Consider the following 71,645-nt stretch of genomic DNA (forward strand, 5'->3'; position numbering starts at 1 on the left):
CCACGTTCCTAAAGATAAAAGGAAACTAACAGACTCTTGCTAATTAAAAGATAAACTAACATGCCGCATTCTTCTTGAACTCGATCACTTCTGGATAAACTTCCTTTAATAGATTAATTTCCTTAATCGAATCTACTAAGAATCCGACTATTGACGACTTGATAATTCCCATCGGCCGATTCCAGGACTCTGAAACCAATATTGATTCTTGGCCGATGATGACTACGGGGTTTACCAAATTTTGACATTAACACCCTCATACAAAAAAAATCATTTCTAAGGCAGTGATCCCCACTCCACCGCCATCCGATCTGTCACCCAAGAAATCGCTGTTGTCCCCTTCTTCGTGCCACGCACGACGCGCCTTCGGCTCCGTGTCCATGAGAAAAATCTCTCCCAAGCCACCACCTCTCTTCTTTGTCTTCTTGCGCTGTCGTGCAGCTAGAAAGCCCCGACCCGCTGCATTTTCTTGCTTCTTCTCCACTGCTCCCTCGCCGCGCCGCGCCGCTTTTCCTCTCCCGCCGAGCTCTGCCTCGGCAGCCACCACACCGACTTCCGCTGTTATGCCGTCTCCAACTCTCAATTGGTCTAGCCATCACCACTATCGAGTTTGAAGTAGGGATGCAAGTTGACCAACCCGCAAACCCACTTATAGGTCAAATAAGTGGGTAACCCGTGGGTTCCTATGTCGTGGCCCGACATGCCGCACCTAGGACGGGAGTGGTCGACCTGTGAACCCGCAGGTTACCACTAATTATGCCTAGTTCTTAGTGACCCCGCGACACCATTTTACCTTCGTAGTGACTAAACATGGGTATTGCCACTCCGCCATTGCCGGCGCTGCTGCGTATCCTCCTCAGTGAGCCCTCTAATTCCACCCTTTCTACCTTAGGCCTAGTCACCCAATCATCCTCAGCCATCCCCCTCACCACACCACCGTTGCCCATCATGGCTGGTGACCAGACAAGTCAACAACAACATTCTAGGCTGCCTCAATGCCGACGATGAGGAAGAGGCGCTAGCTACTGCTGGTCGGCACTACCTGTGGCGAAGATAGCATGGAATCCGAGGCTGGAAAGTCGGCAGAGGCATGAAGGTGTTATCTTTCATCTAGAGGCTCATAGATACAATTACCACCATTAGGTATCGCCTCATAGGTACTGGTTCATTTAAATCGGCACTGATGGACCTTTTCCACCTTCTTTCGTTAACAAAAATATAGAACCAGCACCTTTGAGCACTATAGGTGCTGGCGGAGTTGGAGCAATATATTTTTAATGAGGAGATGAGTGTGCCTTATCCTCTCTTCCTCCTGACTCTTTCGCTCGCACATCTCTCTCTCTCCCCTCCAGTTATCTCTCTTGCACAACTCCGTCGCCCCTCCCCCTCCTCCTCCCTCTTCGTTCGCAGCCCATACCCCTCCTCCTCCCTCTCCGTCCACCGCCCTCCCCTCCTCCCCCCTCTCCATATCCTCCGACCCTCCTTACTACTAAAACAATGGTTTTCCCTAGCGGCTAAAATCAGTCTTTACTTGCGGCTATGCTAGCTGCCAGGACCAAAGGCTAGTGAAAATAAAAGGTCTTCACAGGCGAGACTTAAACCGCCAGTGATCATGAAGTACAGTTGAGATATCCATCGCAAAATGTTAGGTTAAATGTTGGCAACGTTGTAACATGCATTCAAACTTTGGTACAGAAACCATATATATCATGCTCTGATCTATCGAAGTATTGTCCAGAATAATTAACCGTAAGCTTAACCACGGACCTAAGCTAAAATCCAGTTTAGCTCCCGTCCACTCACATCAGCTAGAATTCGACTTCAGTTCAATGTACTCCCCTAATCTTGGAGTACAACACCACGACAACAATCACAATGTAAGGCCAGAATTGCATCAGCAAGGTGGCCATGATGGCGAACGGCAGCCGCCACCACGCCCGTGCAATCCCGAGCCTCTTGAGCAGCATCACCTCGCCGGCGGCCACCACAAAGACGAACCACGCGACGTCGGCCAGCGCGAGCCCCGTGATGACGCAGGCGGCGATGGCCGTCGTGCGTGCCACGGGGGCCAGCACGACGTACATCCCGAACGCGAACGCCACGCCGAGGCTCCTCGCCGAGCACGCCATGAACGACGCCGAGAAGACGAAGGAGATCATGCGGGTGCGCATGTCGACGGCGGCCACCCCGGCGTACGTGAGGCTGATGACGGACAGCCCCGCGCAGATGAACGCCAGCGTGTTGGCGATGATGAACACGTCGAAGGCGTAGCGGCCGGCCAGCCTCGGCGCGCCATCGTCGCCGTAGTCGCCCGGCGGCGCGAACGCCGCCGCGAACGCCACCGTGGCGATCAGCACCGAGCCGACGCCGATGGTTTGGGTGGATTCCGTCAGCTTCTTCCCTTCAACCTCCTCGTCTACCTTCTTGTTGTGTTTTTTGAGAAAGAGATCCCATCGGTGATTACCTTGCTTGGCGTTGGCATCTTTCAGCAACTTGTATATCTTGACCCGTTGATTCTGCCAGAAAAAATATTGGATTCAAACGAATCATAGCAAGTACTATTACTTCTGAAATCTGATCAAATTCAAACAAAATTGAAGAGCAAAAGCATATAGCTTACCAATCCGAAATAAACACCAACTGGTTTCTCGATCCAAGAAATATCAAGCGGGGTTTCTCCCTTATTGTTCGTCAAGTTGAGCTCGACCTGGCGTCTCTCCATGAGAGGGTTGAAGATCCACATGTTGCCGGCCTTGACGGCGAGGTGCAGCGCCGTGTTGCCGTCGTCGTCCTGCATGTTCATCACCGCCGGCGAGAGGTTCCCGAGCTTGCAGGCGTACGCGACCACGGACTGCCGCTGCTCCTCGACGGCGACGTGGAGGAAGCTCCGCCCGCGGCCGTCACGGAGCTCGGCGCAGCCTCTTAGGTCTCGACGCCTGCGCTCCCCCGAGCACAGCCCGGCGCACTTGCGGTGGTTGTCGAGCCCGAGCAGGATGGAGACGGCCCTGACCTGGCCGTCGTAGGCGGCGACATGGATCGGGAACGCGCCGTCGTGGTCAGGCTGGTACGCCGCCGATGGGTCGGCATCGAGCAGCAAGCTGATGACGTCGTGGTGCCCCCATGACGCCGCGACGTGGAGAGGCGTGCTCCCTCTGTGCCGGTCGGCTTGCTTGATGAGATCCTTGTTCCATCCTAGTATCATTTTCGTCGTCTCTGAAATCGATAAATCATTGAACTCATATCGTTCTGGAAATATAACAACATATTGTTAATCTTCAGGTCTGTTTGGCACTGCTCAAGCTACACCTCTTCTCTCTCCTGAAGCTGGAGTCAAGTCAGCTAAACAGTTTTGAGTCCTACTCCGGTGCTTTCTACTCGGAGTAGAAAGTAATCTAGGCCCTCTATCATATTTAATTGTAGAGTTAAGATTTAGTTCTACTCCTACCAGAATTAGTGGAAGTAGAAATGTGGAGGGGTGTTTTTGTCCAGGAAAAATAATTCGTGAAGGGGTATTATTGTTTTCCGATCCATAGATCGATCACCATGTCATCCTCGTCGGAGTTGGTCGTGCAAGATCTTAATCGATCCATGTAATCTATGAAACAACACAGTGATCGGAAACGGCAAGAAGACGAATGAGCCGAGACGCCGCCGCCAAGCAAATGACATTGCGTGCGTGCGTGACGCTACCGCCGAAGCCCAGGTCGGAGTTTTTACTACCGCCAGAACTCTTGCTCAAGATTGTCGCTCGCTCGGACGCCACCACACTCGTCCGCTCCCAGACGGACGATGCGACTGAGGAAGCGGACAAGGCGGCGACGGCGGGGAATACGGATGGCGACGGAGGGGGCGGACAAGGCGGCGAGGCCGGGGGAGGAATAGCGAGGTGACTGCGTGCAACGGAGTTCGGACCTGATACGATGCGAACAGAAGAAAACATCCCATGCCAAAATTACCCCTAAACAATATTAGGAGATTACTTACCTGCCCTTTAAAATAAACGGTCAAGATTAATTCTACTTGGAGTAGAATACTGCAAGTAGATTGCACCGGAGCATTACTCAATAGTTTTAGTTTCACCTAAAATGTGAGTGCAGTTGGGTGTAGCGCTCTCACAAAAGAGTAAAGTCCATCACCGGTCCCTAAACTTGTACCGCTGTGTCATCCCGGTCCCTAAACTCGCAAATTGACCGTTCAGGTCCTCAAAGTTGTTCGACTGTGTCATCTCAGTCCCTAAACTTGCATATCACTCGTTTAGGTCCTCCAACTTGTTCAGTTGTGTCACCCCGGTCCCTAAACAGGACGGTCTAAAAACTTTATATCAAAAAATAATTCATAACTTTTTCATGTGAACTCTAATGAAGACAAATTTTATATCAAAATTGTAGCCCTCGACGCGACCTACAACTTTGTAGTTGAAAATTTTTTGAATTAAAACTATTTAGGGTCCCAAAATATTATTGCATGTTTATAGATTTTGAAATTTTAATTTTAAAATTACATTTTGGGACAAAAAATGACTTACAATAAAAAAATTCAATTACAAAGTTGTAGATCGGGTCGAGGGCTACAAGTTTGATATAAAGTTTGTCTTTATTACAGTTCACATGAAAATGTTATGAATTATTTTTAAATATAAAGTCTTTAAACCGTTATATTTAACCCAGATGATATTTAAATCCAAGTTTAGGGACCGGGGTGACACAACTGAAAAAGTTGGAGGACCTAAATGAGTGATCTGCAAATTTAGGGACCATGATGACACAGTTGAACAAGTTTGAGGACCTAAACGGTCGATTTGCGAGTTTAGGGACTGGGATGACACAGGGGTACAAGTTTAGGGACCGGTGATGGACTTTACTCCTCACAAAATGAACTAGAGAGGTGAAGCTGTGTTTAGCTAGGCAGCTCCATAACTCTACTCCAGACACAGCTCCTAGAGCTAAATTTAGGAGTTGAAGGTCTACCAAACAGGCCCTTATAACTTTGTTACCAAAATGCTGGCAAAGGAACACTATATGTCGGTGTTGTTCCAAACATGTATGACACAGGCAGACTGGGAAACCCTAGCCACCGCCCGCCACCATTCTCACTCCCCGGCCCTTCTTCCGTCTCGCCGCTGCCACATGACCATGAAGAAAGTTGAAGGCAGATGGGACGAAGGTGGTGAAGAAGGAAGCGATGACCGGAGGCAGCGATCAAGGTGGATTCAATGGATAGAGGTGGAGAGGCAGCCAGATCAGCCTCTTCGAGGCCAAATGCACCCTCCCCTCAAATAGATTTGGCAAGGGGTGGTGGACAAGGTGTGTATTGACATCGATACCGCTGGTTAGCGAAGTTGTTGTGGCCGAGATGGTGTCAAAGGTGGAGCTGCAGGTACGAAGGCCGGTAAGGTGGTGTCAGTGCAGGTAGCTAGTATAAGTGCAGTTGTTGCCAGTGGGGTTGACGCATGGAGAGACCAGACATTGGGATGAATTTAGTGCCCAAATAAGCAGGATAGACTGCTGAAGAGGGGTAAGCGCCGATGCAGATTGTTCGCCGGAAAGCGGACAATGGTGTGGATGGTGTTCTCTGGTCGACGGTGAGGGATCCCCTCCGACCGGCTGGTTCTTCTCTCGTTGCCTAGAGCTCCTCCCCCTCTTTTGTCGGATCTATTTCCAGACTCCGGTCGCAGGGAGTTCCATTACAAGGGGTAAGATGTTGGTTCGATTGGATGGGTTTTACTTTGTGGAGAATGAGTGGCCATTAGGCTTTGAAGGTTCTTATGACAACTAGTTAGGCGTTTGGTTTTGGTGGAGAGGTGGTGCATAAGGCTCCCTCACCACGTCCATGAGTTTGTATGTTGAGGAGGAGTCGGATCTGCTTGTTTGGGTGGAAAGCTTAGCAACGATAACCCTCTTCTGCTTTTGTCTCGGTAGTGCTGTGGTGGCTTGGGACTTCATAGTTGGCAGGGAGTGGGAGCCTAACGAAAGTCTTGCATGGTCTTTGACTAATGCCGATGATGTCAATGCCCGTGGGCACAGTTATCCTTCATGAAGGCATCATTGTTTTCACTCTCCTCTATTCTTCAGGTGAAAACCTAGCTAGTTCCATTGTTCAGATAGTCATTATACGCATCTTGGACGCTATTCTCCATGGAAGCTCCGTCTATAAGACCCAAACCAATGTTTCTTTGGTCGATTTGGTTGTTCGTGTAGGATCATAAAGGATCTTTCCCACCCAAAAGCTAGCCATTGAGGTGAGGGGCTCCCCCACTTATATTAGATCTCTTGCCCTTCCACAACTAATGTGGGACTATTCAACAATCTCTCCCTTTACACATTGGTATCCCTCAGCCCTTCACCGCCCCTTCACCGTTTCCACACGGCTCCTCAGGTATACGGGCCCTACAGGCACCCACGGTCCATCAGGCCTTTACACACTATGTCCCTCGAGCCAGAGATACTGAACTAGCCAGGCTTTGATACCAATTATAGAATCGTAAAGGATCTTTCACACCTCAAAAGCTAGGCATTAAGGTGAGGGGCTCTCCCACTTATATATTAGGCCCCTTGCCCTTTTATAACCAATGTGAAACTATTAAACAGTTCGTGTTGATGTTTGTTCAAACAAAGTCATTGCTACTTTTTTTTAAGATCCGTAAGGATGCCTTGTGATAGTGCCGCCATAAGTGGTTAGTTTCTTTGTTCTCCGTGTGAGTTCTTCGCTGATTTCTCCCAATTAATTGTACGTTTTGATGTTTTTGGGCCAGGTTTTCTGTCAAAAGCTAGGTCAAATCTCTTATTCAATTTCGTATCCACTTTTGAGGTTAATTTACCTAACTAAATCTTGTGTTTTTGTTTCTTAAATTGCACAGCATATATATATATATATATATATATATATATATATATATATATATATATATATATATATATATATATATATATATATATATATATATATATATATATATATATATATACTCCATTCATTCCAAAATATATGGCACAACCACCCTTAACCCAAAGACCAAGAAATAATTATTATCGTCTTGTAGTTTGGATTATCCTAATAAGTATATTGCATGCATCCTTATTGGATTAGATAACATGAGAGTGGAGGATTTAAAAAAGTAATAATTTAATGGAGAAGATGCCATAGTTAGAGCAAGTATAATAGTAGGCTATAAGCCGACTAAATGATGACGTGTAGGAGAGAAGAGAGGAGAGAAAGGAGAAGCGAGCTGTAAACTTACAGCCGGCTTAAACAAAAAACTAAGAAACGCTGTGAGAGAGACAAGTGGGCCCTGTATTAATTTTAAAGAGCTAACTATTATACGAGTAGGCTGAGAGAAAGTTATAAAGAACCTTATAACTAACAGGTCGGCTGTATTATTAGCCTTGCTTTTAATTGCATGCTTGCATACATGCCTTATATTATAAAATATCTAATAAAAGTGGTTGTGCACTATCATGGAATGGAGGGAGTATACGTTAAACTTGCACGATATACAATCTGCAACTTCACTACAGATATTTACTGCAACAATTAGTTTTACTTCTATTTTATTTTCTAAAATAATCTATAAAGCACTTTTTGTTCATCTATATTATGTTTTCAGTTTTGTATTGGTATTGATGAAAATAAAAGTATTTTTAAATATGAAGATTATTCCTTCTGACCTTATTTTTTTCATAACTATTAATCAAGTTTAGGATATAGCTGCCTAGGAAGGTAGTCCGTCATTTTGTTTCACAACAAGAACATAAGTACCCCTCCATCCACAAATATAAGGGATTATATGCCAATTTTAGCAAAAACTAAGCTAGGAAACATAATACAACCGAGGTGATTCTTGTTGTACTTTTGCCATATTTAACAGGAATGAAGTAAAAAGAAAGTGACATGTTGATGGATTCAATGGACACAAGTGAGGTGTTTGTGGAAACTATATGAAAGGGTCAAAGTCACTTATGTTTGTGGATGCAAGAAGTACTAATAATTATTAAATATAGATCTAGAGTTGAAAAAATGACTGATAAATAAGAAAAAAAAAGAACAGTTAATTACCTTTGCCTTTCTGAACAGCGGCGTGCAAGGCGTTATTCCCGTCCGGTCCAGCGTACGAGAGCCCCCTGTCGTGCTCATGCAGCAGCCGTGCAATGTCGTCGCGGCGCCCCAGCGAGACGGCCAGGTACAACGGCGAGCCGCCGTCGGCCGCCACGACGCGGGCGAGCTCAGGGTCGGCGGACATCAGCGCCTCCACCATCGCCTTGCTGCCCAGACGGACGGCCTCGTGGAGCGCTGTCTCTCCCTTGCTGTTCCGCCTCCTCGCGAACGCCCTCGCCGCCGCGTCGCCCGCGACGCCGCCGCCGCCGCCCCTCCTCGCCAGGTCCAGGAGATGGGAGACCATCCTGACCATGCCGGCCCTGGCGGCGCAGTGCAGCGGCGTGTCGCCCTTCCCGTTGCCGGCGTCGAGGAGGTGGCTGGCCCTGGCGTGGACCGCCGTCGCGCTCTCCAGGAACGCGGGCTCGTCGCCGCTGGACGCCACCACGTGGAGGACGGAGTCCAGCGCGACGGTGACCGCCTCCGCCGATGTTACCACCGCAGCTGTAGGCTCGGCGTCGTCGTCGTCGTCGACACCCACACCGACGGTTTCAACGTCCTCGACATGGAGGACGACCTCCCCAACCGGCAATGCCACCGGCGGCGACACCGTGCCAAGAAGACGTTTCAGCCGGTCGCGATCGCCGTGGCGGGCGGCCATGAGCAGCTCGGGACGATGCGGCGCCTGCACCCCATCGTTCGGCTCGCTCTGCGTCGTCGTCTTCTTGGAATCCATTCGATCTCTCGCACTATGCTGCTCTTGCTCAGCGTGTGATCCTCGCGTATGTGGGATTAATCACATGCTGCTGCCTCAAAAGCGAGAATTAATTAAGAAATTAATTAAACTGCGATTCTTCCCTAAACATCACGTAATAGCGCATGCATACATACGTGCTGATCTGGCGCGAATCAGTGGAGAGACAGTCCGGTTGTTCAGGATAAGGAATTAGATAAGCAGCAAAAGCTTAAGTACATATGCACGATGTACCTTTGTTCCTGCGCGATGGCTAGCTTTTGGTTCTTTCCCTAAGCTACTAGGACACGCCAACTTTCACAGCATGTAGCATATGGAACACACCTCTGACAATTAAACTGGCATTGATGCTGAGGATTGCAGCACTGCAGCATATGGTCGATCATGATCACTGATGACCTTGCCTTGAAGAATTCAAGCTGAAGTAGTCACGCAGAGAATACAAAAAAAATAAGAAGAAACTGACCGTGCATTTATTTTGGCAGAAATTAATAAGAGAGATATAACTTTGCCTAAAGGAGAAGGCAGAATGTGTACCGAAACTGACCATTAGATCTATGGAGGAATAAGTCTACTTAACTCCCTCAAAATATAGTTTCAATTTGACTTGTATCCTTCGACCGCAATACGAGATTTCTTAACCTCCTAACTAATAATTAAAATCAGCTTAAAATGGCTCCTTCGATGGTTTTGAAAGTGATTTTCGTTAACATGGCTTGTTGACCTGGTCCAACCGGCTTAGTCAGCATGCGAGGTCACATGTCAGTGACTCCTTCCTTCTCTACTCCTCTCTCCCCATATTTCCTCTTGGCAATGATAGGGCGGTCGGAGCTAGAGGGGGGAGGGGGGGGGGGCGAGGCGGGGGCTTTGGGACAAAGGTAGTGGAAAGGACACAGGCCCCCAGGCCCCAGCACGCCAGCGATATCCATGGAGATGGAGAGGCCCGATCAACTGTATCTTGAGAAATCCAGTGGAATGCGAAGGCAGATATCGGTGTGTTCGAAACGAGGGGGGACGGACCGGATGTGGTGGTGGCCTACGATCCAGATCCGTATAGTCAGGCCACTCGACGAATCCCCTAGCCGGTGAATACCGTCTGCTTTGGGTTCTTTATTATATTATCTCCTTCGAGGGATTTTTAGGATCGTTCAGGCTATATTTAGTCTATTTTGGCTTTTACTGTCTCCTTTTCTCAGGGAAGTGGTTAAGGACCTCAGAAGATAGAGGAGAGCGCCAGGCGCAGATTTCCGGAATACTTCTACGGGGAATGCTCATTGAATGCGCATTCTCCGTATTATGCCTTGAAGAGGACTCGAACCTCCGCGCTCTTTAGCACGAGATTTTGAGTCTCGCGTGTCTACTATTTTACCATCAAGGCATCTTGAAAGTGAATCATATTCCATGAATATGATATCTATCTAATGTGAGGAGTTGAGATGATGATAGTTGTGGAAATAGTGGCAAGGAGGGGCACCAAGAGAGGGACAGTGGCGAGCGCAATGCTGCTGCTTCCTTCCTTTCCTTGTGGCTGGATGCATGGGCAAAACACGACAAGGCAATGTGGCGCTTGTTCGCTGCTCTTTTTCCTCTTCTCTGCCTTCTTCTCTAGCACGTCACCATGCAATCACTTGCTTGGGTGTCAACGTTGAATCGACCTCCTTGATCCTAGCGAGCGGGAGGGTACGAGGCATCGCTGCTGCTATGGCGGTTGTAGTTCCCGTTTTCCTCGGTGGTTGGCGCACTGTGGAGGTGGATGGAGCTACCGCCGCAGTGAATCTTCGAGCTATGCTGCTGGCTATGGCACCGAAGAGCGCAACGCAAAATGAGACATGGCTTGGATGCGGAGGAGCAAGCGAAACAGAGAAGTTGTCATGACAGGCTGCGTTGCTGGTGGCTGACGACGTGTTTGGTGGCCAGAGAGTGAGGAGAAGAGAGAGGAAAGGAGGAAGATGGGAAAGAGAGGATGACATGGCGGCTGACGACTTGTTTGGTGGCGAGAGTGAGGAGAAGAGAGAGGGAAGGAGGAAGATGGGAAAGAGAGGATGACATGGTGGGGGTTCCGCGCCTCCTCCCAACCGGCGTGCTGTTCGGCGCCTTCTGCCTGAAGCGCCGTCAGCAAAACCCACCCTCAAAACAGTAGAAAGGGTAAAATTGCACCGGTTTTAATTGTCCGGGATCTTGATATCTGGTATCGTGGTTGAGGGATATAAATCAGATTGGACCTATTGTTAAGGAAATTAAAGTGGACCTATATCTTACAATTCTATCCTCTTAAAATAAATCCCGTCCCCAAGATTTGGATATATTATGGTCATGATCTCGTCTTGCTGAGCTCACATTTAGCAAATAGCTTTAACGGCTAGCTGCATCACCAAGCTACCCATCGCTTCCAGTGCTCCAGCTGCCGCTTCCACCACCGCTTCCTCGCCGTGGCGGCGGGTGTACCAATTTCCCTCGTCAGTTGGCATGGAATCAGGATTCAGCGATTATAAACCGCTCTGATACCGATTGTCGTGTTTTGTGGCTAAAACCTAAATCACTCAGCTCTGCCATTCATTCTATGGCTCTGCTCCGAAATTTTCGAATGGCTACAGTAAGTAACCTGACGAAACTGAAGAACAACGCACAAAATAGAGTTTTGTGATGCGTAAGGCAGCTTTTCTTCGGTTCTATTCTTACTATTTATATCTGAACCAGGGTTTTGTTAGACACAACAGTACTACCGCCTAAACTGTCGCTTTGATTCACAAAGATCACGCCATCCCACGATCGGATCTCAGCTGCTACAGCAACTGATTAAACAGAAAAAAACAACTAAAACTACGCTAGGACACTCCTATAGTCCTATATATACTCCTGTGTGGATGAAGCACGCGTTCAGTCCGATACAAAATTGATTCAGTAATGCAAAAAATTGAACGATGAGTACTCTTGAAACTGAATTATCCGTCATGAATATGCAACCATGTGTTTGGGAACATATTCTTCAACCCACCAGGACTCATTAAGATTTAAGCACGCATGCACATATGTTAGACTGTTAGAGCTGAATCGATTGCAACATGAGCAAAATACTACTCCCTCCATTGTTTTTTTTCCCTGAAGTTTGTTTTTTTAGGGTGGACGGCCGAATACATAGCTACGAGGTTGGGTTCTTTTACGACGGAGGTAGTAGATCTATCAAAATTTAAAACCGGGTGTATACGAAAATTACTCATATATGTTTACATGTAATAAGATTTTATTAAGGCTAAGTTGCCGCTGTTATCCGTTATTTTAATTATGTGTTTAGAAGCATATGTATGTGTAGTGATATGTGTACGTTTGCTTCTTTCATGTAATCGAAAAACAGTTGTATGTAGCATTTGGGACGATTGTATCCTAATTTTCTACCTTTTTCAAGGAAAATAATATATACTCCCTTCGTTTCATATTATAAGTTGTTTGATTTTTTTTCTAGTCAAACTTTGTTAAGTTTGACCTAATTTATAGAAAAATTTAATGGCATCTAAAATACGAAATTAGTTTCATTAAATCTAACGTTTGAATATATTTTGATAATATTTTTTTTGTTGAACATATTACTTTATTTTTCTATAAATTTGATCAAACTTAAAAAATTCAAACGACTTATAATATAGAACAGAGAGAGTAGTATATACGCAAATACCTAACAATGCAAGCATGGACGTCAAATTTAGGATTTTTGACTTCCACGGAGAACAATATAACCCAAGTGATTCCTAAAACGAAGTTACCATCACTTAACAAATTAATCGCCGATACCACAAAATCCAAAGGCTGCTATATAAGAGGTTGCACACAAATATTCAAATGATAAACGGTACTTGTCAACAGCTGATCTTACAGGAGCATATGGTTTATGATAGTTTTGCTAGCCTCACTAAAGAAACAGCTTAAAGTCTTCTACATTTCCATAAACTTAATGTTTGCAGAGAGACCAAATTTAAGATGAACAGTACCACTCCAAGTCTCCAACACGGGGAATCATATCTGGATCATCGATATGGTGCAGAGAATGCTCATCACAATTGGTTCCTGTAAAAATCAATCCATTTTTGAATTAAACAAACTGTACTTTTCGAAAAGAGAATATTTCAGAAAGTCACATATGAAAGAATCACACACAGACACACAAAATCACATATCAAAAAAAAAACACACACACACACAGAGACACACAAACACACACACACACACACACAAACATACACACACACACACAAAAAAAAACTTCAGTTATAACCTAACTATATCCTTCTCTTTGAGTATTAATACAAATAAATTTTAACAGTGTAAACTAAAACAACATACCTCACTTCATAGAAATAAATAAAATGAATAAATAGATACCTCAAGAAGTAGATACTTGATAAATTGATGCTACTTGGAGATCTTTGCCTGCTTGCCCTCTGCCTCTTCAGTTTGGTCCATTTTGCGCTTAGTACCACTCAAAGTCATAGTCTCCTCAGCGGAACCAACCTCTACTACCATGTCATCATCGCCACCTGTATTCGAGTAAAGCCCATTTTGCAGCACAGGATTAGAGCTGGATATTGATTGAGGAAGCTGCCACATTTGCATCATTTCAGATGGTGTGTGTACAATTGGAACATTCCGTTGCATCTGTTCAGGTGGAAGATATGCCATCTGTGCAACAGGATTATGCCATTGCATCTGTTCATGGGGAGGAAATGTTGGCATTGGTGCAGCGGGATGGCGCCATTGCATCTGTTCACGGGGAAGAAACGGCATTGGTGCAGGGGATTGGCGGCATTGCATCTGTTCATGGGGATGAAATGGCATATGTACTGGGGTAGGATGGCGCCACTGTATCTGTTCATGAGGAAAAACCGGCACCATCTGTGGAGTACCAGGATGGCGCCACTGCATCTGTTCAAGAGGAGCAAATGGCGCATGCAGCATATAGTGATGGTGGGGAGCACAAGGGATGTTATTACTAGCAGGTGGGGTGAAAATTACTGCAGGATGGGCACTTGTCTGCTGGCTTGACTGCTCTCCTTGTATTGTTGTTCCTGTTGGTTTGTTTGACCTGATGCTCTCCAACATGTGGTTGCTTCTAGTAACTGCAATAATATCTACTGTTGAGTTTGTGATATATATGTTGAGGTAATTATAATATTATTAGAGCCATAGGTAGTGCTAAAGCTAAAATTTCCAAATTCTGAAGCATTTGAATTTGTCATATATTGGTCATAAAATGATTAAGGATATCACTTACCAAGGATTGACTTGATCGCCACACGGGCTGCATTTTCCTTTGCATCTCCATCAGTGGTAGCAACCTCACCTGTGTAGGTATATCCACCAGCTAAAACTGATGAAACAAAGGTTGAGCAGATACCATCTAATTTCACTGTGCGGTAAGATGGTTCAGTGATGTTTGCTCGCATGGAGAAGTCATTCAGAACAATGCTACACTTGAATGCCTCCTATGAAGAAACACATAAATAGCATATCAGAAGCAAATTCTTCAAAGATGGATAACATGAAACTTTTTCGGAACAAGGGTATATATGCAGAATGGACTGTCGTTGCCCCAAATTAAGTTAGACTACACATCAGGCCCATCCCTGGGCACGTCTGAGGTGTACAACCATATAGCTAGGGCCCCAAAAATTTATGTGTTTCAACTTAAATCAATATGTTTCGCTATATTTAGAATCTCTTGATTCAATTTTTTCAAAAATTTAACCTTTTTGTTTCACTAAATTGGCTAGAACGTGTTGTTTTCTTCTCAACCACGACAATTGTTTGATGGTAATCATAACTATATCAAATAACTTTACTTTGTGATGGCTATGTGAACGCTCATTCTAGAAAATAAGATTCCATTTTTCCATTTAGTAAGAAAAAACTGAATTGTTGCAATGATTCTTCTTCTAGTTAGTTGGAACGCCACTACATATGTACATGGTTGATCTTGTTGACATGGCTCTAGTTGTCATTGGGTGTGAACAATTCTTGTTTGTTTGATATCAAGACATAGCTAAAGAAAAGATTATCAGACTGTTGCTAGCTTTCCAAGCATAGTTGGAAGGCAAAGCAAAAATCAGTGGTAATATAGACCCATCCTAATGTATTATAAATAATATATAGCCTTGATCAATTATGCAATTACTATTTTCTAAAGATAAATACTCATTTTATATTTTACAGAAGGCCCTCAAATTGTTAGGGACAGCCCTGCTACGCATACCATCGCATTAGATGTTATATATGTGATTATATTATTCTTAATATATATTTTAGTTAGTTATTATCTAGCGTAGAAGTGCACATCAAATAATATTTTTTATGCAAAAGTGTTTTGCAAGCTTCCAATTCATCAGAATAAGCAATAATCATATACCTGAGGAAGAGCGAACAATTCTAGATAATAATTTTTGTATTGCATTTGCCAATAATGTATAAACATGTTTAATGCTGGGGCTTACTAATCATTAGCTTAGTTAAACTTGAGTATATGTAACTAATCAAATCACATAATGAATTTTTGGTTGAAATATGTTTCTTCTTATTATATGTAAAGTAGATCTGAAGGACGAAATGCCAATAATTAATGCAGTGTAGTATGAAAACACAAAGACGTATGAGATTTTTTTAATAGAGTATCTGATAGAATGTACTGATGATATATCTTAAAAATATAGTAAATTATCTTAGTTCAAGAAAAGTACATGAAAAAAAAACTTATGCTTGTTTCAAAAAGAAGTACCTGATCAATCAAGCGAAGTGCTTCAATAAAATCAGCACAAGTATATTCCCTTCTTGTAAAACTGTCATTTTGCTCTGCTTCTCTATGATGACTAGACCCGGTAGATTTCTCAGTTCTCGAGCCAGCGAAGCTTTGAACTGATTTGTTTGGTGTACCCTCCATTTCACTGCACAACAACTTCAGTGACTTATTATATGTTAGAGAAATAAATTAGTGCAAAGCTTTGTATTATTCACACTTCTGAATAGAAGTACTAAGAAGTTTTTGTGGATATCATGGTACGGGCAGCAATTCCAAATAATGCATCAGTAATTGATGTCTGAACCATGCTATAGCAAAAAAAAAAAGATTTCATTTATATATCATATACTCCCTCCATTCCAAATTGATCTACATATAGTTTTTTTTAGGTTATTCCTAAATGATCTACATATTTGTGTTCATTTATTAGAGTCTATTCGTTATTTGTGCAGTGGAGTAAATGGACATTGATACATGCATCTATGCACACAAGTATTTATAACCCACATGCAATATCTTGATTTGCTATTGGCTAGAAAATATTGGGGATGGTGCATGCATTGAGTTTGTTGCTAGAGTAAATATAGTATGAGAGAGTTATTAGCTTTTCTTGGTCTTTATGTACCTATAAGATCAATTTGGAATGGAGGGAGTAGTAATTACGTTGATACCAACTTTAAATAGGAAAGTACTGTGAAAGAAAGCAAGTACAAGCCATTTTCTTATTGAGTTCTATAATTGTTTCCCGCCGATTGCATACGTACATGAGATATGCACATAGTGTAAATAGTATAATATGCTAAGTAAGCCAAATATGCTCATTTGCTCAATATTGTAACCAATCTGCAGTACGAAGATTTGTGCTCACTTCTTACTTAACTACTCTATAAAAGACAATAGAAATGCTTCATATTTTTGGTCTTGAACAAAAGACACATGAATATTTTTTTTTCTAAAGTTTGGTATTACACACATTAGTGTTCTGCCCTGGAATAATACATGATTGTTTAGACCTGTAAAAGTAAGTACATATATACAAAATTCAGGAGATTCACCACATTGAAATCATATTGTTTTTATCTGATCTGTATTTGGATGGTAGATTATGAGATATTTATTCACATGTCAGACAATCAACTAGAGGCCTCAGCCATTTCTTCATCTAAAAAATGGAGGATAATTGAAGAACAACTGAACTAGTTATTATTTGGGTTATCTTTTGACGGTTTGCAAACAAAAATAGTATGAATGCTCATGAAAGAAAGCCAATTATTCTAAAATGTCACTTTCAAATGACCATCAACAGAAAAGAATAGATCTAGATAAAAATACATCACCATGATAAATTAAGAACAGGTAACTAATTATAAACACAGTGAAGAACAAAAAGAACTATGATTTGAAATATCTACTATACAATCACGCAAAATTATTTATATATCCTAAACATAAAGTTCTTGTCCTGAAATGACCCATTCCAAATTATCAGACCAATGGTCCATCAACAAAAATAATAATAGATCTAGATCCATGTCGAAGTACATAAAGAATAGATATAGGTAAGAGTATATGTAAGCATAAAAGGGGAAACTTAGAAATTATGGAAATCACGTAGAAAAAAGCTAGCCATTATCCGAAAGACTCCTAAACGGACAGAAGGATAATTATTTATCTTCAACAAAAAAAATTACTGTCATGGGAGAAATCAATTACTCCAAAGTATCACATGGATTGAAAAAAAATAGATCTAGATCTATGTACAACAAAATAGGATATGGGTTGAAATATATCAACATGGAAAGAGCAACTAAAAATTTATTGGCATAATGAAGAACGAAAAAACTATATATTATTTGGAAGATCTCTTGAACAGCAACAAAGATAATTTCTTCTCTTCAGAAAAAAAAATCAATTGGAACAGTCTATAACTTCAGAAAAAAAAAACCATCAACATGATGAACAAATACAAACCCAAGTGCATAAAAAATAGAAGTGTACTGGAATACATCAATAAGGAACATCTAAGAGATTATGAGCACATACAAAAGTTCTCCCAAGGGATTAAAAACATACAGTATCTCGCAAGGGATTAGCTCAAGATTTGGCTAGAAGAAAAACTCAAGATTCAAAAGGTGAAGAGTCACAAGAGCTTACATCCATGAGTAGAGGATACAATGAGGATGATCTGATTGCTCTAGCTCTCACAGGGCAAATCTGGTTCCCCTCTAAATATATATTGGCTACCTGGGTGAGATTTGGACGAAAGAGTTTTAGTTGTGTCCATCTTTATCTCCTTATGAGAAACAAGCAATAACAAAAAAAGTTACTTTTTCTTTGTCTTTACCCCTTTATGACAATAAAGGGGTATAATAAATGTCAAAAGGATGAAAAAGGTAATGAAGAGAAACTGACTAGATAAGAATGCGTGCCAATCTTTTATTTATATATAGTAATTAATAATTACCAGATTGGAATAGCAGGAAGCTTAGAAAATGAATTATTTCCTCCGTTTCATAATATAAGTCATTCTAGCATTGCCCACATTCATATAGATGTTAATGAATCTGGACATATATGTGGCTAGATTCATTAGTATCTATAAGAATGTGGGCAATCCTAGAATGACTTATATTGTGAAACGGAGGGAGTAGCAAAGTAGGATGGATGCCAAGGAAAAAGCATCCATTCATGGGTGGTCTTACATATCATTGATGGTACACACACTCTAGAATAGCGTGCCCTTCAGTTCATACCTACCATTTCTATAGTACATGTACCATAGAAAAAATCAGAAAATATTTTTTGAGAAAAAATAACAAAAATAAAAATGAACCGTTTGACATAGCCCCCCCTCAACATTAACCATGAAACCGACAGGTGTGGCCAACACTATGTGTGGCCAATGTACTGTACTGTTCAGCTTTTGGCCCGTCTGGTATAGCTTTTGGCCCGTCTTCACTTTGCGATTGTTATCACAGCATTGCTTCGCTCCAACAATACATGTACACCATTTTAGTGTTACTAGATGTTATGGAGGTAATACTCGTAATCGTGGTTAATTTACATCCACGTATTCATTTTGGTGTAATTCGTGGCCGCCAACCATCTTGAAAGGGATGTTTGTGCACAGGGAGCAAGTAAAGCATGGGCAGAACATCCATTGTTTATTTTCTATGATATATCTCAACTCACAAATATCCATAAGAGGAATTAGAGAACTTGAGTACTAAACATGTATAGAACTTAGCTAAAACAGGAGAGCTTTCTTATGTAGTTATCTCATGTCACTTGGCCTCGATATGAGGTAGATTGTTTCCACACAACACATCCGTATCAAGGTTTCTTAAATCTCAATATAGATCCTCAAGGAGGACAAGAGAGCCAAACCAAATCTACTAAAAAATGGTTTTCTCTAGAGGCCAAAATGTATTTTCGCTGGCGGACAGTGATGCCGCTAGCAGTCTAAGGCTAGTGAAATAAATGCATTTTAACTAGTGGCCGACCGGCCGCCAGTGCAAATCGAGTTTGACAAACAGCATGCTAAGACAGCCACTAGCAAAAATAGTATGTTTGTTGGCGGCATCTAGGAGAACCGCCAGCGAAAACATTTTTGGAGCAAAAAGAAAATTGAAAATCAGGATCCAGATCTGTGCTCGAAACCACGATGATGACGCCAGGCTCCAACACCGGTCTTGGCCTGCTTGTTGAGCTATGCCAAAGGTCCCGGAGCAAGGCATGCACGACCGTCGCCATGTCCATCCTTGTTAGCCTCGCCGTCACCGTATCCATCTTCCATGAGCGCGGATCGGTCCAAGCCAGAGGGAGGGAGGGTAGAGGTCAGCTCCCCATCCATGGGAATCGATGCCCTCGGAGTCTCCGCCACCAGATCCACCTTCAAACAGGGTGGCTGCCAATGGATCCGCTGCCAAACGGGGTTGCCGCCTCCGGATCCGCCTCTGAACGGGGTCGCCGCTACCGGATCTGCCTCCGAACAGAGTTGCGGCCGCCGGATCCATCGCCGCTGAACGGAGTCGCCCAATCTCCGTTGCTGCCTGTGGACGCCGCCACCGTGGGGAAGGGTGATGGAGGGCGTGCCTGTGGGGAATGGGGTCACCCAAGCTTTTCTCGTGGACGCTGCCGCCCATGTGAAAGGAGGAGACGGGCCCACCCGTGGGGAAGGAGGAGGAGCCCAAGCTCCGAGCGGCGCCAATGGGGAAGGAGGCAGAAGAAGGGAGAGGGAGGAAGAAATGGTGAGGGAGGAAAGGGGACTTAGATAGGGTTGTGGCACGGACTCCCCTTTAATATGGTGATTTTTTTCCTGATGGTCCTCTCTACCGGCCGCTAGCGAAAATCAATTTTTCACAGCAGTCACTTAAGAGGTCCGCCTACAAAAATAACTATATTTTTGCAAGTGGACCTTGGTGATCATCAGCGCTGGCAGCCCTTAACCCCTACCCCTCATTATATTTTCGCAAGCGGAGTTAGATTTTGGCCGCTAGTAAAAAAAATTAGGGTGCCACCATGAGAAAACCCTTTTTCTCGTAGTGAAAATTAGAAAATGAAGGGCGCCCATTTAAGTGATATGTTTGAATATAAAATCATTTTTTGGAAAAAAAAATGCCGTAGGGAAGTTTCCTACCATGCACATATATATAAATATATTGTTTTACAATGTACACAGATTGTTTGTATTACATGTATTTCATCCGTTGTGTAATGAGGTGGAAATAACTTTCTTTTGCCCTATGGATAACCACGGCAAACTCAAATCTGAAACGATCTCTACAAGTTGAGAAAGTGGGTTTATGTTTCTCATAATCCAAATACTCCAGGCCGTTCCAATTATTATCTCCTTGTATAATGGGACTTAATTTTTGCTTGACTTTGAAATCTTCAATAGCTTCCTAAATAAAACATTTATCATTCTTATTGGGAAAACAAAATCACAGAAGAGTTGCGCACAAGAAAAGATGTCTCAATGTTTCTTCTTGTTTGAGATTGCACATAACATAATTGTAATCAGGCCCACATGAAAATCACTCTTCTATAACCAGTCAACCGATCAGGGCTAGCTGTTTACTGTGCCCATGAAACACTTGATGGGTATAAAATCATTGCCGCACATGGAGAATTGTGGAGTATTTCGGGGCATGCATGATCAATTGATGAAAACATAGCTTGTGATATAGTCTTGATGAGTTCTTTAGGTTCCTTTGCCATGGAAATTAAACAAGACGGTTTCATATAACATATATCATTCAGAACATACTTGATTATGCGTAGTGGTTATATATATGAACCTCTAACAATGCTACAGCAACATATCGTTTCACATAATTTGCATTCTTAGTTGTATGAATAATTTCCCCTGAGAGAAGCTTCTCAGTTAAACGCTATAGCCAACTATACTTCTAGGAAGTATTGTATAGCTAGCATAAAACCAATGAAACTGTTGGAATGTAATATATTAGTGCTAACAAGTTACGGATGTATGTGGATTTATAATAATGGTGAGGATTGAGTTAGTATTCGAACTCTTGAACTGGAGGCACCACATACATCACAATAACGGTGGTGTAGCACACATATTTGAAGGGAGGTTGGTAGTTTGTCCATGGCATAGCAGCTGGTGTGCTATGTTGATTACCGAAGAGCAGTCGTATATAGCCCCAAAAATGTAGTCTTCTACTGAGGTATGTTAATAAATATTGTGTTTTCTATGTTGCCATCTTCCATGTCGAGGAGATTAATGGATGACAAGATTGGTGAGGTTAGTCATTCCTCAATTAATTTGGGAATGACTAACCTCACAAATAGGTTGAACATATGCGTCCAAATAAAAAGGGGGTGTTGCACTGTAGCCGAGGTCACAATGACATACTGTATGCATATGGGAATAATCCGATGGTTTGGCCAGCTCCCAAGATGGCCATTGTGCTAGCTAGGTTAATAAATAGATCTCCTTTAGTCAGGACCCAGATGTTAGTAGCTAATTAAGGGTTGAATTCCATTATCAAATATCAGTTGTTTAGTGTTGTCATGATGCATGTCTTGGTAAATCAATGTCCACATAACTTATCGATGCATTCGAGCCGATCTTTTTTTTTCAATCCTGAAACCTCAATGGTGTTGGTTCCTAAACCGGTGCCTTTCGATTCCCCAGTCATCAGTGCCGCCTCCAGAGTGCCGGTTGGGAAATTCGGCACCTAAGGCCGGTTCCCAACGGGCATCAATAGGCTATTCTATAGTAGTGATGACACGAATATTTTCATGTTGGCATGCCTAACTACCAGCTGCAGCAACGTCACTGCTAACTCAGATCTGAACGTGAAGTGGTATTTGGGGTTGGATGATGGAGACCCATGGTGGCGGCTGGCGATAGGGCTTGATGAATGATGACAACTCATGGAAGTGATGGGCCCAATTAGGAGGAGATCCCGCGACATGATGGGGCATGTCGTGGACACATGCCGTGGTTGCCCTAGTGAAGCAGGGACGGGTATCGACTTGACTGGGAAACAACATGCACTATGACATTTACCTAAGTAAATAAAAACATAGAAACATAGAGAAAAAACTACATGAACGTCAGACTATCTTATCCTCTCTGTCCACATGTATAAAGTCTTTAGGTTACTTTCAACTTTTCTTTCATAAACTATTGCTCTGATTTACGATCTACTTAATGCAAAAAAAATGAGCATAGCATGTAGGGCGTGAGGATCTTGGGGATAACCGCATGCGGTGTGAATCGGACGGCAGGTGGTGCCTGATATTTTGTGCCAAATCGACTGCCTGACACATAGTTAGCTCTGAACATTTATATGCCTCGAATATATGCGGGTAGTCTCCCTTTTGAAATGGAGATATTTAGTTATATGAACTGCTCCATATAGAGAGTAAAATTGTTGAGGACTTTTACTGTGCTTGGGAGGTATAAGAGGTATAACCCAGGTACCTCTAAACCAATTAATATCCACCGTTGATTTCTAAAGGATAAAGAGTAATGTAGTAATAAAAATTAATGTTAACAAAGGTAGCTTAGTAATTCCTCAATCAGTCAATTGCCCATCCGCTGGCTAGTGGCGGACATCCTATGCCAATGTGATCGTTAACCCACTCCATCTGTCTAACCCTAAGAGAAAGAAGGAGCGAGGAAAAGGGCAGCCGAGTGCGAGCGTGCACAGTACGATGGCTGATCTTATTGTTGCTGAATGCTGCGTGATGCAGATGCTGCTAATGGATGCTGGCTGCTGATGAAGGTTACATAGTACTTCCTCCATTTCATATTATAAGACTTTCTATCATTACCCACATTCTTATAGATATTAATAAATCTAGATATATATGTGTATAGATTCATTAACATCTATATGAATATGGGTAATGCTAGAAAGTCTTTTTTTTAGATGATGGATTAAACCGGCCTCTACACCCAAAGGATGTACACAGCCTAAAAGTCTCTTACACAAGCACTTAGGCTCACACCCTTACAAAAGGTTTAACACAAATTCGAGTGACCACAAACGGATACTTAGACAATGACAGAGATTAGCCAAAATAGTACTTAAGACAACAAAACCCCATGGTGCAAAGAAGAGAGAGCATTAAACTTCTAATCTTCTTCTTAAGTTCCACCCTCTCATTGCAAAGAAACTAGAAATTCTCTTCTCCAATATCTTGCAACCATCTTTTACTCTTTGGCCATCTTCCTCCTTAAGCAGCGAAGACCATTGTCTTGCCCAAAAAGTCCCTCTGAAAATCACCTGCAACAAGAAATTAGTGTTGGAGCCATTAAAGACTATATCATTTCTGCACAACCATACCGCCCAACACAACGCTGCGACCCCTACAAAGACTTGAGTTTTTAGCTTAGGTTGAACCCCCCTTAGCCAATTACCCAATAAGCTAGCAACATTCCTAGGCGGATGAATTCCAAAAGAAATGAAGACAGCATTCCACATAAATCGTGCAAGAGGACAATCAAAGAAAAGAAAAGATGTTGTATTGATTCATTAGAATCACAAAAACAGCATTTAACACTACCTTTCCATTTTCTCTTGACCAAATTGTCTTTTGTTAGGATTACTCCACTTCTTAAGTACCACAAAAAAATTTTAATTTTCAGCAGTACCTTGAGTTTCCAGATTCATTAGAAAGTCTTATAATATGAAACGGAGGGAGTAGCATTTATTCATTTTTGCGAATCATTGATTAGCTCCAAAGCTGTTAAATGGAAAGTTTGAAGTAATTGATTTCTTGCGAAATTGATGCGCTTAATTACTAGCATGACCAAAGAAAATATTCTGTTGTTAATCGCTGAGCATTTAATTAAGCAGATCAAGCAGAGAGAGAAACTAGTTAAGCAACATACTGAGACATGTTACTACTAATTTGCATCCACTGTACTAGCATTGACAACTTTTTTGACCACAATATCTCATATCCGAATCTACCGGTGATTCTTCTCAAATCCTGAATCTAGGTAAAATATGATTGCATGTATTTTCCATTAATTAACTACACGAAAAAATTGTAAAAGTCAATTATTTATATTAACCTTCCACCCTTTAAGTATACCTTTCACTATAGTGCAATGGATTATAGGCGATCAATTGTTGTAATTAATTCCAGGCACATAAGAAACTCTCAAAACTGTTAACCATGACAAAATTCTTGCTGGACAAAATTAATTAACCAACAAATTTCCTGCAACAACTAACAAAATTTATATGATGCTTTCACAAACTTTCCTCGCGGCCTCAGATGGAGCTAGGCGCCTTACATGGGCCGCTGTGGCCGCACACCCGCTCAAGCTTGGGCTGCTCCCATGTCGCTCTCGCTGCATGTGAATGATTTCCTCTCATCCGCTCGCGATTTCCACCGGATTTCCCATTAACCAAAAGCCATCGTCCTCGCGGCGAGCTCGGTGCAACCACTGCTTCCACCTACCACTTCTACTACTCATACACGCAGTGCCATTGGTGTCCACCTCGATCGATCTCTCCCCTCACAATCCTCTCTCACGTACGCAAGCTAGCTAGCTATCTAGCCATGTCGATCAGTCCACGCTTCTTGGCCGTCGCCGCCGTCCTCGCCGGCGCGATGTACTCCGCCGCGACGGTGGCCGCGGACACGCCGGGCGGCAGCTGCCCGTACCCGTGCCTCCCGCCGCCGATCGCCGGTGGCGCGGTGAACAGCTACCCTCCGCCGCCGCCCGCGGGGAGTAGTAGCAGCAGCAGCTCAGGTGGAGGCGATGGCGGCGCCGGCGGGTTGTTTGGCGGGACCTACCCGCCGCCGCCGCCCGGGGTGATGCCTGGGGCCTTCGCTCCGCCGTTCGGCGGCGGGTTCCCGTACGGGCCAGCGCCGCCGCCGCCCAACCCGATCCTGCCGTGGTTCCCGTGGTACTACCAGCACAACAACCCCATCACCGGGTCGACGACGTCGGCGGCGGCGGTGGGCCGGACGCCGGCGAGCATGGTCACGACGGTGGTGTTGCTCCCGCTGTTCTTGGTTGCTCTTCTTCGTGTGCTGTAGAGTGCTTAATAAATTCTAATTTGTCGCTAGGAGTGTTTTGCTAGGTAATTAGTAAGATGTTTTATGTACAACCTGGTTTTTGTTAACTGAGATGATCTATGGAGTTACTTTTACGAAATTATTATTATGATGATCATGATGATGTGAGTATCGAGAAATGCTTGTCCTTTTTTTTTTTTTGTTCATTATAGGTTTCACAAGTTCATGAAATATGGGGTGAATTATGGATAAACTTCACCTTGGTGATTTAAAGTTTTTTTTGTTAAAAAAAAGTACCTTTCAAAGATTAATTGTAAAAGAAAGTTCCAACTTTTTTGGAGTTCGAACAAACAAAAAAAAAGGATAATATTGACAGAACACAGTCACACAATTTGATCACCTAGCCAGTATGCCTCCTTTCTGAATCAACCGTGTTCTACTTTTTGTTCTTATCGTCAAAGTTTCGAGGTGAAAAGGCGTTTTTCCCACTCACCTTTCAGGCATTCAGCTGTCAATCATAGAGAGGCTACTGAAGCTTCTAGCTAGCATTGTATTGATGCCATCTCTGTTTGTTCAGATGTCAAAGTCTAGCAATTAAATCAGTAGGAAAGCATCAGCTTCTAAATTCATATCTAGGCCCACATTTGCCCGTTTTTCCGTGCCTGTACCACACCTTTCTTGACTGGATTTTCTGGAACATATATATAACTTGCCACAGAACCTTCTAATTTAAACAGTGCCAAACATGAATTAATACATTTGCGATTGTGCTCACAACCTTAATTTGAACTAAACATTTCCTCGATAATCCGTTTTATATTCTAGAACTGGTCATTGCCCAGAAGACTAGAACCGGAAGATGACAAGAACGAAGAACACGTTGCCCCCTTTACCTGGAAATCTGGACGTTTCTTTCTCGCGTCACAAATTGCCAGTTGGTAGTGAGAGTCCAGCTAATGGCGACGACGGTTTCTGGGAGATATGGTGACGTGAGGGCTATCCTGTTTCCCTTTTCGGTTTTGATATAGAGGTACTACAAGAATGAAACTGTTGGCTTATTGAAAGGAAAAAGGGAATGGAATTATGCAAGTGCCCAAGAAGTTATCATCGGCCAATTCGTCCCATACATGCATATATAATTGCATACACGGATACACCAACCGAAAAAAAAGGTTCTTTTTTCTCTTTGGGGCCTAGCTAGCCTGCTAAAGTCAGGTACTGCAGAGTACGTACTCTACCAAACTCTCGAGGAGCTGATTCATTTTATCATCAGAAAATGGATGGCCAACCAGAACAAACAAGTCCTTAGCCCAGAAATTGAAATTTCGGATTTTCTTTTTTTTAAGTCAGTTAAAATTATTAAATGTTAATAATTTTGTACTCCATGCATATTATGCTCCCATTTATTATAATAATTACTAATAACATAAAAAACCACATGAGAAGGACGTATTAATATTAATTCAGATCTATTCAATAGTTTATTCTCTATACAATTGAGTGGACAAGGATCATTAAATTATATATAGATCCAAGTATTTAAAGAAGAGTAAAATGCACCAACGGTCCTTAAATTTGTCAGGAGGTTTCACTTAGGTCCACGAACTTGCAAAGCGCACATCGAGGTCCCTAAACTTGGTTTATTGTATCATCCTGGTCCAAAACCGCGTTTGACCGTGGTCTTGCCTACGTGGCATGCCACGTGGATGATGACATGGAATTTTTTTATATTTTTTTCTTCCTTCTTTTTTTTTCTCCCTTCTTCCTTTTTTTCTCTCCTGTGCCTCCGCCGGTCGACACGGGAGCGGGGGCGAAGAGGGGGGGCGGCGGCAGGTACAAGGGCAGGCGTCGGCGAGCTCGGCGCGCGCGGGGGGAGGTGTTGCCGACCGGGGTTGGCGAGCTCGGCGTGAGCGGGGCAGACACGAGCTCGACGGCGGCAGGGTGAGCTCGACTTGAGCAGCGACGACTGGGAGAGGAGGACGGCGGCGCTGTGTGCGTGCGGGGGGTGGTGTTGCCGGCCGCGGCCCGAGGGGAGGTGTCGCCGACCGCAGCTGCGCGTGAGGGGGGAGGCATCGGCGAGCAAGGCGCGAGCTCAACGGCGACAGCGGGGCGGCAGGGCGAGCTTGAGCTCTCTCCCCCCCCCTCCATCGGCGAGCTTGAGGTCTCTCCCCTCCCCTCTCGGACCGCGACGGCGACGAGGACAGCGCGTCGATGCGAGCGAGCGAGGGGGGCGGAGATGGTGGATACGAGGAGGAGCGCGGCGGCGAAGCGCCCGGTGGCGGAGGAGGACCAGGGAGGAGGAGAAGGCGGCGGCGCCGGCTGCTGTTGTGGCGGGGGAGAGGGCGGGGGCGGCGACGGCCCCGTCGGTGGGGTGCAGGCCGGCGAAGCGCGGCAAGGTGCGGCCGAGCCGTCGGGGGCCCTCTTCCCCCAGTCACCGCCGCGCGCTCGCCTCCGACAGTGACGGCGCCATGGCGTGCAGTGGCGCCACCCCTTCTCCCCCCATCGCCACCGCTGTCCTCCCCCATCAACGCCGTCATCTTCCTTCCCCGTCGCAACATGCCCCAGCACGCTCGCCACCGTCGCGCGCTCGCCTCCAGCAGTGGCGGCACCCATGGCGTGCGGTGGCGGCGGCGCGTTCGCGTGCGCCACGCGTGCCCATAGAGGAGAGGAGAGGGCAGCGGCTCGGTTGTGAAGGAGGGAGAAAAAAAAGAAAGAAGGGAGAAAAAAATTCCATGTCATCATCCACATGGCGTGCTACGTAGGCAAGACCACGGTCAAACGCAGTTTTGGACCGGGATGATACCTCGATGTGCGCTTTGTAAGTTCGTGGACCTAAGTGAAACCTTCTGACAACTTTAAGGACCGCTGGTGTATTTTACTCTTTAAAGAATATAGCAATCTAAGCTCTCCATTGTTGCTATCAATGTGAATAACATGTTTAAACTTAACACAAATGGTATTATAGTGGAATTAACATGTTCATTCACTAGTTGTGGTATGAATATAAGTGAAATATCGCTAAACTCTTCATTATCACTTGAAACAACAAACAAATTATTTTGTGACAAAGGTATTTCATCAATTGTTTCCATTATGGGTTGCTTTAATATAGCATAAGAACAAGACATATTTAGCACATCATAACTATGCACGCCTTGAGTAAATGTAGTACCATTATCATTATCAATGTTCTCATCTTCAGAAATTGTAGGTGCTAGCTCAATTAAACTTTCTTGAAGCATGCATAGAACAACGGGTAGGTCGTCCTGTTGTATGTCTTTCTTCACTTCCTTATTACCTTGGTTGTTATCAGATACCTGCCAAATGTTAGAAACAGATCGGCCAATCCAAAACTCATGCTCCAAGTGGCGGTTGACGCGCTGTAGTAGTGGCGGAGGATGGTCGTGTGCTCGCTGGCGGTGGCGTAGTATGAAAAGTTGTGGATGGCTTAGCTTGTGCAATCATGGTCGATGTTCTTCGCATGAGGGAGTTGCTAATCTTGCTTTTGTTCTTTTGCTAGTGTACCTGCAACTCTTTCTCTGCAATCATAGGAAGCTAGAACAAAGATTGACAATAGTATATTCTTTATAATAAACAATATCTTGAATTTCATGCCTCCACCCACGATAAAAATGACAAATTTTATCCTTTATTTCCTCTACTACCCCGCAACATTTAATACCCTAATTGAGCTCTTCATAGTATTCATGAACAATCAAATTACCATGTTCTAGTCATTGAAATCTCTTACGCAAATCACACAGGTAGGAAGGAGGAACAAATGTACCAGGTTGTAAGTGGGAACTACCTGTTAATGGCATCACTAGCTCGGATATGACCTTGGCCCTTATGTATTCATCAAACAAAGGTGCATGCTTTCTATGTGAGATTTACGTATTATATATTTGAATAAACATTATTACATCATGAGTTTTGTGTGTTCTCGTTTGCAAAGGTACATGCTTGGGTAAAAGGAGAGAGACCAAGCGCAAGGCATAATAAATGGCTGATCGAATAAGTTGATTGGGGACCAAACCAAGATCTTTCCCAAGTCTTATCCTACAGTACAACGTCACTTTCTGTCAATGGAAGTCAAGATATAAAGTTCGGCATGTTTTGGATTCAGATTCGGACTTCGTGATAGCGCCAACTTCTAATGGACCTAGCCGCTAATCTAGAAGGAATCTCGGGGCCCATGAGTACTTGTTGGAAAGCATATGGAATCTACTTTCAGATGGTTTGGTCCCACATCAAAACTCCTATCAAGCTGTCAAGAATCTGCAAAACAAGCCACGAAGCTCATCAAGTCCGATTCTAATTTGGGCCTTGATTCTTGTAATGGTGCCCTGAGCTAAGCCCAAGGGGTGTACGCCCGAGGGCTAACCCTAGGATGTCCTTAATCATATTTATTTAGTAGCTGTCATATTATAGTCTGATTTTTCTTAGATTATTTTTGCCATTGTAGTTTCACCGCTAGTTTGGTTTGTGGAAGCCCAACTTTGAGATCTTAATCATTCATCTGCAAATTGAGTTGCAATCTACCTTGTTCTTACTTGTGTTCTTCGATTCTCATGCAATGATTAGTCTTCTCGGTGAGGCAAACTGAGCGGCGCACGGTTGATGACCAGAGGAGCGTGGTATTGCAATTGCACTGAACGGATCGTGCTGATCGAAAGCTGTACCATATGTGTCAAGTTTCCACCAAATCGAGAGTTATTAATACCTATCAGAAGGTTGGGACCCTAGTTCACTACCTAGATCATTCCACCAAATTATCGCAAAGTCCTTCAACACACCAGTAGCTTGACTAACCCTATGTACCTATGGAACTAGGTGTGAATTAAACTTCTGTTGTACTGTCATCCCCGAATCAAAATATGCCTCAACATCATAAGCAATAGAAAATAATGGAATACTAAACTTGACATTAGCAAAATTATTACCTCCCATACATTGATGATTGCAGCGAAGGCATTGACATAGTCATTCATCTTATGTTGCTTGCTGGTGAACCTCTCCATGTTCATGGGTACCATCTCGAAGGAGTAGACGGCCCTTCAACTCGTCAAGTATGTCGTTAAGACTAGCTAACCGTCATTCCAAAAGCTCAATGAAATTGGTTATGTCTAAATTGGCCATAGCATCATCCAACCTTTTCATCATTTGGTCTATTGTTCCCTACCTCTGAGTGCGAAAACCTTTGGACTATTTTCTCCTGTTGACATTGTTAGCGAAAACATATAATAGAAAACAAAAACTCAAAAGGATTATCCCTATCAGCTACTAGACAAGGATCGCAGTGGAGGCTAGCAAATGAAAGCATCTTACCAAGCTCTTACAAGTGTTTTACCAATTATGCTAAGTATGGTATAACCGATGGCTGGTTCGTGATACTGGAGGGCATGATCTGGCGATTGAAAAGGGTCGAAGCTGTACTGAGCGAGAAGCATGTATGTGGAGCTTAGGAGGCCAAATTTATTGAAGCAAAGGAAAGCAATTGTGCCAATCAGAAAAATGTATAATAATAGTTCAAAGTACTAGTAAATGTGTTGGTCTAGCCTAGACTCAAACTCTAGCTCAAGCAAGCACCAAACAACACTAAGGGTGTGTTTGAGGAGGAGATTGGGAAGATACGCAAAACGAGGTGAGCCATTAGCGAATGATTAATTGAGTATTAACTATTTTAAATTTCAAAAATGGATTAATATGATTTTTAAAGCAACTTTCCTATAGTTGCAAAAAACGCACCGTTTAGTAGTTTGGGAAGCGTGCGTGCGGAAAACGAGGTGCTTTGTCACCCTATCTCACACAAACGAACGCAGCCTAAGGACTAGATATAAATCAATGCACAACTCTACACTCTAAACACAAAATCAAAGGAGTCACTGAAATTTTCTTTTTCACTTTTTTCTTTTCGTTCTTTTCTTTCTTTCTTATTTGGTGCACCTTTTTTTTCTTTTTTTTTCAACTTTCTATCTTTTTCTATTTGCTTTTTTTCCCTAATTTTTTAACAGGAACTAACCAAATATCTAAATCAGGAACCAAAAGTTACTGTGAGGAAAACAATGGTCTCGGCCGCCTTTCTGGAGTAGACTGGCTTGCAAAAAAAAAAGAAAAATCGAATATTAATTCTATCTATGTACTGAAGCTGGTGTAGATCTATCTGTTTTCCTAGTCCTTCTCATCCTAACTCCCAACACATATAAGCACGGACTATGTTACATGGAAATCGTAACACTTGATGCCACTTCACAACCGACCGAAAGAAACTCTTGCAAACTGCAAAAAGGGGAACCCGATGATGATAGGGTTCAATTTTCTAGTTGCAGATGAATGATTACGAATTCGATGTTGGGGTTCTTCAAATTGACTAACAGCGAAATAGCATGACGACATATTAATCTAAGCAAAATTTGACTATGGCTGCTACTAAATATATATGATTAGAGACGTCCTAGAGTTAGGCGTTTACCCCTTGGGCTTAGTCCACAACACAATTATAAGACCCACAGACAAATCAGACTTGGACTGGATAAGATACGTGGCCTGTTTTGCAGATTCCTGACAACTCAGGAGGAATTTTAATGTGGGAACTTGACCATCTGAAAGTAGATTTAATAAGCTTTCCAACAAGTATTCATGGGTCCCGAAAGTCCTTCTGGATCAACGGCTAGGTGTGTTTGAAGTTGATATTTTCGAAGGCTTGAATCCTAATCTAGAATATGCAGAACTTAACCTCTTCCCATAAATGGACCAAAAGTGATGTGGTGGTGAAGGAGTAGACTTGAGGAAAGTTTTGGTTTTATCCCCAATCAACTTTTTTGATCATCCATGCATACCTTGCTCTCGGTCTGTTTTCCATCACCCAAGATAGTACATCTACAACGAGAACACAAAAAACTCATGGTGCAGTAAAGTTTGTTCAAATATATAACACATAAATCTTCCGTAGAAAGCATGCTCCTTGGATTGATGAATACATAGGGCCTCCTGGAAACATTTCAAAGCGTAAACCAAACGTCCATTGGTTATGCATTTTGTTGTAGAAGCGTGAAGAGGATAATAAATAGTAATAAATACTACAATACTCCCTCCGTACTCGTAAAGGAAGTCTTTTTGGACAATGTTTAAGTCAAACCTTGGGAATATAAATCTTGAATAACTCTCAAGTTGTTGAGTTTGGAAATGTAAAAATTATATGAATATATTTTTCTTGAAAAATAATTTCATAAAAGTATACATATATCACTTTTCTATAAATATTTTTATAGAAACAAGAAGTCAAAGTTGTGTTTTGGAGACCATGTCGCTGTCCAAAACAACTTCCATTACGAGTACGGAGAGAGCATAGCTTTTTGCCAGCCATGGATGAAGATTTGGCAGCATAGTTTGCTTTTGAAAATTTCTTGTCATTCAATCGAATCGTGTTGGTGTTACTATGTTTTATGGATGCTGATGGTTGTGATGTAAACTTTGTAATAATTTAGCTTTACTTTTTTAGATTAGTTGGATCTATGCCATTACAGATTTACTGGTTTTGAAAAATACTATCAAAATTCGTTAAACCAGCTATGTGTCACCGAGATTTTCTAAAATTCAAACAGGCCATTGACCGCCATTATTGTTAAGTTTCCTGTCACCTTCTCCCCTAATCTCATTCCATCTGGATGTGAGACCGAGTGTGTGTGCATGGGGGGGAGGGGTGGGGGGGGATCGCCGGTGACGATCAGTGTCCCATCGTTGTCAGCGAGCTTCGACCAACTGGTTCTCTAATTTTCCAATCATGGTTTGGGCACTCAAAATCTGAAGAACATTCTTTCTTTTTTACTTTTCCGCCGTTGGCTTGTGAAAAACATTATCTTCCTTTGTATGGCCTTCAATTATTTTATATCATAATAGAGGATGTCTCAGAAAAGTAAACTCAAATAATTGACCATTATAGTTCCATAATATTTCTTCAATGTAGTAGCTCTCTTTTCTGTACTCCTTGAGGTAATGGTGGTGGCAGTGAATCTATTTTGGCAAAACTAATTTTAAAACTATTTTGGCAACTGTGAATATAATTTAAGAACAACAAACAGCAGAAATTAAATATCCATTTAAGTTCCTAACCTTTTAATACAAGTAAAGGAACTATAGCATTAAACATATACATTAAAAGTAGAAATTAAACTTACTATCTTCACCTGACTTTGAATAAAATAAAATAAAAAGCTGAATCCTTGATAGATTAACCAAGTATCAAAAGCTCGACTAATGGGAAAAAAGGAATCGAATATCACTCCAAATGACCAATGGGAGATTAATTTTACCCTCTAAAATGCCATGAAACTACCTAAATGAAATTCCCAAAGTTTGTAAAGTATTTATCTCCCAATAAATCTGGAACTCTCAAATAAATGAAGCATTAGAAATGAATAAGTCTTTCTTTGGAGGAAATATGAAAATATGTATCCAAATTTGAAGGAGTTAATATCTTCAAATCCAAGTTACCTGTGTCTTCTAGCATCTCCATATTTTTTATTTAGACCTTTTTAATAAATAATTTAGAAATTAACCATTGCAAAACTTATTTCAATGATCTGAACATTTTGGCCAACCCAGCCCACCTCGCCATCCCACCAGCTGCTGTGGCTAAAAAATGTTGGCATGCAAGCTAGGTAATCGTGGCAACCATCGCCACACAGGAGGTCGTTCCCCGCTCGGAGTCAACCACATTCTGACATGGCATTGTGCTTGAAATGCCAGCGCAAGTGGTGTCGCACTTCTTGTTGTCAACGGTATTTACGTTGGTAATGTTGTGGTCATAATGTCATATATGTGAGGGAATGCATTTGTAGTTATATCTTTTTTTTCTAATTTGGACGTGTAGATCGTGCGTACAATGTCTATGTCTCCTTGTGTGTAGAAGTCGTTGGTTTGCTTGGATCGATTGACAAGTTATACTTATTTTGCATGTCAATATTATTTTGTTGTAGATGGATCGTGTACTGCACGTAGGGAAAATATGTGGTGGAAACCATATATGCAATAGAAACTTGTAAACTACCGTTGGATCGAAAAATGGACGTCCGAGATTCTTCCACGTCATCACGAGTAATAATTTTACTCGCAGTAAAATTTTTACTTATGAGTAAATCCGTGAGTAAAATTTTTACTCATGATGACATGGACGAATCTCGGACGTCCATTTTTCGATCCAACGGTAGTTTTCAAATTTTCACCACATATTTGCATGTGCATGTACATTAGGGTGGAACAATTTGTTGTGATGGACAATTTACAAATATGAAAGTTGATGTGGTAGTATTTGAGGCCACACTTACATAGTTAGGATTATTCTATCGGATTTGTTCTAAATTTCCTTCTTTAGAACCCATTGGTGCGTTAAGCATGGAAGGGATGTACGATGCAGGCATGTGATCAAGGGAGCACTTTTTTTTATCATACCCATATCACGTGAGTTGGAGTTGTCGACATATGTTGCATGTGTTCAAGATTTGCATGTACGCTAAGTACATGTTGTTGCATCAATGTTTGGGATACTTCGTGCAACGGTAGATCCGATTTCAGTCGATTATACAAATATTTTGGAAAGACCTCAAGAATATAGATACTTCAACACAGGTGGACCCATAGTCGAGGTAGATGAACATGCCAATGAGGGTATTGTTCAATTAAGTGAGCATAATAATACCCCAATTTATATGGATATTAAAACCGTTGGTCAGGGTAATAGGCATGTCAATGGAACCAATGTTGTACTAATCCCATGTGGCACTATGCACCATCGGCTAGGCTTGAATCAGACCTAGCCCACAGTGCACTCCTTCTCCCTCTTGGCCCAGCTATTGTCTCTGCCCCACTCACCATCTTTCCTAGCAGTACAACGTACGACCCCAGCAGGAGAAGAAAGGCAGGCCATCCCTGCGACCATTGCAACCTGGCCGTCACCTCCTCGCCCGCTACGCCACCAGCTGCCTGCCACTGCCGATGCACGCCAAGCCAGGCTGCGTGCAGGTCAAGGGATCGATCCCTCCTCCCAATTCATGGAATTTGATTTTTCTAGAAAATAGCATAGGGCAGCCGGACTGCTTTGAGGTTTTATGTAAAACAGGGTGGTTTAAACTCTTTTTACCAGCTCATATGCATCCCTGGTTTCTTAATTGGATCAGACTAAACTTAGGCCTGGTTCTGGTTTTTAGCTAGGTTAAACCAGTGGTCCACTCCGGCTTTAATAACTACTCCCTCCGTTCCTTAATACAGGGCGTGGCTGTTGTAGTTGCAAAGACCAATAAAACCATTTAAATAGCAGTTACGATGATTAATTCTCTCCGTTCGAATAGCAACGTTTCAGTAGTTGCGCGATAGATACGCTAGCATTAATTAACCACCATGCATGCAGCGTGCGCTCGACCTGCACTTTCCGCGCGAATAGCCAGCATGTATGCAGATGCATTTAAAAGACAAACCAAGTCATCAGTTAATTCTGCAGGCACCAGTAGTACAGGAGCCGAGGAATACTAATTAATTCATGCATGCACCGAGGAGCTACCACCTTGTATTATGAAATCCAGTTGAAAAGAAGTTACGCCCTGTATTTAGGAACGGAGGGAGTATGTTATTACCCACTTCCAGGCCAGTCGAGCATAACCACACCATGCTAGAAGCAACAGTTAGGCTAGCGTGTTAGACTTATGGGCTTCCGATTTGTTTCTCTGGGTGTCATATAATCCTTAATGTCATCCTTGCATGCATAAGTTGGACAGCGCATAGCTGATATATGAGTATATTCTACTCTTACTGAAAAGAACGCATATTTTTTTCTTTCATATTTTATAGTGTCTCGATTTTTTTAACCAATTTATATTTCTATGCAAAAGCAATCAGTATTGCAAACTCAAATAATCCGGTTACAAGACGAATCTCCGGCATGGCTATTGGTTGGTGCTTGTAGACAAGCTATCTGCTATTATTTAAATACTTTAAAATTATTGAAAATATCTTCTATTATAATATGTGTTTTATCCGGGCTAATCAAATTATGAAACTCTAGTACATATGAATTATCTCTTTTGGAAGTTGAATAGCTTAAGTGAGAATCCGAAAAGGATGGCAAAAAGAATTGCAAATGACACAACGGCCATAGCAGCCACCCATAACAAGTCAAGATTGTAACCAAAGTAGCTCTCAACAAAGTCAGATACACGCACACCGTTATCAAACTTGTCATCTACATCCCCAAACTGTGAAGTAACCAACCCATTGATTGTCCATGCAACAGGGCAAATCCAATAGTACCATCTCCACCATATTGGAATTCTCTGCAGATAAAAGGAGCCATATTTAGGAAAACTAGGAGTGAAGTTTGGTAGTACTTCTTAATTTTTTTTCTAGTCTTGGCTTTGAGATAATTTGGCTAGGAACCTTGTATACATTGATATTTGAGAAAAGCTAGTATACTTAACTGTTTTTGGTATTAGAAATCCAGAGAAAAGGTGCCATATGGCATAGAAAGTTGTGGAAACAATAGAGGACATGGTGTAGTTTGGAGTTAGACCTGCCGCCATCATGCCATAAAATGTGAAGTATGATAGAGTGAAGTACATGAAGAACATGTACCAAAAAAACTTGGTGCATGTCCACTCGTATCCCATCATAGAATACACTATCACACCATATATCAAGGTTTGGAGGAAGATGTAAGGAAGTTCAACTACAACCTGCAATAGAACTAGATGTTAACAAAGCTTATTCATTTATCATTTCTGTCCACTTACCAAGGGTTTTAGTTTTGTAGAAATTGAACACAATCTTGAAACATTATATCTAGCCTCATGTGTAAACACTATGATGCCAAAGAACCATACCTGCCCCAAGGCATATGGCAAAGGCGAGTACATGTGAGATGCTCTTTCCCTGTAAAAGACCGTGCGTTCAATATTGACAACTGGTTGAACTGAAGAAGAGTTCTGCACTCCTAGAGTGAAACATGTGGAATACATGGAACCCATGGCACTGAGCAAGGCTTGTTGACTTTGCCTATGAGAAAGGAATATTTAGGGTAAGCATGGTCCAATGGCAACCTTTAAAATCTGTAAAGAAAATCACAAATATAAAATATTTCCTTGTGTTTATTGTTATATATATTTACCTTTTTCTACCAACGCCCCAGAACATTGTTCCAAACAATAGTGCAATTACAACGGTGAAGAAGAAATTCACAGCAATATATGGAGGATTCCTCCAATATGACAAACGTTGCTTCCAGAGGCAAGCCAAACATTGTATAACAAAGGTCTGTGAATATTTAGTTGGAAACAATAAGTCGCTTGAACCGTCATGGGGTGTGCTTAACTCCTTTATCAAATTTTTGTTCCTCCTGTAGGGAAAACAAAGCACTAATATCATCAAACAATAACATTACCTATTAAATTTTTCATATATTTGAAACATTCATTATAAAAGTGTAAATTGCAGATCTTTTGAAGCATCTGTAGTTTAGCATTATGATATCATCACAATATATGATTCATGTAGGGATATTTTTTGCTTTTGCCACTACCTTGTATTGTTATTTCATTTCTTTACTAATATTGAAAAAAACTTATATTATTGTTTTTTCAGAATATCATATTTGTAATTTTAGTTGTTTCCCCAGCTTGTTGAAAATTGTTTAGACATGCATAAAAGGACACCATTGTCTTCTCTTTTTTCAACCTATACTTAAGTAACTAATGATAGAACAAAGTATTTTCTACATACCACAAACATGGACACATTTATCACATATACCATTATGGAACCAGACATCTTGCACATCACACAAAGTTTGATTTTCATCTAGGTTTTCTGTTGCTGGAGCAACGATTAAAGGTATATAGTCAGACTATTAACTAAAGGATGACCCCATCCCTACCTATATAGTTCAGAATTCTTGTATACTTGAGTAAAGTTAACCCCAGTTATCTGTTCCTGCAATGTACAAGTCACTTCCAGCATCCATGTTGAAGGATTGTAGCCATGTTTTATCTTCCTGACACCTTCAATAGACTTTAAAAATGAAAGCAGTTCAATAGCATGTTTCTGAGTGCAAAAATTCAAGCATGTATTACATTATGCGATTTTTTTCTAACCTCAAAATATTTGATCAATTCACATGAATGTTGTCCTAATGGACCTACATAAATTGCTTCACCTCCTCTTTTCATTAGGAAGAGCTGTAAATATGAACAATACCAGAAGGAATTGAGTGGGATGCAAATAATGTTAATCCACCAGTGATTTACTTTTTTCTTGTATACCCATTAAATCTGTGTGAGAAAATGCACTATATTGCTATAATTTTGTTCACCTCATCAAATGATTCAAATATATCAATACTAGGTTGGTGGATTGTGCAAACAACAGTTCTTCCCATGTCCACAATATTCCTTACTGTCCTCATGACAATGGCTGCTGCTCGTGCATCAAGTCCAGATGTTGGTTCATCCATGAATATGATAGATGGGTTTGCAACTAGTTCCACTGCTATTGTTAGCCGTTTCCTTTGTTCAGTTGATAATCCACTCAAGCCAAGCAATCCAACCAATGCATCTTTTAAGGGAAAGAGCTCCACAAGCTCCATGAACTCATCAATAAATCTCTACAAACCAAGCACACGAAAAAAGACTAGCATGTCATGTCATGATACGTACTTATATACTACTTGACGTTCAAAAAAGTGTTTCTTTCATGTCTAACCTTTCTTGCCATAGAATCAATTTCGGCTGGTAATCTAAGCCATGCTGAGAACATAAGGGATTCATAGACAGTTAGATTTGGTGAATGGATATCATTTTGTTCACAATATCCTGAAACTCGAGAAAATGTTTCTTGCTTCTTCGGATAGCCAGATACAGTAATATTACCATGTATGTGTCCACTGGTCTTCCTCCCAGCTAACACATCCAACAATGTTGTCTTGCCTGCACCACTGATACCCATAAGTGCTGTAAGCACTCCTGGCCTAAATGAACCACTAAGATCCTTCAGTAGTTCCAACCGACTCCCTGCCATACCCTGTACTTTCAGTGCCTACATGTTTTGTTGGATAAAGACAATTATATATGGAGTTTGCTCATAAATGTTATGTTTATAGGCGATTTATAGATAGAACATGCATGTCAAGACCAGACAAAGGAATATTTGTGTACCTTTGGCATGTCTATACTGTATCTTATATCTTCAAATGTCATGTAAACGGGTACAAAAGGCAGGATACTTCCTTTCCTGGCTGGACTAGAATTATGATTTGCATTGCTTGAAGTTGCTTCATCATTGTTGCCACCCTCAGTGTCTAGTAGACATAACACAGAAGAAAGTTATATAATTTATTAAATTAAATCTCATTGTGATATATAGTATTTTATATTGGTGAATATAAAATTACATCTTTTATCATTGGTAACTCGGCCTCCAGATGATGGCTCTTGATCATAACCGGTTAAATTTTCTAGTTTTATCTGCAATGTTTCCTGAGACATTTCTCGCACATTTCTTTTAAGTACTGCAGAGAACATGGTGCATAAATTTAGAATGTATAGCCCCTTTTTAAAACAACAATAGCTTTTACTAATATAAGAAATTCATTTTTTTCTCTAACTCACATGTGAGAATTGAGAGGCAGATGGTGTAGAGGATATTGAACAGAAGCACATATCCAAGCAAGGCACCAAGACCAATCCAATACCATTTGGCCTCCGGGAAAACCCCACGAGATTCCAGAACTAACCTTCCAAGTGGTTCTCTAAAACCAGGTAGTGCCTGATAACAAAATGTTTTTAATGGACATATTATGATATATGGATTTCGATTGATTCCATAAGTTTTTTTTTACCTCATTCCAGCTGGGACTTAGGAATTCATTTACTGCTAAGGCATTTAGTGCATACATCAGGGGTGATGTCCAGTACTCCCATATCAGCCATTTTTTAACTTCATCTGTTAAATCAAACAAACATATCATACAATATGTATACAAGTACCAACACATGTGGAAATAATATCAGAAGTAATGCCAATATCATGTCGTGTTTTGTCAGATAGTTTGTGTACCTCTTGATAGGATGAATCCGCTTGAAACCATAACTATTAGTATACAGAATTCACTCACGGTGCTTGCAACAACTGGATGCCTTGTAAGAGCAGCAATGAAACGGAAAAGTCCACATATTGCCTCGGACATTACAAAAAGCACAAGGAATTGTCTAAAACATCTACAAGATTGCATTGTTTTCATTAATCTTTGCAATATATTCATTACAAGAATTTGTCCGATGTATTGAATTTTGTTTTTCTTACCTCTCTATATTTGGATCAAATCCAATAACATAGTATGTTATGGAGACCCAAATTATTGTATTAAGGAAGGAGATTGGAGTCTTAATGATCCATGATGGCAAGGAATATGTCCATGCTGGATAGAAGAGTAGATCCCTTTGCTTGAAAAAAACTGGGAGATTTGCAAGAGCTGCTCCCATTTCTGCCAACCCTTTAAACATTATTGCCAACGTACCAAAGAACTGCACTCCCATGTACATCCTCCCGTTTTCTATCGAGTCATGATGCATATTTGTATGGATAAAGACACTCATTGCAATTATCGCCACTAGTGTTAACTGAACAAGTCAAAGAAATAATGTAAGAGAGGCCAATTAGCTTCAATTGTTCCAAAGAAATTGTGGGTTGTTTTGCTATAATATAATATAAAATGTCTCAGATTGTCAGAATCACCTGAAGTGCATTGAATATATATAGAAATGATTTTCTTTTCAACAGCAATATCTCTCTGTCAATGTTAGCTTTAAGTATTTTTTTCAAGTTGACACCATGCTTTGATGTTTTCAGCGCTGCAATATGGCTCTTGCTGTTATCAAATGGGATTGCCAACTCACTTCTTATTGCCTGGCCGACATGGAAACACTGAAATGCCTCGGCAATCACTGTAACAGGAATATATCGATATGTGTCATCGCCATGTATCCAGTATTGTTTCTGATCTTTCCTTGATGTAACCTATCACATTTCACTCATATTTAGTAACAATTATACACTGCAACCAAATTTAATCATCTGATACTACCATGATTGAACATAGTGAGAAAACTCACTTCTTGCAAGAAGTCAGCTACACCTATTCTTTCTAGGCATTTGAATCCCAACGATTTAAAGAACTCAAGCACATGATCACGAGGGCCACTATAGACAACTTGACCATCTGAGAGGAGAATTATATCATCAAATAATTCATATGTCTCGGGTGCAGGCTGTAGCAAAGCAATGACAGCTGTTCCACCAAGAACATGAATGGTTTGTTGGATGGTGTTCACTATCTGGAATGTTGTTGAGCTATCAAGTCCATTTGATATCTCGTCCATGAAAAGAGCTCGTCCTAGTGTGACAAGCATCTCAGCTGCAGAATCAACATTAGGGGCTGTATGAGCATCCAAACATCTTAAGTAAATCCAATTCTAAATTACCTGTAGTTAGTCACCTTTTTTGCCCTCCAGATATGCCTCTCAACATATTATCACCTACAATTGTGTCGGCGCATATATCCAACCGCAAAATCTTCAAATGATAAAAAAATAAAGTAAAAGAATTATTATCGCGTATACATGTGAACTTACACATGAATGAGAAGAAATTTTCAACAGATAATTTTTTTTACCAGGCCTATAAGTAGGGTTCTAGCAGTATCCAGGGACAAAGGGTGGTAATTTATTTACCTCAGGGAGGTAGTAAGTTTTTAGTGGACCAAATGGTAGGATGAGGAAGCGGAATAGAAAAATAAGAAAAGGGAGGGTGCTGCTCTCTGAGACACGCTACATATTATGTTGTTCTCTGAGGGGCGTTCTATAGCATTGTATATAAGTAGATAGTGCTCATATACCTTTAGTATGTGATTTGTAACTATCTCAGCTTTCTCCTCTCCTGTTGTAGCTGCCTGCATATGCAAAATGAGACATTGATGTTCATCAAACCTTATACTGGAACATTAATAGATGGTAAAAACATGAAGAGATTGCTCAACATACTGGATAAGGTGAGTTGTGATTTAAGAACTCCATTGTACCTTCAAATATATATCAGTTTCAGGATCTGGTGTAATGTTTTCTTCCTCTTCTCTTCTCAATAGTTCTAGAAACAGATCTGAAAATTTTCCATAAAATGTTAGTTTTTCATATGATATGACACTATGATAAGTTTAAACTCCCCATTTCCTGTCTTACCATAGTGATGGCCAACTCCTTGACACTTTGCAGAGAAATTGATTGTCTCACGAACTGTCAGTTCAGCCATATGCAGATCATGTTGGCTAACATAAGCTGCGGATCTTTGGGGTATAAATTTGTCCATTGTATGCCCATTGTAAGTTATCATCCCCGATACCTTTTGTAATTGCATTGTAGTATTTCCTTATATTAGTACGGCAAGCATACTAGATTATATATACTGAAGACAACCAGTAGGCCAACCAAGTAGCATGGTAAAAAAATTGAAAAACATAAATGAAAGTACTTTTACGGTTGATGGGAGTGTTCCAGCCAAGGCCAACAACAGTGATGTTTTTCCAGAGCCAGGAGAACCTAATAGCAAGGTCATTCTGAAAACAGCAGGATAAAAGTTATATATAGCATCGAGATAATTTAGACATTGTCAATTGCTGAGATGTTATGACCTGTGAGGCTTGATGATCCCACTAGCATTGTGAAGGACAGATATTTTTTGCTTACTTCTTGTTGTCATGTGAAGAGTATTCGCCAGGCCCTGTTTAGAGGTGATTGTCAATTTTTCACCATGTCACTACACATGGAATATAGTAAAATAAGGGAGCCATATGCAGTAAATATTTAGGCTGCTGCAAAAGTAATGTCATCTTCTAACTAAAAACAATCGACTATGCACAGATTCCTTGAGTTAGAGCTACTTGAATTCGGAAGTAATGGCTATGAACCAGTATTTGGTGTGGGGCGCAATTTTATTCAAATTGGTATACGCTGGTTCTCCAACATACAGATAGGTATTATTTTTATTAGACCTTATTTACCATCTTTATACCTCTTGCTTCATTTTTTTTTCTTTTACATTCATTGCAACTGTATTATCTCTTCCACCATTAAAAAAAATTGCACTTCTCTCCTTTATCATTCTTCCTCCAGTGCATAGTTTTGCTTCTCCATCACAAAAATTCTAACATATCCAAAAATAAATATACGTGTCACATGAATTATGGCTTAGCTTTGCCATAATCCCTAGGGGTGGCCGATATTTATACTCGTAGGTCCTTTGAGTTCCTCAGCGACCTTGCTAAATAATTGAGGCTAATCAGCTTGTGCGAAGGCTCTTGTCTGACTAGGAGTAAGTACTCTTCCTTAATCAGACTCTGTTACCTTGTCTGTTGCACATGGCCGTGTCGCTAATGTTTAGGAACTGTTACAAGATATGATACGGTATATGTATTTTTGGTATGGTATATGTACGCCAATACAGTATACCATATGGAGTAGACGATCACCACCACCACCACCATCATCATCATAATTAAATTCACCATGAAAATGATTTGGTTCTTAAATGTTTCATGAGATAATATTTACCGTGGAATTATGTGCATGGATATTATTAAATATTTGTGGAAAATGGTAACCATGGTATATTTATTTTTGGATATGGTAGAATATTTTCCTTTTATAAACATCTAATTTTGAAGGTACAGAGGAAACCTTTCAATCTAACTGAGAATTTTCCTACTGTTGTATGTGATGTAAATTTATAGTGAAGCTATGACTATAACTTCTGTTCTATTGTGATACGGTATTTTCGAGGTTGTATTCATGTAGTTCAACTTTTGATATTTTCTAGTACTTCAGTGGTAGCGATGTTTTTTTTTAATTGTAGCTCTAGCATTTCAACTCCATGTCCTGAAAAAAAAACATGGTTGCGGAAATGGTTTGAGTATCTTTTCCAATCATGTTTTATCCCTACCTCCTGGTACCTGCACCTACTCAAGGATGGTAAAAAGACTCCTTTTATTAATAAGATAGTAAGTTTAACAAAGTATGTAAATACCTTCAATATGTTGGCATAGGTATTGAGAATGGTGGGAAGGCCCCTGCTGCCAACATATGACTCTGCTTCTACATTCAGGTTCTTGTACCTCACCTCAATTGTCGGCAGTTTAATACCAACCCTGTACAAACGGAACATCTTTAAAATTGAGAAATGGAAATAAGTTTCTAAATGAAACTAGCATAATTGAAAACATTGCTTTTCCCTTATATTTAAGCATGCTTGATAAAATAATTATACGTGGGCACGATATCAAATGAACACAACTCAAACCATGCACACATGCACAAACTCCAGTCTAACCATCCGATCCATGATGGGCGCTCCCACCTCGCACTAACATGAAATATTGCAAAAAGAAAAAAACCGCAGAGGGAATACATTTTGCAAACAACCTCTATCCTTAGGTTCATATATCGACATTGTCATCCACACGAAATATGAGCACGTGTGGTATATATGATTTAAACCTTAGACCTCTCACTGATCCATATATATCCTTCATGCCATCTCACCTGTGAAGCACTTTGTGACTAGGATCGATGCTATTTTTGTTGACTTCACCTCTCTTCTAAACTAGTAACACACATTTGGCACTTTAAATGACATTAAATGAAAATGTCGCCAACTACAACATTGTAAACCTTGTTGAGCTCTACAACTATGACATAAAGCATGTCTCCATAAAAGTTCATTTGAAAAACTGAAAAACATTTTTTAAATAGACCTAAGATATTATAATAAATATTTGTGCCGTAAATGATCTCAAATTAAAAAAAATCAACTACAAATTTTCATATAAAATTTATCATCATGTGACTTCATATGAAAAGTTACAATTTTTTCATGAAATAATTATTCTCCCACTTTTAAGGGCGATTTTATTAACACATCCATCTTTGAAAATCAACTTTCACAGGCTTTTCCTTATGAGAACCACCTATATTGTTCTTAGAAGTGGTTCCTTAATAAGTCCACATGTGAAAAGATATTTCCTTATTTGTTTGAAATTGACCGATTGAGGTGTACAAATTTCATTATGATCTTTAAGATATTCTCTTTATTAAAGCCAGGTCCATATTTCTTCAAAACATTTCTTTTAATATTAATGAATGACCCTACTAAAGAAAATATGAACCAGCTAGTTATATTAAAAGTGTCGACGGGTTTGGTTTGTTTGGAGGATGTAGGCATCGGTTGGTATGAGGATGCCAACCAAGTTGTAAAGTGAGTAAGGAGATAGTGATTTTTATACAGGTTTGGGTCCCCCTACTGACGGGTAATAGCACTACTCCTATTGACCGGAGCCGATGTTGCCTTTATATATCAATCTCTCGTGAATACAACACGAAGAAAAACCTAATATAATCTACCAATATATGTGTGTGAAGCTCGTTCATGTGGTCGATGGCTAGCTATTATCGGTTTTCTTGGGAAGTAACTTTTTGAGATTGGAGGTGGCTTGTATTGATTTGTACCTCTCACGGGTTGTCTTGGCTTTGAAGGCTTGTGCTGGCCTCGTTTCATGTCCCCCTCATGAGACCTTGTATTTATACCCTCAGGTGTCCTCTTGTCTAAGTAAAACTAAAGAGGCAAGTTTAGATACGATCCATGTTACTTCGAGGGCCCAAATAGGACTCAATTCTTTTTTTTCTTTTTTGAGATTCCTTTCTTATTAACTCAGGACTTTTGCCATACGTACGAGCCTTGATTCCATAGGAAGACTTGGTATCATGACTTGGTATATAGGTGTCGCCAATCTTGGTACACAAGTATATGGTATCTCATATTTCGAATACTAACAGAAATGTAAAATTATAATGTTCTCACAAAACTTTGGTTCACCTCAATCAAATTTCAAATAAATCATCAATGTTTGGACATCGTAAAAAACTCACTAGTAAAAGTAGATATTAGAGCTTGTAACGAATATTTAGACACTTAAACAATCTCATATGTACAAAGTTGTAAATACCGTTGTCCTCTACAATGTTGTTATAGATTGCATATCTCCATTCAAGGTTGTTTGGAAAACTCAAAAAATGAAGCTTTTAATAAATATCTGGGGCCTAAATGATCTCAAAAGAAAAACCAGTTGAAAGTTGTAGATAGCATTGATAGCCAATATAAAATATTATGTAATCCAACTTGATATGAAAAAGTTACAAGATCTTTTTTAAAAATAGTATTGCTCTCATTTTTCACCAAGTTTAATTTTGACTTCTACAAGATTCTGCATTGCCGGTAAAAATCACCCCACTTCCAATTAAAAAAAAAGACCTGTATATACAGTTTTCTTAAAGACTTGAAAATTGCTTCTTATCGAGCGCCCAATCCGGCGCTGAGAGATTGGGCGGCCATATACTCAGCGCCCATATGCAACACTACAAGAAGCCCTCCACTGCGTGGAGTTGTGCTCCTCCTCTTATCTACTCTATTTTTAACATTTGAAACGATCTTTCTTCTAAACTGCTCATGCGATCTAGTTCCAATTGCACCATCGTATTTCTTACAATTAAATCTTTAAAACAAAATATCACATGATTATATTCTAATAAAAAATTATATATGTTTCATCCATTGAAATTTAATGTTTCACGCGTGATAGTTGGATGTTTTAGCTGGAACCCGACTCTGTTGCACATTTCTTAGTTCTCAATGTTGCAACGTGTATTTTTCTAATGTTACACTTGGTGTTGTTACAATGTTTGAGTAAATATTGTTTGATATTTCATTAGTTCTTTGCAAACGTAACGTCCTATTTATTAGATGTTTCAGCAAAACTGAATTTTGTTTCACCGCTTATAGAAAATTGTTTTAGTTCAGCGTATAAAATGTTTCAAAGAAATGCAACATTAATAAAATATTGGCTGCAACACAAGCAACCACTTATATGAAGTATTGAGTCCCAAGGAGTGAAACATTAAAAAAATATAAAAGATCCATATTTGCAAAAGCTTGACATTGTTGAAACATTTTTATGTCATGTGTGAAATGTATTTGTTCAAACATTATAAAATACTGATGGAAACATTAAAAAAACATCATGTGCAATATTTGAGGTCATTGAGACATTTAAATAAAAACAAGTGCAACATTTTAAAAATCCATTAAAAAAGCTAAATAGTTTTTAACGAAATATAATCAGGTGCGGTCTTATTCTAAAGATTTAATTGCAACTAATTTAATGGTGCAATCAAATCATAAATTGGATGATTATTTTATGAGAAAAAATATTTTGAAGTTTGAAATATTTTGCTAATATATCTCTTGGGCAGTGTGCAGATCTACCACCCTAGTACACTATAAGAGATATGACCTTCTGTGACTAACTCCTTGTGACATTGGAGCTATTCGCCATAATTTCATTTTGATTTATGACGTTCAGCTATGGGTAGCGTGACTTTGTGACAAAAATGAGGTTTTCGTCATCGAGACCAAGGACAAATCGTTATAAACTAGCCAAACAGTGTATCGTGACGAATGTTGTTTTGTCATAAGAGGCTAACCAGCAAACGTCATAAGTTAATGACAATGTTTGTTTGTCATAAACATATTTTTATTAATTTTTTAAAAGCAAGGATATTTGAGGCGCCACTTATTTGGCCCAACCATTATATTATGAAGTGAATGCCAATAATATGAAGTTTTTTTTCCCGGATACTATTGTCTGAAAGTGGACATTCAACTCATGTCACACACTAAAATTTATTTAATTTAATATTTCATTAATAATTATTACATTTGATTTTAGAATCAGGAATAATAATTATTGACAAGGGCAATAATTTAACAAGTGAAGTTGATATGGGAAATAAAATTTTACCTAGTAAACTATGACTTGGAAGTTTTAATAATTTATCCATAATTAATTATGCTCTCTTAAATTTTCTTGAAATGTTCGGAGCTAAAGAATTATTTTTAATAATACTAACATCATTTCCGTCATTATTTAAATTGAAAAAAAACATTTAAAGCCATCTTCCTATATTTGGGCCAAAAGCAGCCCAGTTCCTACCCATCACTGCGCAGGCTTATAGCCCAGCCAGGGAAAGTCTATCTCGTATCCCTCCTTTCTCCCCTAAACGTAAGCCGATGAGTCTATTTTACATCATTCAACCAAAGTTCAGTTTTAGTCACTTCGCCAGAGTAGGAAGCAGCAGCCCACACTGCCAGCCGCAGCCCTGCTAAGTCTAATCAGCCTCTCTCCCCTCTACTTCTAAATTTGTAATGCTTATTTGGTTCTCTAAATGATCTTAAATGAAAAAAAATGATCAAGTAAAAAGTTGTAGATCTAGCCGATCTCTATTACTTTTATATAGATCACATCTTCATCTAAGGTCGGTTGAAACATAGATCTGATATTTTGTAATAAGTCTAAGATGTTATAATAAATATTTGGGCCTCTAAACATTCTCAAATGAAAACAATGTCAACTATAAACTTTTAGATCTCGTCAAAAACCTACAATTTTGATATAAAGTTCATATTCATCCGACTTTATATGAAAAAGTTACTCCCTCCATTTCAGGCTATAAGACATTTTGACTTTGGTCAAAATCAAACTACTTCAAATTTGACTAAGTTTATAGACAAATATAGTGATATTTATAATACTAAATTAGTTTCATTAAATCAATAATCAAATATATTTTCATAATAAATTTGTCTTGGGTTGAAAATATTTTTTTTCTACAAACATAGTTAAACTTGAAGCAGTTTGACTTTGATCAAAGTCAAAACATCTTATAACCTGAAACGGAGTGAGTAGGTGCATATATATTTTTTTTTCAAAATTTTATTGTGATGAGACAAATTGGGATGAAAATGCAAATGAATATAATATAATTGGGCTGAAAATAATTTGTAAATTGCTATGCCTTAAATGGGCTTGGTCTAAATCTAACTAGGTTTATAATTGGGCTTGGCTCATAAATAGGTTGCTTACTATAAGGCCTTCGATAGTCTATGATGTATTTTATGACGTTTTCTAGGTTTGATAATGACGAAAATGAACGTCATAAACTTAATGACGAAAGAAGGATCAACACTAGATCAATGACGAAAAAAGTAAGTTTTCATCATAGAACATGATTAGAGACGCATGATAGGTGACGAACGAATTTTCGACGTGATTGTCACAAATTTTTAAACGTGAAAAATTTTGCAGTTTGTATGACGTAAATGAAACGTCACCTATCATAAGATCTCTTATAGTGGTAGCCACCCTAGTAGCTACTCCCTCCGTCCCATAAAAACCAACCTAGTACTATAAATCTGGAGATACCTCTATCCGAATTTACTGTACTATAATGTGTCACATCCAGTACTAGATTCAATTTTTTTTTGGAGAGAGGGAGTACACCCTAGCAGCCTAGCTGCATGTAGAAAAGTCGCTAGAAAACATGCAAAGTGCCTTCGATTGTGCATACAGAGTCGATCGGACGGCATAGACGGCGCCTAATTTATCTCTCCAATTGGGCCCCTGACGGGAAGTTGCTTCATAAAGGCTTGCCTTAAAAAAGATAATTACCCTTGGTGGTTCCCTTGGAAAACCGTTTGTGCAAATATATAGATTTCCAGAGGTGGTTTTCTAAGTACAAATAAGTTTTCACATATGGTCTATGAACTTAAAAGCGACCTCCGCCATCTTTCTAGCTGGTTTTTCTTTTAGGCCACATGTGAAAAGAAAAAGTCTCGTGCGTTGCGAAAATCATTTTTTAAGTAGTGCAGGTCCTCCACTACGAGTCTACTCCTTGCTGCATATAGTTTGTGAAGGCGATGGGGATCAGAGCTTTGCTGCTTTAAGATTTCCACATGACAGATGCGGTGCAAATTAACCAAGTAAACAAACAGTCCACTATAAGATCGGCTAATTTTATTGTGGTATTCATAATTAATTGAAGGCGAATTAATTTCATTTCAACAAGTTGGGATTGCATGTGCCCTACGTACCGATCGAAACGTTCCTTGAACTTGTAGAGGAAGCGGAGGTAGTCGTCGTCGCCGACGACGTCACCGCCTACTGGTCGCCGCAGCTCGGTGCCCTCCGGCATGGCCGGCGCCGGCAGCGCCGCCATCCGGCGGGCTGATCGGCCGTAGGTGAGCAGGTCATCATCGTCGTCGTCGACCCTCCCAGTGGACGGCGACCGCGAGAACGCAGCCGCCGACGCCGATCCCTCCTCTCGCTGCCGGTCGACCGCGTAGATCTCGCCGGCGTCGACGTCGTCGTCCATCCCGCCGATCGACGTAGGCCCTGCCTCGCTCTCCAATAAGGCTCGATCTAGCTAGTTCATGACCACGGGAGGAAAGGAATGGGCTCTTTATATAGCGCGCATATCTCGAAGCAAAAAGCGCTACGTGTAGGGAAAAAAAAAATTCTACTCCCTTCGTTTTAGGTTATAAGACGTCTATTTTAAGTTTTAACTAAGTTTATAGACAAATATAGTAATATTTATAATACTAAATTAGTTTCATTAAATAAATAATTAAATATATTTTCATAATAAATTTATCTTGGATTAAAAATGTTACTATTTTTTTATTAACTTGGTCAAATTTAAAGCAGTTTGACTTTAACCAAAGTCAAATACGTTTTGTAATCTGAAATTTATTTAGCATGTGCAGATATATTCCTATCAATCACTACTTAGCACGCACGTCGGAGTGAAAGCTGTTGTAGTGAAAAAAAAATTGAAGAGCACGTTGGTAGCAAATTAAATACATATATATTATATATAAAAAAAAGATAGTCGCGATTGTACTTAAGGAAATCATAATTAAGCATTAATTATTTTATTGAAAACTATAACCGTGTTTGTTTATGATTTTCTTTGATATAAAAAAAGAACACATGGTTATCGATTTGTTTTATTTATCAAAGAGTGCAGATACTACAATTATATGCTTATTACAAATAGAAGATCAGAACAGGATAGCAAGTAGCAGTTAACGCTATACGTTGGAGTTGTCGTACGTAATAATAATAAATAGCGGGAATTGAACTAGTTAGGAAATCACCATAATTCTTTAATAGGAAATCTCATCGTGGATATTATTTTTTTTCGACTGTCACGCTGGTAAAAAAACCTATTTTTTATTATAAGAAATGTATGGGCGCCGGTTAAGTTAATCATCACTCATTTCTTGCGCTTATACCCCAATAATTAAATAATTAAATACAGTTGTATATGCCTTTGTTTGATGTGTGTACAACACCAAAGTATACTATATGTAGATACACTAGAAGTGCCAAAACAATGAAATTTCTACAACTACTCCTTTAAACAGAAAAACATCGTGGAAGCATCAATATATAAATTAAGGTTATAATACAACAATTGACTGACACGTATGAAATATGCCTAAGAAAGGTAGATAATCAATTGTCAGCACATATAGTATTTAATTAACACACTATGACATGATAAACTAAGGTTATCACCATATAACAACATTTATTAACCCAGTGAGATGCTGACGTGCAAGCTACTCCCATCCATTCACGCAAACATGGCTTAACAAGTAACTGAAAAGACTATAAGGGGCCGGTAAGAATGAATCTCATCAATGAAAGTAGATTCGTGTTCTCTTAGGTTATAAAGAGATGGACATCCTCGTTAGTGCAAACTTTGATCGTATAACTTCCATAGCAATATGCAATATGTGCATATGCAATGGCAATCAGGGGCGGATCTACCCATTAAGCAGGGTGGGTCGATCGTCCCAGCTACGACCCGTGTCACCCCACACCCCCAAGACCCTCCCTACCTCCTTATAATAGTTATAGGCCATCAAAATTAGGTATATCAAGGTGTGAACATCCAATAGATTAGTCTGTCTCTTCACAACGCATGCACACCACAAACAATGATCGAGACAATTATACGATTGAATTATAAATATGATATGTGTTGTGTTCGATTGCTTATCGAGTAAACATCTTCATTCTCCGCCCCATCTATATTTTAAAACTGCGTCCACCACAGATGGCAATGCAATGATATGTATTCACAAAATACATCATATTAGGCCAAAATACGAAGTTGTACCATTATGGTCACAAGGTTCACGATTTAACTCCAAATATAATTCAAAAGTGATGCAATATAGGATGAATTCCAGCGTAATAATATTATAACCACATACCTATATAAGCCAAGTATAAAGTTACTCTTGCCAAGGGCATAAACCATAGTGTAATAACAATAAAACAATGATTAAGGTAAGTAACATCTCAATTTATCACACAATATTATCGTGATTACTGATATAGAATTTCAAAGTGATGGTGGGAAAAAATAACAAGTTAAAATTGTAGCAAACAACGCCATGTTTACTTGCCTTCACTATCGATGAGACAAACTCTAGTTGCGTCCTGAAGTTGAACCACCCGAATAAACATCGGTTCAGCCTCACATGATACACAAATAATATTTAGGTGTCATGCATTCACTTGCAAAGAACACAAAAGAAATAATCAACAATCTGCCTATAGAAGCAATGTAGCTTAACAATTTTATTTCTCCAATTATAAACCACGTAACATATCAAAATATAGCATTTATGACATTTACATAACAAAAAGTTTCAGGTACACATGGATTGATCAAGCATAACTGACAATAATCAGTTCCAAAATTAAATTTATTGCCGTCCTAATATTGAAAATCTAGCCATGTAGGGTTTTCCTACTTATTTTTCTTGGCTACTTTGGACCTCTTTGGATCTGCATTCTGCTTTCGAATTATAGCTCTGCCCACTCTTGTTGCTGTGTTCAGTGGAGGATGCACTTCTTCACTCCTATTGGTGGCAATGAAAGATGACTCAAGCAATGTTCCAGGAAATGTCGTAGCTTGCTGTTGACTGATGCCCTATTGCAGATAAATTGATAAAGAGTTTGTGCAATTTAGGTTCGGTAAGAATTGTTTACAACACAAGTGATAATGATTTACCTCTCTAATAAATGCATCAATTACAGGAGAGCTCCTTTGAGTGCTTGTGCCAAGGAAGCATATAGGATCAGTCAAAAGCTGTCGTATCATTTGCACAAGTTAATTGTTCAGTTGCATAGTTAGTGTAAAATGATAATCTCTTGTACCTGAGTGATGACAGGTTCATCAACCTCTTCAACTTCTGTTGTGGATTAGTAATAATCTATCCCCAAAAATTGATTTTTGGGTTTTCTAAATTGAAAATAAGAAGTGAAAAACTCCTCCCTCCAAGAGATAGCCTAATTTCAATCCCAAAAACTAAATGTGGGCCCTTCCATTAAACTACCAACAAAAATTTCCGTTCTTTTTCCTTCCACGCGTGCATCGACCTACCAACAGAAATTTCCCCGCTCATGCGGGAAGGAGAGGGGAAGCGGGAGAGCAGAAACGCACGAATTAGAGAATGGGAGTCGCTCTCTCGCCGTTAAATCCACAGAACGAAATATATGGGGATGAGAACTCCAAAACTAGTAGAGGGATTTTGAGGATATGTTGGATCTGATTTTTTCACTAAAAAACCCTCAAAATCAGTTTTGGGAAGGAAATAGGATGACTATTGGTGATGCTCTTATAAACCTAACATTTACCTACGGTACATCTAAGAAAAATCCTACAGTCAGAAAAGTTTAGGTGATCCACTGTATTATACTCCATCCATTTTACACTATAACACATTTTAACTCATCAGATCAAACTTTCTTCGGTGTTAACTATTTTATTAAAAAAATAGCAATATCTATAATATCAAATTAGTTTCATTACATCTAAAATTGCATATAGTTTGATACTATATATATTGTGTTACAGTTTGATATAAACTTGGTGAAAGTTTAAAAAATATATATTAATAAAAGTCAAAGCATTTTATTTTATACAATATAAAATGAAGAGAGTATATTTCACCAATGGTATAAGCGTCCGATTGGCTAATGTAAGCTGTAACTGATGCGGTGCAGGAAACTAATGGTTTTAGAGGGAAGCTAGTGCATGGAATCCCATGGTATTATGGAAGTCACGGGATAATTAAAACACCCAAAAGGTTTAATCTGTCCCCCACGCTGTCCACGCGATTTCCCCTCCTCCCCTGCCGCTTCCGAACACGAAACCTGAGCAGTACGCCATCAACAGCAAAACAAACGGCACACCGCCGTACGCAATACCTCGCCGGCGGCGCTCACAGCCGCATCAACTACTCAGAGCAGGAGTGCGCCATCGACAGCAAGGAACTGGCGCGCCTCCACATGCGATACCTTGCCAGTGGTGCGGAACGCCACCGCATCAACTACTATGAGCAAGATTCGCCGTCGACAGCAAGGAACCAGCTCGGTATCGCGCACCGCCGCAACAACTACACCAAGCAGGAGTGTGCTGTCAGCAGCAGCAGGGGGTCGAGCCAAGGAAAGGAAGAAGAGGAGACAAAATGTTGGTACTTGATACTTGATACTTCGTAAGTATCGACCCTGGTACCTAAGGTATCAGGTCTCATACCTAAGCTTGATACCTATCGTACCAGCCATGATATCCGCAGGTACCAGGTCTAATACCTAGGTATCAGCCATGATACCAAAGGTACTAAACATGGTACCTACAGGTATTGATTGCGGCTGATGCATTGCATGACATACCTGCACACACTCCAACGAGGAGCATGATAGCTCACCAAGACATCGTAGCTCTGTGTGACCTGCCTGGGAGAAGGGTGCGGTCGCCGCGTCCACCTCCTGCTTGGGCTTCAAGGCAGTGGTGATGGCGGCGCCATAGTACGAGGCGCTCTACGCCAGTGCACCGCTGGCGAACAACTCGGCGGCGTCGGCCCGGCCACCAAAGGAGAGGATGGTCGGCGGGGGAGACCTGCTCTGTGATGCACGAGTCCCAGCTGGTGTTGACCTCCGCCACCTTCCACGGCCGGTGCTCCCCTGCTGCCGTGTGCTGGCGTGCTGCTGCAGCAGCACCATAGTTGCCGCTACGTCCACCTCGCTGGCCTGCCCAAACACGAAGGCGATGACGAAGGCTTGGATAGAGAAAAGAAAGGGAAGGGATAAGATCGAACGTTATCCACTCATTTTAATTTATCTTGTACTGACGGAATACCGTTCCACAGTTTTTCTGATGGTTTTAATATAGAAAGAATCTATTCTATGTCATAGTTTGCTTTAGTTCAGTAATTTATCGTCGACTTAGTCATATACCACTGATTTTATCAATTGATTGATCGACATATTAAAGGTTTTGAAAAAATATAAAATTCTTTGTGTAGCCGCCCAGCTGAACAAGGAAGTTTGTGTATATATTTCAAGATTTTTCAATTTGCATTTATTTTTATTATTAAAATATTATTTATCTTTTATATGCTAATAGATTACTTTTCTGTTGATATTCTTTTATGTAAATCATTTTTCATATGCTACAAAAAAGTATATTTTTAGCATTTTAGATATTTTTAAAAAGTATACAAGCCCAATGACATGTTGTTCAAACAATTGATAATGTCAATAGATATGAGGGGGGGGGGGGGAATTAATGTCAAAATTTTAAACTTGAGTAAATCCAGAGACATAGAATAGATTATATCTTTAATATATCACTTGGTAATAAGTTGCATAAATGGCTAATTGCTATATCTTTTTCTTTCTAAGAAGATGTAGAGCAAGTTGAAAATCACAATTGGAAGTTATTTTACAATCAACATAAAGTGGCTACTTTGTTGAAACTCACGATAGGGTTATTTATCACCTTTTTAAAAAAAAGAATATGCGGGTGTACATTTGTTCTATTTAATTAGAAGAGAGTGCTGACATACTCCAATTACATATATGCTTCTAACAAAATGAAGATCACAAGTAGAGATAGCAAACATCACTGGTAGGATGGAGTTGCCGTAACAAAAAAAAAAAAACAATAGCAGGAATTGTACCATAAGGCAATCATCATAAAGTTTTTTTTTATTTTTTTAATGACTCGTACCAGACAGTGTAAAATTCATATTGATAGAGCAGGAAAAAAATTACAAGATTACAACTTTGGGAGGTCATAACCACGAAAAAGAAAAAATGGCCACCACCCACACACTGATAGCACCATCACACAGACCGAGAAGGCTAGCACCAAACCGATCACCGCTAGACCAACAAATACGCTACAACTGGGATCGCCCAAAGACCACCCTAGCAACCAATACAAAACTACACTCTATCCACATCTTTTTTTTAATTGAAATCTCAATGGTGATTATTTCTGATTTTTTAAAAAATATAGCTGTAGACTATGTGTTACTATTCATTTCCGATTATGTTTACCCGAATCATTATTAAATACAGTTGTTTTCTTAAACTCTGTACGTGCCCTTGTTACATACTCCCTCCGTACTCGTAAAGGAAGTCGTTTAGGACAATGTTTAAGTGAAACCTTGGAAAAATAAATCATTAATAACTCTTAAGTTGTTAAGTTTGAAAATATAAAAATTATATTAATAGATTTGTCTTGAAAAATACTTTCATAAAAGTATACATATATCACTTTTCAATAAATATTTTTATAGAAACAAAAGGTCAAAGTTGTGTTTTGAAGACTGTGTCGTTGTCAAAAACGACTTCGTTTACGAGTACGAGGGAGTATGCCTAAAAAGTGAGGAAAATCCTTCTGATCTCAGTTACCAAGAAGAAATATCTTTCTGTTACAAATTATTTAGAGTCTATCATGATGTGAAATCCTCTTGATCCCCAAATAATTAATAATTATCTAAGGCACCTTTTGCAGCCCAAGAATTTTACTGGATATCTTTAGGATTTAGTTTAATTGAACAACATGCTCAAAGTCCAACGGCCTAGTTGGTCAGTCTAGTTGGTACATGCTTTTTTTTTATTTGGAAATTAACTCATGGTCCACGTGCATGTTGCTACGTCTTCCCTTCATTAAATGCACATTATAGTTTTGTTGCAAATTCAAACTGCAAACGATGTAGTAGAACTTTGTATTTATTAACTGTAAAGTTCAAAATATTATTATATTAAATTTAGATGGCTTAAACCTAATTGGGCATTGCCAAGAAAAGATCTGCCCGTTGATTGGTTGGAATATGTTACAAGAATGTATATTGAAAATAAAACATATCATCGTAAATATGCTGTGCTTTTTAGTTTTTATTTGGTATCCCACTGAGCTAAAAATGCCATTGGAATTACATGGAATATTTAGTTTTATTTTTTTCTTATAATTTCATAATTCTAGCAATACCCATTTTATATATAGATGGCTGAGATGCAGCTAGGTTTACTGTAGTTGCACTTAACCTGCCATTTTCATGTACCGAATTTTGGTCAGTTTTTTGGATGACATAACGGTGGTTGACGTGGCTACGCGCGTGTTCTCATTGTGCAACAAGGTACACACTATGACAATTGTGTGAAGCATAGCGTATGTCGTCTCTCCCGGCACGGCAGGGTGACGAAAACCCTGCAGGGTATAGTTACCAAAGTCTCGTCACGTCGCTGTATCAAGAGAAACTCTGATCAGAATTAGAGCATCAGCCTACAAACTGATCTCCTCACTGGTCTGAATTTTTCCTTTCTACTACTTTCAAGACGTCCTGTGCGCAGAGATCGGTGTGCGGAGGTCAAGTAACCACAGTAGGATACAGTATTTTTTTTTTCTCAATCCACCCACCTATCTAATTCCTACTCCCTCCGGTTCCATATTAATTAACGTTTTAGAGAAAGTTGAGGTCAAACTTTTATAACTTTGACTATCAATAACTTTAAAAATATTTAGTTTAAAGGAACTAGAACAACATATATAGATTTGTCTTTTAAAGCGCTATAATAAAAGTAAACATGCATTTATTTATTATATATATTATAGTAGAAAAATAAGGTCAAAGATATATCTTGTAGACCGTGTTATTATCTAAAACGTCAATTAAAATGAAATCGGAGGAAGTAATTATATGGGGTTTAGCTCAGTCAATCCCTAATTAAATGGGCACAACCTGTTTTTCATACTCAATCCACCTACCAGCCAATCACCAGTTACATGGGCCTGACCTATTGTAAAGCACAGGCATATTACTATATCTTTCATAAGGGTCATCCTTCTCCTGCCACACTTATAGTTCCCATTCCCTTATAAAAAAAAACCGTATGAAAATTCACCCAACTCATGTTTTCGTTTGAAAATCAATCCGAAAGACCTCATACAAAAACTAAGCCCTATAATTTAGTTCCTTTGTAACGCATGGATATGGTACTAGTATTCAGAAATAACCAGTGTCCTAGTTCTCAATCCATGCATCCACCTAACTAATTCCCAATTATATGGGTTTGTGCTACTAAACGGAAAAAACGCCCATATGCCCTAGTTCTCCTAGCTTATATAACTTATCTTATAAAAATTTTCTTTTTATATAAGCTACCTGGCTATTTTTTTTGAAAATGGGTAAAATGCACCTAGATTCTCGACCCGCGATATCTAATTACCTAAAGTTGACGGTTATGCCACCAGCTGATTGGTCAATCTAATGCTCCTCAGCTTTGTGTGTTCCATATATAACTACCTAGCATTCTCCGATTTATTTCGAATTTTCTAGTTTTTTGTAATTTTTTTGCGGTCTCTGCAGTTGAAGTGTGGCTTGATGTTTGTTCTTTATACTATCGACACTGGTTTCGTCTTTGTTTGATGATAGGTAATGGATGTTCCGATCAGCACTCTCGGTCCCAGCGAGTTTGCTGATTGAAGGTTCGATTAGTTGGGACCAGAAGTTTCGATTGAAGTTTAATTTCTTTACTAATGTTTTTCATGAACACCTATTCTCTCTCTTTGGCTAGACAGCATCAAGATCCTTTCAAACTATATTACAGAAGTACGTCACATATAATTAATTGCAAAGTACACAATATCATTAACTATTCAGTAATATTTCTGTTACGCGCGTTAATATTGCTTCATAATGGTCATATCCCTACGACTTTTAAAGGAAATCGCATTGGTGCAAGGAAAATAAGTTCCGCAAACCGATATATGTTCACAGCTCTCCTCCTCCTCTCTCCTCATCCTTCTCTTTCTTTTCTGTTCATGGATTTTTGAGGAATTTAAATGAATTTTGGTGGGGAGAAAGGGGTTTAAGGGTGGGGTGGATAAACCGCCCTCCCCGCTGGTGGCAACTGCTCCTTCTACGGGTGCACTTTTTTTTTAATGTCTTCAATATGGCTCCATGGGAGAATGCACTAAATATAAGACAACGTGACTTTATGGTTTTAGCTCCTGTACATATCAAAAGTCAATATTTAAGAAAAAAATACTCTTAAAATACGAATATTTTCCGCTAGACACACACCCATTAGAATATTCATTTCTTACTTAAATATGAGAAAGAAACAGTATGAAAAGTCATAAATAATCGTGGTCCCATATGTCGATTCTCCCATCTATTTTTTTCGCTTTCTCCATGCAAGTTGCGGCAGCATAGGGACAGAGCAAGGGAGGAGTTATACTGCTATCCGAAACTCTGCCTCCTTGAGCTCTGCCACACCAAACTCCAGACTGCTAACTCCAACTTCTAACTCCAAACTCCTACTTCAGTGGGAGCTAATTCCTAATGGAGTTGGAGACTCGTTGAGAAGTGTTTGGCTAGTTTTCAGCTCTAGATCTGAAAAAAAATTGAAAAAACAATTAAATTGAAAAAAAAATTGAAAGAAAAAAAGAAACCTAGTCGCCGGCAGCCCAATCACATGGCGCCGCCCGCCGCCGCCAATGCGTTGTGGCCGCGCGCGCCGCCCACTGCCTGCCGGCCTTCGCCCGCTAGCTCACTGCCCGCCGCTCGCGCGTCGTCCCGCCGACCTGCTGTGGTCGTGTGCCTGCCGCCGCCGCCTGCTAGCTCGCCTCCCGCCGCCGCGCGTCGTCTTGCCACTGCCAACACCGCGGGACAGCCCCGACCAGAGCGCCGCCGCCGCGCCCTCCACCGCGACAACCGACGCCATCGCCCCGATCCCTCTCACTCCTCCGCTGTCGTGGCCGAAGCTACCTGCCGCCGCTGCTGCCGCCCACCGCCGCAGCTATTGGACTCGGGAGGAAGATGGGGGAGGAGAGAGAACGGGAGGAGAGGATGTGGGTAGGGATAGTTCAGTGGCATTTTTACATAATTACACTAAAAAATTAAAGGGTAATGGGTCTTTTGGGGTGGAGTGGAGCAGCAAAAACCTAGCTCCACCCCCGTAGTACAATTTTGTGGAGCAGTTCTGCTAACTCTGCTCCAAAAAACGGAGGATCTAGACTGTTTGGCACAACTCCGGCTCCAGGTAAGTTGGGAACTGGAGCTGTACCAAACGGGGCATTATATGCCGATCTCCGGATCCACATCTAAAGTCTCCCCATGCGATTCAATGTACACTTCCTCTGCCACTGCATCTCGTGCTCACTGGCCCGTTTGCGCCAGCCCTCTCATCAACACCGTGCGAGTCGCTCATCAATCACGTCATTCGCCCACACACCCAAGCCAGCAGTGGCTCCTGGTAGCATCAAGCATGCATGCCTCCTCGAGGTCTTCTTCCAACACCACGTTGTCAAGTGAGCCTGGCTCATCGGTTACCCTTTCTCACCGACTGTACTACACAGTTCTCAATTCGCTGCTATACGTGCTTGAGATAATATGTGATAGATATATGGGGCCAAGGGCATTTCTGACCCTTTTGCTATTTAATTGGTAGTGAATATTATAGTAGTTATGGTGTCAAATAGCATATATTCACATTTTGGGAATATCTTCCCTATAGATCAAATTTTGCTATATCCAGAAGCTAAATCTTGTATTAACGGTGTTGTACGGAAAATTCGCCCAAAAGAAGAACTCCTGGAGGACGGGAGTGTATATTCTGTAAACTTTCAAAAGAAATATTTTTATAAATAAAAACATATGCGTATACATAAATAAAAAAAAAACTCATCATAAGAAAATGAGAATGGGCTATGGGCTCCAGTTTCTAGTGGGCTTGCTGGTTGCCCAAATGGCCCAAGAACTGGCCTGTGTTGGTCCAGGCCGTCGTGCACAGCCTCTCTCCACCGGCGAGAGGCGGCGGCGGCGGCGGCGGCGTGCACAGCCTCTCCCTCGAGCCGCTCCGGGGCTTCATGGCGCCATGGCCTCCTGCCCACGAGTAAGCCACACTCCCCCCCCTCCCCCCACCCTGTTGATTGACTGCCGCATCTGCTTCCCCTACAAGCTTTTGCTTGATTATTCGCGGTCATTATTGCGCTTCGCAACCAAATCGAATGCGCCATTGGAGAGGAATCAGTGGCCGCTGCCTACCCCAAAGTTCAGTAGGTTCGTATGGGTAGTTTCATGGGCTCCCGATTCGTTTCTCAAAGGGATGTGAGTTTTAGGGATTCGACTAAGAGTCTAGGAGGATGTGGAGCGCGATATATATATTTTCAGTTTCTCAAGGGGGGCAGCCAGTGCAAAAAACTCAATGAAACAACTTGTTAATCTGAGTACCATGAATTCCAGGATACACAATGTGCTTTAAGATGTACAATTATGGTGATACAAATGTGCTTTCAAGCTGTACAATTACGATGTGCTAGTATTCACATGCTATACACAACTCGGGTATGCCTTCCTCAATTTATCTCTTCTGGAAGTTGAATATCTTGATTGAGAGCCCGAAAAGGAAGGCGAAGAGGACGGCAAATGAGACCACCATCACGGCAACCACCCACAAGAAGTCACGATGGTAACCAAAGTAGCTCTCGACAAAGTCAGATATACGGACACCATTATCAAACGTGTCAGTTACATCCCCGAACTGTGAAGTTACCAACCCGTAGAGTGTCCACGCAACAGGGCAGACCCAATAGTACCATCTCCACCATATTGGAATTCGCTGCCAATAAAAAAATAGGCTGTATTAGAAAAGGCAGATGCTCCATAAGTGAAATTACTATAAGACATTTGTGAAATATTAGTATACTTACAGTTCTTGGTATTATAAATCCTGAGAAAAGGTTCCATATGGCATAGAATGCAGTGGAAACAACAGAGGCCACGTTATAGCTTGGAGTCAGACCCACCGACATCATGCCATAAAATGTGTAGTATGATAAAGTGAAATACATGAAAAACAGGTACCAAAAGAACTTGGCAGCTGTCCACTCAAATCCAATCATTGCATACACTAGAACACCATATATTAAGGACTGAACAAGGATGTATGGAAGTTCAATTGCAACCTGCGGACAGAATTGTATGTTAGCAGCACATAGTGTTTCTTTTACCATTTTCTTCCAATTACTTCGGGAGTTGTTCAACCATTGTGTTATATCCTGGTTAAAATATTTTATATAACCCTTTTAGAAGCCTCATATGTACAAGCTTCCATTTGATTTTGATGCTTTACATGTTAATTGAGCTGCTCTTTTTTCCCCTTCAAATAATAATCTTCTCTTTCCTATCATACAAATATCAATGCTATTGTATAATAAAGTTAATGTAAAATAACTTTACCTGTCCCAAGGCGTATGGCAAAGGTGAATACATGTGAGCTGCTCGTTCCCTGTAGAACACAGTGCGTTCAACAGACACAACTGGCTGAACGGAAGAAGAATTCTGCACTCCCATAAATAAAACTGACGCATACATGGAGCCCATGGCATTGAACAAGTCCTGTTGATTGCTCCTGCAAGAGTGGAGTATCCTCAGTGAATTGTGACAGATATAATCTCAAGGTAGCCTCTCTAAATCAGTGGAAAATGTTGCATATACATTTTTACTTGTTTTTATTGACCGTATACCTTTTTCTGCCAACACCCCAGAACATTGTTCCAAACAACAGTGCAATTACAATGGTGTAGAAGTATTTGACAGCAGTATATGGAGGGTTTCTCCAGTAGGACAGACTTTGCTTCCATAGGCAAGCCAAACATTGTGTGATGAAAGTTTGAGAGTATTCTGTTGGAAAGGATAGGTCACTTGAACCATCAGGAGGTGAGCTTAGCTCCTTTATCATACTTTTATTCCTCCTGTAATGCAAAAGAGACTATAATATTATTGAACTGTTAACATTGACTCGTTTAGATGCTTTTGAACATAAATTGCTACAGTAATAATCATGTTACACATATAGTGGCAGTTTGAAGCATTTGTGATGGGCCATTCATGATTTGAGCTTCATTTATAGTCCATATTTTTTTCACAAACAGGCTCATCTTTTCCATTTAGTGACTTACCCTCTTGAAAATAGTTAAGACACACTGAACATGATACTGATCGTTGCTGCCTTAATTTTCCAATATAAAATTGCGGAGCTTAAAATTTGCATGGTCTATAGTCAAAATTATCAACCATATGGCAACCAGGTACTTACCTGTACAGTTCAGAATTCTTGTATATTTCACTGAAGTTAACCCCAGTTATCTGTTCCTGTACAGTACTAGTCACTTCCAGCATCCATGTTGATGGATTGTAGCCATGTTTTATTTTGCTGACACCTTCAATAGACTTTAGAAAATGAAAGCAGCTCAATTACATGTTTTTAGAGCAAAAAGTCAAATTGATGGTAACATATATAATTTTTTTACCTCAAAATATCTGATCAATTCACACGAGTGCTGACCTACTGGACCTACATAAATCTCCTCACCTCCTCGTTTCATCAGGAATAGCTGCAAAGATAGTATAAGTATGTATTGAAAGAGTGCATCTTAAATCCATGTGACAAAAGAAGTGGGTATGATTTCTATCACCTCATCAAAAGATTCAAATATGTCAATGCTTGGTTGGTGAATTGTGCAAACAACTGTTCTTCCTGTGTCCACAGTATTTCTTATTGCCCTCATGACAATGGCTGCTGCTCGTGCATCAAGTCCAGATGTTGGTTCATCCATGAATATGATAGATGGGTTAGCAACTAGCTCCACTGCTATTGTTAGCCTTTTCCTTTGTTCTGTTGATAATCCACTAACGCCAGGCAATCCAACCAAGGAGTCTTTTAAGGGGGAAAGCTCCACAAGTTCCATGACCTCATCAATAAACATCTGCAAACCAGATTTCATTTGTCATAATATGCATGATGGTCTTACGAGTTACGAAATAAATGTCTACTATGCAAATATGACCAGAACATCCCCTCTAGTTTATGTATGAAACTTTGCAGCTAAAATTTTTAGCACCATCTATTTGTTGATTGATACATTGCATGGCATTCTAGATCAATTGAAAAGAAATGCATTCTCATTTTTAATCATGCTGTGTATGCTTTTATGGTATATGCTTACATATTAAAATACTAGTTATTTTTTGTCAAACCTTTCTTGTTGCAGAATCAATTTCCGCAGGCAATCGGAGCCATGCAGAGAATGCAAGAGACTCGTAGACAGTAACATTTGGTGAATGGATGTCATTCTGCTCACAGTATCCTGATACACGAGCAAAAGTTTCTTGCTTCTTTGGATAGCCAGAGATGGTAATGTTACCCTCTATGTATCCACTGGTCTTCCTCCCAGCCAACACATCCATCAATGTTGTTTTTCCAGCACCACTGACACCCATAAGAGCTGTAAGTACTCCTGGCCTAAATGAACCACTGATGCCCTTCAATAGCTCCAACCGGCTCTCTGTCACACCTTGTGCTTTAATTACCTACAAGTTTCATTGGATATTAAAGCCAGTTAGAGTTGCTCTTAAGTATTATAGATATAGGAGAATCTTCATACTGAGCATGCACATTTCAGATATATTTATATTTCAGTAATTCTCTACCAAATACCTCTGGCATGTCAACACTGTATCTTATATCTTCAAACGTGATGGAGAGAGGTACAAAAGGGAGAACCATTCCTTTCTTGCCTGGACTAGAATTCACTGTTGCATGGTTGGAAATTGCTTCATCATTACTATCATCCGCAGTGTCTGGTAGGCATATCACATATCCGAGGTTGTTGTTAGATGGAAACTCATTATGTTAAATCATATTTAGACAGCTAAATACAAAAGCGAACAGTACTTGTGTTGGTGGTAATTCGTCCTCTCGAGGATGCTTCTATAACATCACCGGTCAGATTAGCTTGTTTTATCTTCAACGTCTCCTCAGATATTGTTGGCTGATTGCTGTCAAATGCTGCAGTGAAAGAATGCATAAAAATGAGAAATTATAAAAATGAGAATTTATAAGCTCTGGCATTCCAAATATAATTTATTTCTGACTCACGATTGAGGAATGTGAGGCAGATTGTGTAGAGGATATTGAATAGCAGGACGTATCCGAGCAATGCACCAACACCAATCCAATACCATTTGGCCTCAGGGAAAACTCCACGGGATTCAAGAACTAGTTTTCCAAGTGGCTCCCTGAAACCAGGTATTGTCTGCAGTACAGCAAGAACAGAACACTTTAGCCAGACATTCATATAATGGCTGTTAATCGATTTCCATGAGTATTTTTTTTACCTTGTTCCAGCTGTGACCTAGAAATTCGTTTACTGATATGGCATTTTGTGCATACATCAGGGGTGATATCCAGTATCCCCATATCCACCATTTCTTCACGTTCTCTGTTCAATCAAATCAGCGTCCATTCATTATTTTTTTGATGTGGAAATTATAGAGGAACATAAGCAATCTGATTGAAGAATATAGATAATTTCTGCCTTACCTCTTGACAGGATAAATCCTCCCAAAAGCATAAAAATGAGTATACAGAATGAACCCATAGTGCTTGCAACAACCTGATGCCTTGCAAACCCAGCAATGAAGCGAAACAGTCCAGATGATGTCTCATTCATTACTAAAAGCAGCAGGAACTGTCTAAAAAGCCTGAAGCATTGAATTATTTCATTAGTTTCTGCAATACATTCATAGGAAGGCACAATGCAATGTGGAAATTTTGTTTTCTTTACCTCTCTACATTGGGATCAAATCCAATGACATAATATGTTATGAAGACCCATATTGTTACATTGAGCAAGGAGAGTGGAGTCTTAATGATCCATGATGGTAAGGAGTATGTCCATGCTGGATAGAAGAGGAGATCCCTTTGCTTGAAGAAAACAGGGAGTTTTGCAATAGTTAGACCAACTTCTGCCAATCCGTTGAACATGATCATCAGGATCCCAAAGAAGAGTGCGCCCATGTATATTCCCCCATTTGTTATTGAGTCATGATGCATATTGGTGCGGATAAAGACAGTCATCGCAATGAATGTCATGAGTGTTAACTGAATAAGAGAGAAACAACACAAATTAAATTTGTTATCGGCTTCCATGTTTTTTCTTAATAGAAACCTGTATTGAAAAGTTTCGGTTTCAAGAATAACCTGAGTTGCCTTGAATATATACACAAAGGAGTTCCTTTTCATGAGCAATATCTCTCTGTCAATGTTCGCTTTAAGCAGTTCTTTCATGCTAGCACCATATTTTGATGTTTTCAGGGCAGCAGGGTGGCTCCTGCTCTTGTCAAATGGGATTGCCAACTCACTTCTTATTGCCTGACCAACATGGAAAGACTGAAATGCCTCTGCAAACTCCTTAACAGGAACATATCGGTATGTCTCATCACCATGCATCCAGTATTGCCGCTGATCTTTCCTTGAAGTAACCTATAACATATCATTTATATTAATTCAAACTCAAAAGTTGCACTAAATTATGATTGTAGCATTTAAAAATTCTCTAGAAAGTTTTCTACATTGTCCTCTTCTTTTAATTTCTATTTTTTCTTAAGCGAGAAAGCCCAGTGTAAGAAATATTTTCAAGTCCAGTATAAGAAATATTTTCAAGTAATGCTACTTCTATATCCATTTCATTTGTAAACAATATTATATTTGCATAGTTTACTTTGTCATATATGTCCAGTCTTGTTCTGTAACAAGATACTGCATTTTTTCCATGAGATGTGTCACTAGAAAAAAGCTTGATAAAACATGTTGAGAGAACTCAATTACTCACTTCCTGCAAGAAGTCTGCTACGCCTTTTCTCTCAGGACATTTGAAGCCAACTGATTCAAAGAATTCTAGCACATGTTCACGAGGACCATTGTAGACGACCTGACCGTCTGAGAGGAGGATTATATCATCAAACAATTCATATGTCTCTGGTGCAGGTTGTAACAAAGCAATGACTGCTGTTCCACCAACAATGTGGATGGTCTGCCGGATGGAGTCCACAATATTGTATGTTGTGGAGCTGTCAAGTCCAGTTGATATCTCATCCATGAAAAGGGCTCGTCCTGGGGTGACAATCATCTCAGCTGCAACACCAATTTCAGGGTCCGGGTAAGCAGTGAACCTTGTATGTCTGCAATATGTAAGCATCTAGTACTTTATTTGTACCAAAGATACATTACCTGTGGTTACTCTCTTTTTCTGCCCCCCTGATATGCCTCTCAACATATTGTTGCCTACGATTGTGTCAGCGCAAATATCCAATCCCAAGACCTTCAATAGTTGAATAAAAACAAGAATTGAAGAATTAGTATCATAAACACCTTTCATTTTGTATACCCCCTGAGAACATGGGAGAAACATTTGTTGCCATTGAAGTTTGAATGGTGATAGCTAACGTAAATTATATTAGAACTGTATATAAGTAGTTATTGTTCATGCACCTTTAGTATGTGATTTGTGACCACCTCGGCTTTCTGCTCTCCTGTTGCAGCAGCCTACACAAGCCAAATAGGAAGTTCATATGAATGAAGCTATTCTCTGAAACAATTGTAGATGACAAAAACTAAAAATCAACAAAATGGAACAACTTGTGAATTAAATGAATTGTGATATAAGAACTGCATTGAACCTTCAAGTATATATCTACTTCTGGATCTGGTTTAATATTTTCTTCCTTTTCTCTCCTTGATAGTTCCATTAGCAGATCTGAGCATTTTTTCAGAAAATTGTTAGCTATTCCATGTGACATGCCATTGTCCAGATTTTTTTTTTCATTTTTCTGTTTCTTACCGTAACGGTGGCCAATTCCTTGACATTTTGCAGAGAAATTGACTGTCTCACGAACCGTCAATTCACCCATATGTAGATCATGTTGACTAACATAAGCTGCTGATCTCCGGGGCTCGAATTCATCCATGGTATGGCCATTGTATGTTATTTGTCCAGATACCTTGTGCGGTTGCAATGTTACATTTAGTACTAGTACTTCCAAGGGTATGATAAACTGACAAAGCAATGTACTCAAGTAAATAAAAAGAATAATTGAGTACCTTTAGACCTGAAGGGACATTTCCAGCCAAGGCCAAAAGAAGTGTGGTTTTTCCAGCGCCAGGAGGACCCAAAAGCAAGGTCATTCTGAAAACAGAGGTATAAGTTAACATACTGAACAAAATGAATATTATCTGGAAACTGGCAATATGCTGGGAAGTTACCTGTGAGGCTTGATTATCCCACTGACATTGTGAAGGATCGATATTTTCTGCTTCCTATTTGGTGTTATGTGAAGAGTGTTTGCCAGACCCTGTTTGTATGGAGGTGATTAACACCTTGTCAGTGCACATGCGTGGACAGTACAAGAAGGGAGTCTGATGTCATTTGGTAGATGAATGCAAACAAAAAGTGTACTGTACATTCATGTTTTACATTCACAGTTCCTTCTGTTAAACTAAAAATAAATTTAATTTAACTTGATATCCTTGTTTATGTGTTATTTACATCCTTGCTGTAGATATTGTTTAGGAGGTCTACTGATGATGAATTCTGTATTTGCAGAGCCCTATGTTTGGAGTACCAATCAGGCAAGTCTGCTGTTTATCAAGATGTCCAAGAGAAGTCGTGTTACCAACTCCAACCAGAGAACCTAATCTCGTTGCTCTTCAGGATCACCGGTTTGACTGTCTTAACAGTGGCCCAGAATTTTGCTGCACTACAGGAAGCTCTCTAGCTAACACGGGCGATTGTCGTAATCAAAATTAATGACAAGCACTGAATTTGTTTTTGCCAACTAAGTTTCACAAAACCACAGATATATTGACTAAATTAACACAAAACTACAGATTGATACATCACTTTAATTCTGTAGTTTTATGATATATCACCTTAAATCTGTAGTTTTGTGATAATTTGAACAAAGTATTTGTAGTTTTGTGAAATTTACTAATTTTCTCCTATCGGTGGATGTACCAGTTTGAGTTACGTTTCTATTATTGCAATAGAAAGAAAACTCTGACTAGAAGTACCCTCTCTGAAAATAGTCAACGAGACCAATTTATTTTGACGTCTCGTAGCATATTTTATTGAGTATTGACTGTGACACTTTGGCATTACTATGCAAAGCTCAAGCACGTAAACACATCAGGGTAGGTACCCTGTACACCAATGAAAAGCGGGCAAAGTGTTCAGTTTATTCAGAAAACTGCCTACTGCTGAACTGTGAGTACTCTAAAACCCCAAAACTAATCTGAAAAACTGAACAATCTCTGTACCAACTCTCATCATCAGCCAGATTAGTTGGCGAAACTACTCAATTGTTTGTGATTAGTTACCACAACACATGATGATTATTATTATAGACTGATGATATAGTACCTCCAGCACATTGGCGTAGGTGTTGAGGATGGTGGGCAAACCTCTGCTACCAACGTACGCCTCCGCTTCCACATTCAGGTTCTCGTACCGCACCTCGATCGTCGGCAGCTCGATCCCAACCCTGCATGCGCGCATCCATCAATCCAAAACCATCAAAATCACTCTACACTTATCATGATGTGACACTAATTTGGAATCACGCGAGAGAACTTTTTCGAATTTTTGGAAATAGTTTTTTCTTCGTCTGAACTCTAAACTGAACTGAGGAGGGCGGAATTTGAAAAAGAAGAAAAGAAAAATTCGAATCTGGTACCTGTCGACGCGGTCCTTGAACTTGGAGAGGAAGCGGGCGTGGTCGTCGCCGACCCAGGCGAGGCGCTGCAGCAGCGCGTGCCGCTCCTGGGGGCCGAGGCGCTGCACGTTCACCTCCCGGAGCTCGCCCTCCGGCATGGCCAGCACCGCCGTCCGCGCCCTGTCGTAGGTGGGGAGCTTCTCCAGCGCCGCCCACCGCAGCGCCTCCTCGTCGTCCTCATCCCTCGACGACGACCGCGAGAAGAACACGGCGGCGTCGCCCGACCGCGCCGACGACGCCTCCCGCCGCAGGCTGCCCCCGAGCGCGTGTATCTCGCCGGCGTCGTCCATCGATCCCGCCGCCGCCCGCCGCCGGTGAGAGTGTGAGTGCTCACCGGCGCGACGCGTCGAAGAAGATGAGATGAGACGGCGCGAGAAAGGAGATGGCGGATTTATACTGATGATGGTGATGATGGTGATGAGAGGGAGAGAGAGAGTTAAAAGGTTAAAACGGTATGATGATGACGTGGGCCGTGACGTACGACACAGCGTGTTCATAGTTTTTCAGGACAAATTTTGATTTGATTTCCGGTTTTTGGAGATAAACCTCTGCAGCGACGACAACCTTAGCCTTCTAGAAACAAAACATTATATATACGTACTCCAAAACCTATAAATAGATCCCCGTTTGTTTCTTCTATCAGCAGAGGATATAATTTTGGATACTCATGATACGCTTTTCAAACTGCTAAACGGTGTGTTTTGTGTGAAAATTTTCTATATGAAAGTTGCTCTAAAATATCATATTAATCTATTTTCTAAGTTTGTAATAATTAAAACTCAATTAATCATACGTTATTACCACCTCGTTTTTTTGAAACACTTAATCTTTATTTTATCTTCATCTTTAGAAGATTCAAACACCACCATATATTCTCCCGCTGCAAACTCTATATTATTTTCCTTGCAAAGGATTGAAAATGAGGATACAATTATCCCAAATATCACATACAATTGGTTTTTTTATTACAGGAAAGAAGCAAACGTACACATATCACCGTACATAAAATACCTCTAAACACATACTCAAAATAACGAATTAACAGCGGCAACTTAGCCTTAATAAAATCTTATTAAAAGCTCACGCATATGTTTAGCATTGGTAGCCACCAGATTTTAAATTTTGATGGGTCTAGTTTATATACTAGTGACTTACCGTAACATATGAACGTCTCCGGTACATATCAATTGCAACTATAGCACTATAAGTAAAATTGAACTATTATCACAGGCAAGGTTTAAGCGCTACTAGCTTGTAGTAGTAGCTCCTGCCTTATTTATACCTTTTCTATAAAAAAAACGAATTCCTTTTTAGTACCTAAAAAAATATTGTAGTACCTTAAAGTGTTTGATTTTTCTTGCATTACTTAAAGAGGTTCTAATTATGATGAAAAAAAATAAAAAGGTTCGAATAAGCTGTGTAGTTTGTCTAACAACTTCCCCTTGAAAACTAGGATAAGGTCGTAACTCAAAGCTGGCCATGTTTCCGTGTTTATTTGAACCACACGTATTTGTAGGAAAGGATATGAATCATGTCACT

General features: G+C 40.3%; 6 protein-coding genes and 1 long non-coding RNA gene across 8 annotated transcripts; 2 read left to right on the forward strand and 5 right to left on the reverse strand.

Moving 5' to 3' along the window:
- Positions 1-1,826: 1,826 nt before the first annotated feature.
- LOC107276877 (ankyrin repeat-containing protein At2g01680) lies at positions 1,827-3,202 on the reverse strand. Its single transcript, XM_026020504.2, has 2 exons — positions 2,621-3,202; positions 1,827-2,516 (listed from the first exon to the last, which is right to left on the reverse strand). Exons 1-2 carry the CDS (start codon positions 3,200-3,202, stop codon positions 1,827-1,829), a joined length of 1,272 nt encoding a protein of 423 aa, XP_025876289.1.
- Positions 3,203-8,044: 4,842 nt separating this feature from the next.
- LOC107278839 (ankyrin repeat-containing protein NPR4) lies at positions 8,045-8,854 on the reverse strand. Its single transcript, XM_015755648.3, has one exon. The coding sequence runs from the start codon at positions 8,822-8,824 to the stop codon at positions 8,045-8,047; it is 780 nt and encodes a 259-aa protein (XP_015611134.1). The 5' UTR covers positions 8,825-8,854.
- A 3,797-nt stretch (positions 8,855-12,651) lies between these two features.
- Positions 12,652-17,884, reverse strand: LOC9268077 (uncharacterized). Of its 2 annotated transcripts, none has more exons than XM_015755874.3 (5): positions 17,778-17,884; positions 15,603-15,768; positions 14,106-14,316; positions 13,217-13,950; positions 12,652-12,901 (listed from the first exon to the last, which is right to left on the reverse strand). In XM_015755874.3, exons 2-4 carry the CDS (start codon positions 15,762-15,764, stop codon positions 13,247-13,249), a joined length of 1,077 nt encoding a protein of 358 aa, XP_015611360.1. In that variant the 5' UTR covers positions 15,765-15,768; positions 17,778-17,884; the 3' UTR covers positions 12,652-12,901; positions 13,217-13,246. The 2 variants fall into 2 exon arrangements, with proteins under 2 accessions (XP_015611360.1, XP_015611359.1); XM_015755873.2 differs by having other exon boundaries at positions 15,603-15,779; positions 17,778-17,823.
- Positions 17,885-24,508: 6,624 nt separating this feature from the next.
- LOC4346762 (uncharacterized) lies at positions 24,509-25,318 on the forward strand. Its single transcript, XM_015755503.3, has one exon. The coding sequence runs from the start codon at positions 24,678-24,680 to the stop codon at positions 25,158-25,160; it is 483 nt and encodes a 160-aa protein (XP_015610989.1). The 5' UTR covers positions 24,509-24,677; the 3' UTR covers positions 25,161-25,318.
- A 10,847-nt stretch (positions 25,319-36,165) lies between these two features.
- Positions 36,166-50,529, reverse strand: LOC9266280 (ABC transporter G family member 46-like). Its single transcript, XM_015755649.3, is given in 24 exon segments — positions 36,166-36,463; positions 36,608-36,862; positions 37,010-37,181; positions 37,294-37,521; positions 38,059-38,192; positions 38,276-38,359; positions 38,494-38,784; positions 38,883-39,215; positions 39,335-39,477; positions 39,571-39,687; positions 39,788-39,944; positions 40,018-40,121; positions 40,236-40,396; positions 40,482-40,798; positions 40,914-41,195; positions 41,291-41,592; positions 41,660-41,750; positions 42,073-42,126; positions 42,256-42,332; positions 42,413-42,572; positions 42,702-42,786; positions 42,862-42,950; positions 44,253-44,373; positions 50,208-50,529. Coding segments are annotated over 24 exon segments (4,296 nt in total). The 5' UTR covers positions 50,489-50,529; the 3' UTR covers positions 36,166-36,205.
- A 10,717-nt stretch (positions 50,530-61,246) lies between these two features.
- LOC112936384 (uncharacterized) lies at positions 61,247-69,457 on the forward strand. Its single transcript, XR_010735020.1, has 9 exons — positions 61,247-61,386; positions 62,743-62,953; positions 63,041-63,212; positions 64,547-65,583; positions 66,652-66,765; positions 67,324-67,495; positions 68,210-68,304; positions 68,443-68,533; positions 68,939-69,457. It is a non-coding gene; the product is annotated as an uncharacterized lncRNA (long non-coding RNA).
- Positions 61,686-70,463, reverse strand: LOC9269190 (ABC transporter G family member 53-like). Its single transcript, NM_001404888.1, has 24 exons — positions 70,068-70,463; positions 69,755-69,875; positions 68,599-68,687; positions 68,437-68,521; positions 68,177-68,336; positions 68,016-68,092; positions 67,828-67,881; positions 67,567-67,657; positions 67,169-67,470; positions 66,538-66,819; positions 66,122-66,438; positions 65,878-66,038; positions 65,673-65,776; positions 65,434-65,590; positions 65,230-65,343; positions 64,993-65,135; positions 64,533-64,865; positions 63,971-64,261; positions 63,806-63,889; positions 63,592-63,725; positions 63,020-63,247; positions 62,733-62,904; positions 62,204-62,458; positions 61,686-62,112 (listed from the first exon to the last, which is right to left on the reverse strand). The coding sequence occupies exons 1-24, from the start codon at positions 70,394-70,396 to the stop codon at positions 61,855-61,857; spliced, it is 4,341 nt and encodes a 1,446-aa protein (NP_001391817.1). The 5' UTR covers positions 70,397-70,463; the 3' UTR covers positions 61,686-61,854.
- Positions 70,464-71,645: the final 1,182 nt, after the last annotated feature.

Source organism: Oryza sativa, chromosome 9, assembly GCF_034140825.1.
Source record: "Oryza sativa Japonica Group chromosome 9, ASM3414082v1".
Lineage (NCBI taxonomy): Eukaryota > Viridiplantae > Streptophyta > Magnoliopsida > Poales > Poaceae > Oryza > Oryza sativa.

Coding starts and splice junctions, on each gene's coding strand:
- LOC107278839 (XM_015755648.3), bottom strand. CDS start 8,824: ATGGATTCCAAGAAGACGACGACGCAGAGCGAGCCGAACGATGGGGTG.
- LOC9269190 (NM_001404888.1), bottom strand. CDS start 70,396: ATGGACGACGCCGGCGAGATACACGCGCTCGGGGGCAGCCTGCGGCGG. Junction 67,658..67,827: donor TCACAAATCACATACTAAAG/GTGCATGAACAA, acceptor CAACTATTGAAG/GTCTTGGGATTGGATATTTG. Junction 64,262..64,532: donor TTGATTCTGCAACAAGAAAG/GTTTGACAAAAA, acceptor TCTGGTTTGCAG/ATGTTTATTGATGAGGTCAT.
- LOC4346762 (XM_015755503.3), top strand. CDS start 24,678: ATGTCGATCAGTCCACGCTTCTTGGCCGTCGCCGCCGTCCTCGCCGGC.
- LOC9268077 (XM_015755873.2), bottom strand. Junction 14,317..15,602: donor CACTTCGCTTGATTGATCAG/GTACTTCTTTTT, acceptor GTTTCTTCATAG/GAGGCATTCAAGTGTAGCAT. Junction 13,951..14,105: donor GGCGATCAAGTCAATCCTTG/GTAAGTGATATC, acceptor ATATTATTGCAG/TTACTAGAAGCAACCACATG.
- LOC107276877 (XM_026020504.2), bottom strand. CDS start 3,202: ATGATACTAGGATGGAACAAGGATCTCATCAAGCAAGCCGACCGGCAC. Junction 2,517..2,620: donor TTGGTGTTTATTTCGGATTG/GTAAGCTATATG, acceptor TTTTTCTGGCAG/AATCAACGGGTCAAGATATA.